At 45.7% G+C, this 71,559-nt stretch overlaps 4 protein-coding genes and 1 non-coding gene across 5 annotated transcripts; 2 read left to right on the top strand and 3 right to left on the bottom strand.

Annotated features, from left to right (window-relative positions):
* Window positions 1-14,530: 14,530 nt before the first annotated feature.
* On the bottom strand, window positions 14,531-16,148 carry LOC123191836 (UPF0481 protein At3g47200-like). Its single transcript, XM_044604415.1, has one exon. It carries the CDS (start codon window positions 15,971-15,973, stop codon window positions 14,531-14,533), a length of 1,443 nt encoding a protein of 480 aa, XP_044460350.1. The 5' UTR covers window positions 15,974-16,148.
* Window positions 16,149-16,372: 224 nt separating this feature from the next.
* Window positions 16,373-19,417, bottom strand: LOC123190164 (uncharacterized protein At4g15545). The gene is made up of 9 exons (XM_044602758.1): window positions 18,982-19,417; window positions 18,837-18,905; window positions 17,885-17,938; window positions 17,701-17,776; window positions 17,542-17,610; window positions 17,202-17,444; window positions 17,075-17,117; window positions 16,928-17,006; window positions 16,373-16,831 (listed from the first exon to the last, which is right to left on the bottom strand). Exons 1-9 carry the CDS (start codon window positions 19,249-19,251, stop codon window positions 16,739-16,741), a joined length of 996 nt encoding a protein of 331 aa, XP_044458693.1. The 5' UTR covers window positions 19,252-19,417; the 3' UTR covers window positions 16,373-16,738.
* An 18,785-nt stretch (window positions 19,418-38,202) lies between these two features.
* On the top strand, window positions 38,203-38,321 carry LOC123038366 (U5 spliceosomal RNA). Its single transcript, XR_006417820.1, has one exon. It is a non-coding gene; the product is annotated as a U5 spliceosomal RNA (small nuclear RNA).
* Window positions 38,322-38,796: 475 nt separating this feature from the next.
* Window positions 38,797-41,508, bottom strand: LOC123190163 (protein unc-45 homolog A). The gene is made up of 4 exons (XM_044602756.1): window positions 41,164-41,508; window positions 40,115-40,303; window positions 39,157-39,824; window positions 38,797-39,076 (listed from the first exon to the last, which is right to left on the bottom strand). The coding sequence occupies exons 1-3, from the start codon at window positions 41,335-41,337 to the stop codon at window positions 39,345-39,347; spliced, it is 843 nt and encodes a 280-aa protein (XP_044458691.1). The 5' UTR covers window positions 41,338-41,508; the 3' UTR covers window positions 38,797-39,076; window positions 39,157-39,344.
* Window positions 41,509-53,943: 12,435 nt separating this feature from the next.
* Window positions 53,944-54,965, top strand: LOC123185896 (non-specific lipid transfer protein GPI-anchored 20). Its single transcript, XM_044597710.1, has 3 exons — window positions 53,944-54,368; window positions 54,460-54,522; window positions 54,639-54,965. Exons 1-3 carry the CDS (start codon window positions 54,032-54,034, stop codon window positions 54,806-54,808), a joined length of 570 nt encoding a protein of 189 aa, XP_044453645.1. The 5' UTR covers window positions 53,944-54,031; the 3' UTR covers window positions 54,809-54,965.
* The last annotated feature ends 16,594 nt before the right edge of the window (window positions 54,966-71,559 follow it).

Here is a 71,559-nt window from a genome sequence, read left to right as displayed (position 1 = left end):
GGGGCCGCGCCGCCCGTACCTAGGGTTCGTCTGCCGGTCGTGTTGACCGGCTACCCTAGAGAGTCTTTTTCCCGAGCCCTTGCTTCGGGTTTTTTCACTCTCTCACCGGTCGTTTTGATCGGTGTTTTATTTTTGGTTTTCCAATCTATGCGTGATCGGTTTGCGTCGTCCGCCGCTGCCGTCGACCCCTATATGCTTCTACTCCGACACCGGCGTGACCGGCAGGATCTTCACCGACCCGGCGGCCTCGTGCGACCGGAGGCCCCTCACGGCCGTCCTCCGCGTGTCGGCCCGCTCGCCGATCGACGCTGGCTGTCACCGCCCTCTCTGACCGGGACACCTACATCGCCCCGACCGTCGGCCTCGCGCCATGCGGCGGCCCATCATAGTCGCCGTACGCATGTCGGCCCGCCCATCGATCCATGCCACCTGCCACCGCCGTATCTGCATGGCGTCCCTGCGGTCTGCCTTGCCGGCCTCGTCCCTTGCTGCGTCGGGTCGGGTGCTTCAGGCTCGTCGACTGCCTTAGATCGGGCGCCGCTACTATGTTTGTCGCTCGGGCCTTGCTGCCTGGGCGCTGGCACTGCTTTGACAACCTGGGTGCCGTGCTGACGCGCTTCTTCGCACGACGCCCCACGCCATCTGTCACCGTCGGCTTCATCTCGAACTCTGCCGCCACACCACCTCCACCGAGCGGTGTCCCCAACCTCGCGCGCAATCGGTTTGATCACCCGCTCGCCGCCGCGATCCGCCTCATCTAAGCCCCGCGACCGACCTGGCCCGTCGGTTGCTCGCGCCTCTGCAGGTCCCGTGAAGATCGTCCCCGAGTTCAGAGCGTCCCTCCACGGATCGAGCAACGGGTTGCCGCTACGTCGCCCTGTCGGGCCGCAGCGCCGCCGCCCCGTGGTTCTCCTCGTGGCTGCATCGACTCGCGTGTCACCACTACGTCGCCCCTTCGGGCCGTAGTGTCGCAATACACGGTCCCCGAGGCCGTCCCCGCGGTTGCACTGACCCGCGTTCCGCCGCTGCGCTGGCTCTTCGGGTTGTTGCGCCACGGCCCGCGGTTCCCGGCACCGCCGCGAGGCCTTCCTGCCGTCACCGCGCGTCGACCTCCCGTGGTATGCGCCGCGCCATCTCCCTCGGTGCAAGAACGCCACTGTCCACGCTGGTCTTCGTCACGTTGTCGGGTTCCTCGCCTACTTCGAGCATCGCCGCCGCGCTCCTAACCTAGCTGCCGCCGCTGCTACCCTCGTAGCCGCCCGTCCACCTCATTCGTCTTCGTCCAGTACCAGCCCATCGCCGTCATCTACCCGACCACTTCGTCTACTCCGACAACCGCATGCCTCATCGGCCCCGCGCCGATTGACGCCGCAACCGTCGTCGAGCCTTCTTCTCTGACTGGCCCTCCGACTCGTCGACATGGTGTACAGCTCCTGCAGGTCCCTCGTCTACGCATGCCCGGTGCTGGCAACACCGACGCGTGCCTTCGTCTACGACGTGTCCCCGGGTTTGGCACACCTGGCGCGATGCCTCGTCAACACCGTTCTCCTTTCCGGCGCATCACTACCTCGACACCACTGCGCCCATGACTAACTCGGCGCCTCCTTGCGCCCGCGGCTCCACGGCGACTTCCTCGACACCGATCACCCCGACACGACATCGACCACGACATTCTTCGCACGGCTACCTCGACCACAGCTACACCACCCCTACGCTCTCGTCTACCTCGAAAACGACATAAAGGGCTACCGTCGTGCATGAGTAACCTCGCCGGGTTCCACTCCAGCCACGACCTCCGCGATGCATCGACCGTTACGATTGTGGGGGTGGAGGGGGGGTCCTTCGGCATGCCTTCGATTCTTCTCCAGTCTCACCGTCGACTGCGGGGGGATGTTGAGTATCATGATTATTAGGAAAGCTAGGATAGCGCAAGATATTATTCTACCTTGCCTTGTACTCTAAGATGATCATGTACTCCTATATATATGCCCACGAGGTTCAAGCAATATAATAAAATAACTATTCCACCAAATCTCTCCCTCTCTTCTAACACATATAATCATCTTGATAGATAGCCAAATGATGTTAACGGTATCCAATGGCTTGAGAAGATTTGTGGCAGACAATAGTACGTGTACCATCACCTCCTTTATGATATAAATTACACATAAAGATTAAACGACAACATAACCTAACAGTCTTACATGTATATATACGCTACAAGCATGGAGGGTAAAGCCACATGAGAGAATTCTTATAACCCACCATGTAATATCCTGTTCTCTCCACACCATCGCCAATGCTTTCATCTTCCCTGCAATACATGTGCTCGTCGTCGTTTGTTATTACAGAGTACAATATATCATCAGGCAACTCATTTTTTGGCCAACATTCTTTTTTTGTGGAGTAGTAGATATGATTTCTCTTCACACCATGATGTTTGTCTGTCACGTGCACCGCCTTGGACGAATTCAGCCCGAAGAACAAGGCGTGGTCACCAAAACTCATCACTTCTGCCCACTTGTACATGTAGCCCTCATCGTTTCCGGTGTCGACAAGTGTGAAGACCTTAAAGAAAGGCTCTCGGTTGGGCAACCAACAATGTCGTATCACCATAGATGGCTTGCCGTGTAGCTCGATGAGGTAGCCCGGGAACGACTGGTAACGGTTGCGCCTTTCAACGGCCAGCGTGTGGTTGGATGTGATGATCGGCGTGCCGTCTACCTTGATGTCAATTTCAAATTTAACCAGCTCCTCATTGGGATACATAAGACCATAGAGCTCTCCGTTGCAGAATGCGATGTCCATAATCGTCCTCTCCCCCATTTTTTCTACGGTCCATCCGCTCGTATCGCCACCAACTTTGCACACTGCAACGTAGGACAACCAGTGAGGGATGGCAGCAAGGATGCAGCTGCTAGAGGTGGGGTCTTCGGAGAAGATGATTTTTCGATGACAGTTTGGCGCGATGTGTTCTAGTTTAGGCGAGCGTATTGGGGAGGCCTCCACCACCTCCGCATCAGAGAAGAGATTCACGATGACGAGCGTTCTCCAGTCGACCGCAGCGACCCAGCCGCCTTCGTGTGAGCCGACGAACAACTTGCCGTCTGCCTTGCCTGGAACGCGCACGACCCAGCTGTCGTCGGGGCCGCACAGGTGCTTCGTCCCTACGAGTTGCGCTCCCGTCCGGGCCTTGCACGGCGACAGGAGCAGCAGCGGGACGGGCGGTGGCGCTGGGAGCCGCGACATGGCGGCGCGCCACACCTTGCAGACGGCGGCGAGGCGCACGCGGTCGTGCGGGGAGGCAAGCCTGAGGCGGACCATGCCGAGGAGGTCGTCCGGGAGGTCGGACCACTGCGGCGACGACCACGATTGGGCGCTTCCGTCGGTTGTCGACATATCGTATGTCTCCGTCGGTTACGAGAGTGGCAAGCAGAAGTCGCAGTAGAAGCCAGACTACCTACCATATATATCTGCCAGGTCTCGATCGTGTCCCTGCCCGAGTCAACCTACCATATATATCTTGTTTAAAAAAAACTACTATCATATACTATATCTCCGACTCAGCTTCGGTTTGTAAGTTCACCAATGGACGCCCGGCGTCCAAACCCGACTCGACAAGCAGGATTCCATCCATCAACACTGTACAGAACAATGGCGCCTCACAGGAAACCCCATACGACGCAAGACAAGAACAGAGGTACTCTGAGTGCATTCCTCATCATGTTGTAAAGTGCATGAACTGAGCCAGCACAAATTATGGTCCTTCAACTTACTATTGGTGAATCGAAAAGCAGTCAGCAGTGCAAGTTGCAACGCCGGCCTTTTCAAATCGGTCAATCGCAGATACTGCTCTACTGTTCAGTAAAAGCATCGCCCGCAGAAGAAAGGGTTGAAGTGATTTTTTCGCCACTACAAGAACTGGTATAGTAGGTTTTAACTGGAAATGCTTAGGGGCACGAGACTCCTGCCAAGTCTTGCCGCCCGCTCGTTTTGTCTCGTGATTCATGCAATAGTCTAATCCCGCACGAGAGCACAATGAAAAAGAATATCACTCAAAAAGTTTTAAGTTTCAACAATGAAACTTCGGCTTTTGCATCTTAAACTGCCAAGTTTAACCAATTTCAGAGATATAATTTCAAGCATTTTTTCTATCGGTCTTAGACACAAAATAGTTGATTTTTATCGGTCGCTCGAACTAAGTTTCAACATTGAAACTTAACATTTTTTTAAAGTCATCAAAATATATTTAAAATGGATCTTATTTGAAACCGCTGGTCATGAGGAACACGACAATGAAAGCAGAATTTAATTTGGAATTTTCGTTTAAAAGATATAACTGTGAAAATCTAAAGCCAAAATAAAAAGCGGGACCAGGGACATGTGTGCCCCCGCACTTGCGTACCACAAATCATCTCTCGGGTTTTAACGAGAATCAATGTATATCTGGGACATTATCTGAAAAACAACTATTTCTACCATGCAATACCAAATTTTTTAAGGCAGTCAATCAGTCAATATATATAATGGTGTGTTCTGTCAATCTTGTGTCAGCGAGAGCATACACAATTTGTTATTATTCAAGGCTTCAAGATATTATTTTTGAAACTTTGGGAACTTTATTAAATCAAAACACAGTTACATCATTCACCGACCACCTTCCAATTGATGTCGGCGGGTCATCAAACCACGTAGACGGTGGTGTAGAGCTCGCTAGCCTAGCTAGTTCATGAGAGACAACATTCATCTCCCTTGGGCAGTGGACAAAAGAAACTGAAGTATAGTGTATCGATAAAACATTGCAATTAGCATAGATAGCAGCAACTCATGTTGAAGAACCCCCATGTGGACAAAAGAAACTGAAGTATAGTGTATCGATAAAACATTGCAATTAGCATAGATAGCAGCAACTCATGTTGAAGAACCCCCCCCCCCCCCCCCCCCCCCCCATCATGCATCGTATTGATCACCTCCATACAATCTGATTTGACAATCGGGTTCCTGATCCCAAGCTGTTGGGCTAGAAGAAGTCCTTTCCTGGGCGCATATGCATCTGCCATTGTCGCATTCACTACATGCTCGATGTAGTCATTTGAAGCAGCAATAAAACTACCCTTGTCATCCTCAAGAATTGCAGTGACGGCACATTGAAGATCTTCTGAGCAAAATTGTTGCGTCAACATTGAGCTTGACACATCCCTCAGCAGGCTTCACCCATCTTCCTCTCCGGGTACCTGTGTTCTTTAGCCATGACTTCCAATAGTTCGTTGTTAGAGCACCAATTGACATAAAAATTATTCTGTCATTCCACCTCCCTCTTGGGGGCATTGTTTTGGAGCAGGAAACTGACTGAAGGGGCCAATAGGTGGAGCGTGTTGTATCTCTCGCATCGAAGACGGCGGGTCTTGACAGGGTGGCGCGGTGGAGTCTCAACGTTGGATGCGGGTTGATGGACACACGCCGGCTGGTGGCACTGTCTAACGGCGTGGTGACGCCAACGGCAGTTGGGCCTGACAAGGTCAATGCGTTGATCACTCCTGAAGATGAGACGGTGGAAGATGGCGGCGGTAGATCCAGAGTGTGCGCATGCGGTGCACTCTGTAGGACTGCCAGACCGGGTGGTGCTCTCGGCCCGACGCGGAGCAATTAAGTGAGGCCATCGGACTAGATAGTGTGTTTTCATGCGGTTCGGGCACATTATTAAGATTGTAGGTGTTGCGACTTTGTTTGCCAAATAGGTGGCTTCGGGTTGATTCATATATTCATGTTGCTAGACTCTGTTGAATAACAATAAAAATTGTTGTATGCATTGATGCGGATGCTGGGGTTATCCTCCTTTTCAAAAAAAACCTACAATTAAGAACAATTGCTTCGCCAAAAGCCCCAATCGTCTGTGGCTTTTTTAGATAAATACCATCGTTCTCAAGAGGTGTCAGTCCACCCCTTGTCTTCTGAGGATGGCAACCTGCTTGTATCAAATGCTTCATCACATGTGCCTGCCCAAGCATTAACACTATTTAGGATCATTGGATTAACTATTATCAAGGAATAACATAAACTGGCTCAAAATTAATGTCTTGTATATGCTCTCTCACAGTGGGCATTTCAAGGAAAAGGGGTGAATAAAAAGTGGTTTCGACGTTTGCAAGGTGAGCACGAACTTGATTTGCTTTTTTTTTGAGGAAAAACTTGATTTGCTTTCATTGGTTTTTGATGTTGTTCGTGAATATTTTACGGGGTCAATATATTGGAAGAATCAATTTTGTAGTATGTAAACTTAGTTGGATGCAAATGAATACCTGAAACTACCGAATACTTAAAATATGTATCTATCACATTATTTACAAGATATTTGTGTAGGAATTAATCATAAAATGAAATTGTAGCAAGGCAGTTCAAACCAGGATTTTCTAATGACTCGCCTACCTACCGAGCGGAATACGCTCTCCATGCACCCTTTGTGATAGGTGATGAATATGGGCATTTTCCAGTATATTCTCATATATATCAAGTGCAAATACAAATATTAATGCCTCCCATGAATAGAGTGCATTTTTGTTAGCATGTGTTAGCTACAGTGAGAGAGCTTATTAACTCCTTATCGTCGAATCACGAGCATCGTCAAGGACGGGCCACGTGTGAGAGCATGCTAGGAGCGCGGGCCATTATCGTGGAGCATTGGGGGGGGGCATAAGCTCTCTCTCTCACACACACACACGTAGTGTAGAGCCCACCTATGTGGCATTTTTCTACATGATATTTCCCCAAAAAATGGAAGTTCAAAATTTCCCTAAGTTCTTGAATTTTTTTAATGTTTATTTTCTATTTTTGAAAAATTGAAACTTGAGTTTTCATTTTTTTCTGAAAGTTTAAATTGAACTTCAGTTTTTTAATTTCGAAAGTACATTCTTAAGGATTGAATCCTGAAAGTAAGTACTGGATTTTTTGGAAGTTTGAAATCCTCAAATTTTCTGTTGAATTTTCTGAAATTTTAAATCCCAAGGGTTGGGTCATGATTTTCTGAAAGTCACACATGGATTTCCAGAAGTTTCTAAAATGGAAAAGCACCAAAAAAAGATTGACCAATGTTGTCCCCAAAAGGGAAAAGAACCGGTGCAGGGTGGTTAAACCCATATAAAAGGCATGCGTTTAGATGATTGTTACCTCTTTAATCAAACTTCATTTTTTTATATTTTTATGTATTTGAATTCCTAGCGATAGGACCTTTGGAAAAGACCAATCTTGGATATTTAACAAGTTTAGATTTCATAGATTCGATCGTAATTCAAATTTGTAGGGGAACGTTGCAGAAAACAAAAAAATTCCTACGGTTTCACCAAGATCCATCTATGAGTTCATCTAGCAACGAGTGATCGGATGCATCTATATACCTTTGTAGATCGCGAGCGTAAGCGTTCAAAGAACGGGGATGAGGTAGTCGTACACGACGTGATCCAAATCACCGGAGATCCTAGCACCGAACGGACGGCACCTCCGCGTTCAACACAGTACGGAACAGCCACGTCTCCTCCTTCTTGATCCAGCATGGGGAGAGGAGAGGTTGAGGGAGATGGCACCAGCAGCAGCACGACAGCGTGGTGTTGATGGAGCTGCAGTACTCCGGCAGGGCTTCGCCAAGCGCTATGGAGGAGGAGGAGGTGTTGGAGAGGGAGAAGGAGGCAACCAAAGGCGTGGGAGAAAAGCCCTCCTTCCCTCACTATATATAGGAGGGCCAAGGGGGGGCGCCGGCCCTAGGAGATCCAATCTCCTAGGGTGGGGCGGCGGCCAAGGGGGGTTTCCCTCCCCCCCAAGGCACCTAGGAGGTGCCTTCCCCTCCTAGGACTCTTTCCCCTTGTAACCCTAGGCGCATGGGCCTCTTGGGGCTGGTGCCCTTGGCCCATGTAGGCCAAGGCGCACCCCCTACAGCCCATGTGGCCCCCCGGGACAGGTGGCCCCACCCGGTGGACCCCCGGGACCCTTCCGGTGGTCCCGGTACAATACCGATTACCCCGAAACTTGTCCCGATGGCCGAAACAGGACTTCCCATATATAAATCTTTACCTCCGGACCATTCCGGAACTCCTCGTGACGTCTGAGATCTCATCCGGGACTCCGAACAACATTCGGGTTACTGCATATACATATCCCTACAACCCTAGCGTCACCGAACCTTAAGTGTGTAGACCCTACGGGTTCGGGAGACATGTAGACATGACCGAGACGACTCTCCGGTCAATAACCAACAGCGGGATCTAGATACCCATGTTGGCTCCCACATGCTCCACGATGATATCATCGGATAAACCACGATGTCGAGGATTCAAGCAACCCCGTATGCAATTCCCTTTGTCAATCGGTATGTTACTTGCCCGAGATTCGATCGTCGGTATCCCAATACCTCATTCAATCTCGTTACCGGCAAGTCACTTTACTCGTACCATAATGCATGATCCCGTGACCAGACACTTGGTCACTTTGAGCTCATTATGATGATGCACTACCGAGTGGGCCCAGTGATACCTCTCCGTCATACGGAATGACAAATCCCAGTCTCGATCCGTGTCAACCCGACAGACACTTTCGGAGATACCTGTAGTGCACCTTTATAGTCACCCAGTTACGTTGTGACGTTTGGTACACCCAAAGCACTCCTACGGTATCCGGGAGTTACACGATCTCATGGTCAAAGGAAAAGATACTTGACATTGGAAAAGCTCTAGCAAACGAACTATACGATCTTGCGCTATGCTTAGGATTGGGTCTTGTCCATCACATCATTCTCCTAATGATGTGATCCCGTTATCAATGACATTCAATGTCCATAGCCAGGAAACCATGACTATCTGTTGATCAACGAGCTAGTCAACTAGAGGCTTACTAGGGACATGTTGGTGTCTGTTATTCACACATGTATTACGATTTCCGGATAATACAATTATAGCATGAATAAAGACAATTATCATGAACAAAGAAATATAATAATAATGCTTTTATTATTGCCTCTAGAGCATATTTCCAACAAAATTAGCATAAAAACTTTTTGTATGTGACATCTCCGCATCCTCCTGTCGAGTTCATGTTGCTTCTATGACATCTCCGCATCCTCGACACATATCATGGTGTCAAAGAGCTCTCAATTTGCAGATTTAGTGTAGCCTTTTCCCTTCTAATTTGTCATGCATGTGTCATAGTAAGAAGGAAAGGGCACATAGCTCCATGAGGAAGAAAAAAAAGAAAATGAGGGCAATGGGGATAGACTGGTGTTCATTATTAATATTATTAGAAATTTTTACAAATGTTCAGGGTAGTGGTGCGGTGAATAGTTGTGTTAAATGTTGGTGGTGGGGTATGTTTGTTCCTTTTGATACTACAATTCTGATGTTGTGTAGTTTTTTGAGGTATGTCACACACACACAATACTCTCACAATGTTTTTATTTTACCGATTTAAATTGTTTATCGGTCTATATCAATATTTTCTATACTCTTTTGGAGAAGAATTCCAAACAACGGAAGAAGGTCCTGCTCTTTTTAGCGAGATCTTTTTCAAATTAGTTATCTTCAAATATCCTTGAAATCTAAGCATCTCAAAGGTACTTCTTTGTGCTCCAGCAATTTTTTTGTACTCCGAGACCCACTTGAGTCGGCAATGACGTTTTGGCGTTATTAGGAGTGCGACTAATCCCGTGGGATCCATGGATCCCTCCATATACGCACCTTCGAGACATCGCCAGTATGACAAATAACACCTTTATTGAGCAACTCCAATCCATACTTAATTGCTTGCCATGTCAAGGAGGCGTTCCCTGTAAAAAAAACGTGTCCACCCAGAACCCATTAGGGAAATATTTCGCTTTAAGAACCTGGGCGCATAGACTCTGAGGGTTCTCGATCAATCTCTATGCCTTCTTAGAAAGTAAAGCTTGGTTAAACAGTTTCATGTCTCTGAACCCCAGACCACCATGAGATTTAGGCTGCAGCATGATATCCCAGGCCACCCAATGTGTATGTTAAAGCCCTTGGTTCGCACCCAGTAGGAAATCCCATATCATCTTCCTGAGGTCCTCGCATAGGCCGTCGGGTAGCTTGAATGCACCCATAAGATAAGTTGGGAGAGCATGGGCCACCGCTTTCACAAGCACCTCCTTACCTCCCGATGAGCAATCCCCCCCCCCCCCCATTGCACAAGTCTTTTGAGCATCTTTGCTTGCACATCTTGGAACTTGCCTCGGTGCATTCTCCCCTCCGGTGTTGGGAGTCCAAGGTATATATTTGGGCTCAAACTCAACTTGTGAGACTTGCAAAACAGCCTTTACCTCATAATGGGTCTCAATGGGGCAAGATTTGAGTGAGCATTTGTCAAAGTTTATCAACTTACCCGTACCTTGTGCATATGTGTTGATGACCTGCTGCATCCAGGAAGCCTGTACTGTGTTTGCTTTGAAGAAAAGTAGGGTATCATTGGCGAAGAGCATGTGTGATATACCCGGAGCTCCGCGACACACTTTAAGGGGGGGTGATATTATTGTTGGTTATTTCCTTTTGCAATAGTGTCGAGAGCCCATCAGCAACAAACAGGAACATGAATGAACAGAGTGGGTCGCCACGCAACCCTCGCGTCGAGGTGAACGAATCTAGCAAGGTTCCATTTAATTTGACTGAGTAACTCACCGAGGATACACACGACATGATCCAACCCATCCACCAGTGAGTGAAACCTAAGCCTTTCATCACCTTATCCAAGATGCCCCAATCGACGCGATCATAAGCCTTTGACAAATCAATCTTATAAGCACAAAAGTTCTTCCCAGGATTATTATTCTGCTCAATAAAGTGAAAGCACTCAAATGCTACAAGTGCATTATCCGTGATTAAGCTACCAGACACAAATGCACTTTGGTTCACTGAAATGATGTCACACAGAATTGGCCTCAATCTGTTTGCGAGGCATTTTGCAATCACCTTATATAGCTACATACATAGACTGATATGGAGGAATTCCTTGAGAGTGGCCGGTTGATCCACATTGGGGATTAAGACAATGGCAGTGTGATTAACATTAGCCGGCATACAACCAGTAGCAAAAAAATTATGCACCGCGGGCACCACTTTCTCCTTCAATAATCCCCACTTGCGTTGATAAAATTTGGCCGGAAAATCATCCGTGCCTGGTGCCTTGAGCAGCCCTATCTGAAACAAAGCATCGGATATCTCCTTCTCAGAGAACTCCCGACATAATTCCTCATTCATCTTGAGTGTCACTTTTTTCTCGGATAGTTGCACTATCTTTTCCGGGTTGAGACTATAGGATCACAAGTGAAAAGGTCCTAAAAATGCCCGGTTGCCCTGGCTTTTAGTTCCGTCGAAGATGTAACCCACATACCATTGTCATCCTTGAGCTTGGTGATTTTATTTTTCTTAGCCCACTACATAGCTTTTTTGTGAAAGAACTTCGTATCGTGGTCACCGTCACGAAGCCAAGTAATACGTGACATCTGCAGGCATAGCATTTCTTTTTTGTATAACAATTCATTCAGCTCATCATTTACCTTATGGACTTCATTCTTGTAAGCATCGCAACTAAGCAACCGGTTCAGTTCAGCGTGTGATGCAAACCTAGGGTTTGATTAATTATTGATGAGCTACGAGTGTAACCACACTCCTAAACATCCAACTACCAGTAACGTGACAACATGACAACATGCATGTCCCAATTAACGTGACAACATGCATGTCCAAACGTGAGATGGAGTGGGCAATGGGTGTGATTGCATTATGAGTTCACAATTACTAACGAAAAGAGATTCCTTCACGCGCAACTTACATCGAAAAGAGAAGGCACGGTCGAGCATAAAGGTGGTGCTTTTATCTTGATACATATCTAAGGGTCTAAGGCCACACTGGAGGTTCAGCTTTGTTGGAAAGTTTGAAAAAGGGATACGAGGTATATATATCCATTGCTGCTCGATCGAATACTAAAAGCACACCATGATCGAGGAATTAATTAACAAAGTTGTGGATCACGTTGCTCGTCGGTCTAGTTTAATTTTTTTTTCAAATGCAATGAGTTGTGGTCATCATCAGGCATAACATTGCTCGGTTAGTTTAGGACCTCATGTATATGCTTTGGCACATAAGCACATGGTTGTTGGTAGTGCTCAATGGCGGAGCCACCTCAGCAAGCTCACCTCCACCGCGGCCTCCTCGAAGGTGCCATATTCACACGGCCGCACCCCCAATCCTCCACGCCCTACAGACCGGACCTCCTCTCACGCACCCCACATGACGGAAGCAAGCAAGGGGCGGCAACATCACCGGAGGAACCGTGCCCTGCTCACCTACCATCTCCCTCCGGCTACACCCAAATCCAGATCGGTGTCAGCTTTCATCATCACGGGCCATCCAGCGACTCCCTCTTGGCCCACTCCCATGCCAATGCCAGTGCCGTGCAAAAAATAGTGAAGGCGAACTAGCTACTTTTTTGTCGTTGCGGTTCTTCTAATCCGACAAGTTGCGACGAACAACACCTATGCCGATTTCAATCACGAACTCGTACTTTTTTTTTAACAAGAACAACCAGCTCCTGGTGCTTAGGGTTGGTGGAATTGACAATTTATGTTGCGAGTCGCATATGTTTTCATACATGTTTCACTTTTAGTTTGACACCGGCCGCCCCTTGGTTGCTTGTCACACTCCCCGCTGTAGTGCTAGCTCCCACTCATGACGAACACCTACGACTAAGGGCCCGTTCGGAAGCTCTCTCGCTTCCGCCAGTGGCCAGCTTCTCGGTCTTCTCGGTCAGCCAGCTTCTCACGGGAGAGAAATGAGTGTACGGCAGCAGCGGCAACTCTCTTTTCCATCAACGTGGACCAGAGAGGAGGGGACCCCACCCTGCGAGGGCACTGGTTCGCTGGCTCTCTACATGCGGCGGCAAAACGAATCGTTTTCTTGACTTGGCGGTGGCATTCCTAGTAATTAAGCTGAACTTCTCCTCCGCTGGAAGCTGGGCTTGGGCAGCTTCTCAAATTTGCATTGGAGGCCGCCTCCGCTTCTTGAAGCTGGCTCCGCGGAGCCGAAGCGTTCGGCCAGCTTCCGAAGAAGCGGGAAGCGAGAGAGCTTCCGAACGGGCCCTAAGTCATGTACTCCTTTCATCTCATAATGCTGGCACATTCTGTTCTGTTTTACAAAAGTTTTGATTAAAACTACTCAATTTGTGTAATTTATTTAAACAACATCTTAATTGTGTGGTAAATTTTACCAACAACTACCATACAACTAGTACTCCCTCCGTCACAGGGCGCGCTGGAATTCTCATGCATTTCCACAAACAGATAGATTTTAGGCGCGTCTGATTTAATGATCACTTAATTAGGTCATGATGCCCTTACAACTTAGTACTTCCTCTGTAAACTTTTATAAAAGCGTTTAGATCACTACTTTAGTTATTTTTAGGCTTGACTGCCTGGAGTAAACCGACAAGTGCGCCAACGATGGTCAGCACGGTGACGATAGTCTTCATGTTCTTGTAGCCAAACCTGTACACCATGGTGCGCACCGGCCTATGGACCCTGTCAGGGCCGGCCCTGGGCCATGGCAACGAGTGCGACGGCCTAGGGCCCAGCCTCAGCAGGGGCCCATGTATCTCAAGAAAAATAGACTACTAGTACACAAGAGAAGCAGGCCTGACCCATAAAGAAGGAAACAAGTCACGCACGAACAGCAAATCTTTATCCTCAACTCAAAAAAAAGAAGCAAATCTTTATCCTTCGCTGGCTCCTTGAATCACACCCTCGTTCATCTCCCATTCTCCATCTTCTTTCCCAATTAATTGCCCCAAGTTCCTAAGAGGCCGGGCCCCAATTCCCAAAGCTAATCAATGAATTTCTTTGGTTCCTCGCGTCCTATAAACAGCCCCAAGAAACCCGGCGGACGGAGGCCAGCCGGCGACACACTCTAGTCCTAGGCCCCTGGGAAGAACGCGAGAGCAGTTTGGCCGTCCTTCCTCAGTTAGCTGTGGTCAGTGTGTGAGGGCAAGCAATGCAGACGTGAAGTCCAGGCACTGTTGAAGCGAAGCAACAAAGCCATTGCTGATTCAGGTAATTTTTAGATCATAATTCCTTGATCTTTGTCTACTTATTTCTGTTATGATCAGTTGAGATAATAATCAAAATTCATGAGATGAACCATTGCTGATGTTTAACCTACTCAATTCCTCTTTTTTGTACAAATTGCAGTCATGTAAACTCTGCTGGTTGTGTCGTTGCATGAATTTTGATTATTGGATAGATGGAGCATAGAATTTCTTCTAATTTACGCCAAAACCAAGATTTAAGAATCAGGTGCTCTCTCCTTTTTTTTTGTAAGAATGTTTCAAAAATGCAATTATCATCTGGTTGTGAGAAAAGTAAAAGTAGCTAACATGTAAATCAATTAACTGAATCTGAAAACGGTGCTACGTCCTTTACTGAAAGAAAAATTGAGTCCATTATAAGGGCCCATTATATGAAGCTCGCACAAGGGACTCTAAGATGCTAGGGCCGGCCCTGGACCCTGTAGTTCTCGATGGCCAGCATGGTGCGGACGTAGCATCTCCCGGGCCGCAGGTGCTTCTCCAGGCTGATGAAGAGGCGGAGAGCGTCCTCGTTGGTCAGCCCCGCTCCCCCCTGCAAGATGTGATTCGTGCGCAGCTCCTGCACGTCCTCCACGCGGTCCGTCACCATGCCCAGCAGGCAGAGGTACGAGCACACGGTGGACCGCTCCTCGTCGGCCTCGTAGAAGTCCGGAGTCGTGCACAGCTCCAGCGCCGCCATGTTGACGAGGAACCCCGCGTTCGCGTCGTCCAGGGACAGCGGCGCCAGGAAGAGCTCGCCGGAGAGCAACCCCTTCTTGACGCCCATCTCCTTCAGCTCCGCCCCCGTCTTGGTGGCCGTCAGCTGGATGCCCATCTCCGCGAGCTCCACGGCGCTCACGGAGATGGACACCTTCTCGGCCTTCTCGGATAGGCCGCGGGAGGAGGAGTCGGACGAGAGCTTGGTGCCGGTTCCGACGATGTAGTGCCGCAGGAGGCCGAGGAGGTGCGGCGGCGTGTAGCTGCTGTCCCACGCGGGAGGTTTCTCGCCGAGGGCCTGCCGGGCCTGCAGGGAGCCTTTCACGCGTCCGACGAGCTTCGGCAGGTCCAGGCCGGGCGCGGGCACGAAGCTCATGAGCGTCTCGACCACCACCCACGGGAGCTGGTTCTCGAGCAGCACGACGTCGGAGAAGATGCGGTCGGAGTCGGAGCTGAAGGCGCTCCTCAGCGCCGGGTCTACTGCCATCCCCTCCTCGTCGTCGTCGTCGTCGCCGTCCGTGCACGCGAACAGCAGGTACTGCAGCAGGAAGCAGCCGTCGAAGAACATCATGGGCTTGAAGTCGTCGTCAGCGAGACCCCGCACCCTGCCCTCGTCGTAGCAGCCGCGGGCCTCGTCGGCGACGGCGCAGACCGCGGCGTACACCTCCTCGACGGAGCGGCCCGAGGCCCTGACGAAGTGCCAGGAGGCCACGTGCTTGGTGCTCTCCATCTGCAGGACGGCGGGGCTCAGGCCGTGGTGGTAGGGGCCGATGGAGACGGTCCTGGGCGCGGCGTAGCGCTCGGCGAGGTCCACCATGCTCACCGGGAACAGGTGGATCTTCGTCTCCGCCATGCCGAGCTTGTCCTCGAACGCCCGCGCTGCTTCCTCGAACGCCTCCACCGGACCGCTCCATTCGTACCGGCCATGGTGATTGTCAGTGGTGCTCTCCACCATGACCAGCTGGTGCTGGTGCTGCCGTCCGCTGGAGCTGACGGCCAGATCACCGTGGCTAGCAGCAGGAGCAGCGACTGTCATCTCCAGAGGGAGGCCAGGAACCCATGCAGTAGCTGCTGGCTCCATGGCCGCCGGACCCCCATTCCAGTAATCGGCCACGGCCAGCTGATACTCCCAAGGTACTTGCTGCATGTCAACAACCAAAGAGAACTACTGGAATCTACGTAACAAATACAAAATGGCCGAACTACCAGAGAATGAAGAGAGAAGAACAAGAGTTGAGAAGCAAAAGACTGCATCAGTTAACAAATACAAAATGGCCGAACTACCAGAGAATGAAGAGAGAAGAACAAGGTCTATTCGTCCTCTTTATAGACCAACCACAAGGTCTATTCATCGTAATAATATGCGGATTGCATAATGTACAGAGGAAACCTTTCGACTTTTTCGACGTGCAATGCAACACAACCTGGAGGAACCTTTTCAACTTTGGATCCATGATTAACATAGTATTAGGCTTTTATAATGTCATGATGATGTGCACGCCTTAACGAATCTGCAGGCTGAGTGTGCAGTAGGAAAGACAGGAGGTGCTGAAAACGAGCTTCAATTCACAAGTCAATTACACAGACCAATATATCTGACAAGTCTCAACTTCCACTTGTTCGCAAAAAGAAAAGAAACTTTTCCTTGTTGAAATGCATGCATGACCATACCCATTTACATCATGTTATTGAGGATGGCCGCACCAAAACTACAATGGCCTATGCACAGATTTCTAAGAATATGATCTTGTGATCATCGAGAACTCCAACGATACACGCTCTCTTGGTAACAGATGACCTGGCATAGGAATTATTACCCCAGCAGAATGGTACCGTCGTTTAGACGGAAGAGACATGCCGATGAACTAAACCAGCTTGTTCAAAAGAAGAAATACGGCAGCCTATGACAGGTTCACGATTGGTTGCGGTTAAGCATATTCTGGAAAGAAATGTATAAGTCTTTGTGCTCTGTTCCAAAAATCTCCTCTGCTTTTGACAAGGTGTCCTGTAGAAATTGATCAAGTAGAAATCATCACATTACATGTTTTTTGTGGATATACTAATGAACTGAGAGGTTATAAATACTGGTGAACCGTGCTACCTCTCGCGATTGTTTCTGTGCATTAAATTCCTTAATATTTGCCAAGAATGCTCCAAATTGCTCATAAGATAGTCGTGTCCTGGTATTTGTACCCACAAGTGTTATAGTATGAACAAACTAAAGAGAGTAGACAGCATAGTGACCAACCGTGCTTGTCGGAAGAATTCCTTTCCATCTATACGAGGTCGCCCTGGAAATATAAAAGAACAAACATGTTAAGGAACTATCCTAAATGAATATAGCAGACCCCCATTGATAATCCACTGTGTAAGACCTGTAAATGAGCGGCGTTGAGGAGAGACAGGGGCTGAATACTGATGACTTGATCCATTCCATGATGAAAATGCCGATTGGTCTTCAGAACGTGATCTTGTAGGCGATGTTGGACCAGAATAGAACTTCGGAGTGGATGGACCAGTTGAATATGCTAGTGGGGAACCACTAGAGGATGAAATAATTGGTGTTGAACCAGGAGTTATTTGGGGGGCTACATATGGTGTGATTGAGAACTGGTATCCTGTAAATACTTCCATAGTAAGCAACTGACAGTCGGAAAAAAAATGTAATATTTGTTATGATTTAGTTGTTCAACAGTAAGAGTTAACTAATGACACCTTGGGCTGATTCGGTGATTGTAGATCTGCTGGAAGTATTTGAAGAGGTGTGACTGCTTGAAACTTCATCTGTCCATTCAAATATTCAATATGAAATCAAGGGAAAGACACAAACTTTGTCTAAACAGAAGTTTTCGAACTTTTGAGGTTGAGCAGCACCTTTCCAGGAAGGACTCCGAGCGGTCCCACTATTTTCTGCATCTACATCACGATCTTCACCTGTTTCTGACAATTGCTGTGAAGTTTTGCAGGTAACATTACTTGTCACCAATCAAGACCAGCACAACCGAAACTAGAAATATCTGAGTAAGTGGGAAAGACCATATTGATTGATAATACTCACCAGTAAATTATCTTCACTCAGAGATTTCATCAACTGCTTCTTAAATGCCTCTAACTGCGAAGAACAAAAGTTCTTCAGTAATTCGTCAACTAGCAAGCAAAAAAAAATCATGTTGATGTTGATTTGGATAATTAGAGTTATGATCAAGTTAACGGTAATTAGCATTCCCTTGTAAGCTCATACCAAGCATTGAGATGAATGGAGACAATAGTTACAGATTTGTGTAACCGACAGTAAAGCATTCATCAGTCACGGATCTTGTTTTCTTTCTTTCAAACCAATCACCACAAATCTGGTTTAGTATCTCGGTCTTCTAAATTTCTTTGTTTCAAAATTAGCTACCCATCACAGGGTTCACTATGAGCACAACGAAGTCAAGTTAGTCTGCCAGCCACATCACCTTATCGCTTAATGGCCTGTTTTTAGTTGAAGCCCCAATACAAGTAAAACTGTACCGAATCGTTTGCAACACTGAAATTGACAAAACTAACAGGACTTGCAATCAGGATTTCGTAGTCCAGCCTAAGCTGATTGAAGCTGTGAAATTTCCATTATGCAACCTTGATAATAAGTCAAACAAAAGCTTTAACTTCCATCAGAGTGACACTAAAACTTACAGAAATTTGTGAAAGTGCAGTCAGCAGTGGAAAGACAAATTCCATCCAATTTCATGAAATGCTGAGTGTTCAGACTCCACCTTCGCCAATGGCCAACAATCATGGGCATTGGAAGCCACATCAAACCATAAACAGGCAAATTAAACTAACATGACACGTCTTTAGTCTAGGTTTGTACTAAATAGACACTACAAGTCTAAAATCCACGCTTCTAATCAAAATTAACAGGTTCCTCAAACAAATACACTCTAAGAATGAAAAATCCTAGTGAGAAATCAGAGAAATCCCACCAAGATCGGAGCTAAAAGATATATACAAAAAATGGGAAATCGCACCTTTGCCAAGTTCCTCGACAGCTTCTTGGCCGTCAGGGCGAGCGTGTCCCTCTCCTTCACCAGCTTCGCCTGCAATCAAGCACGACAGGCTAAGCACAAATCTGAATTTCACGGGGGACAAACGTGTCCGGCGACAGGAGCGCACGTTCTCGTCGAGCGCGGCGAGGAGGCGGGCGTCGGAGTCGGCGAGGCGGGCGCGGAGGTCGGCCTCGCCGCGGTCGCGGTCGGCGAGGTCCCTGCGGAGGCGCGCGACGTCGGCCTCGAGGCGGGAGACGCGGGACGCGATGGCCATGGAGGTGATCTTGCGCGCGACGTCCAGCTGCTCGTACGGGTCGGTGGGGATCACGGCCAGGATCTCGTCAGGCAGGTGGAAGTCCACCCCCGTGGCCGCCCCCGCCACCTCCTGCCTCGCCATCGCTGCCTCCGCCGCCGCCGGGTGCGGACGGGCAACGCCGGCGCTCCTGGGGGAGGTGGCGGCTGCGGCGGTCGTCGCCGGCGCCGGGGAGGGGCAGGACTGGAAATTTTCTAACGATGCGTTCTTTCCTTCCAATTTTTTTAGTAGGAGTATATTTGTCTTTGGGATGTGATGTGGATTGGCAGCTGTATACTGTTGGAGCTCCAACTCATTTTTCCATGCCGCGCACGGTTTCCATGTTTGCTTTGTCTTGGCTTCCTTTTCTTTTGTCCATTTTTCTTCCTAAAATTTTGTATTCACGCTACTTTCTAAAAAGGTTTAATGAACTTTTCTTTGTTGTCTTTTTGGTCTTCTGCTAGTGGCATATACAGTCGCACCCACAAGATAAATAAGGGTTGGTAGGAAAAGGCTCATACGAAAATGATACGGTTATGTAAATTAATATGTGATTGAATGGTCAGAGCATTCACAGATCTGGAAAATCAGGCCAAATATACGGCCGCGGGTGCGCCTGCATCCTTTTCTTCGCCTGCATCCTTGTTGCATGCCCCGTTGCTGCCATAGTCGCCCTCGCCGTCTCGTAGTCCCTACACTCGTTGATCTTTTTCTTCTTCTTCTCAAGCCACTTCTTGGCATGCTTATCCAAGAGGCTTTCGTCCATCAATATAATATTCGCATCCTCCGCGTCCCGTGCGATTTGCAACCTCTCTTTCTCGAGCTCAATCTATCCAAATGTCTTGGCCTTCTTGAGCTCCCATTTGATTGCCGTCTCTTGCTTCTCCAACTGGATCTTCTCCCTCTCACTTTTCAGCTTCTTCTCCGTCCTCTCTCGATCCCCATCCTTCCACTTATTTTGTGTATTCAACATGAGCTTGTACCTCTCCTTCTTGTTCTCCCTCACCGCAAAAATGCATGTTCATATGGACGACATTTTTGTAGTCGCGGCGTCACGGGAGGCCCTTGCCTTCTCCCAATTGTTCCCCATGACTTGCTGGTTATCCTTTGGCACGGTGGCTCTTCCATTCTCCACGAAAATATATTCCTCTTGTTCGTCCAACCCATTTGATTGCTGGGAGCTTGAGCCATCATTCCTCTTCTTGTCGGCCTTGAGATCGCCCATAAGTTATGTCCATTTTGGTCGGCCATTCAATATGATTCAACAATAGCTAAACGCAAATGACTTCTTCTTTGTTTTGTGAAACATAGTGGCTGCCACCGCCGTCTAGCAAACGAAATATGTATGAGCATGAGAATGCAGAAAAAAAACAAGCATACGCAAATGATGACAAGATGAAGTAGCTTATGTGAGCTGTCACTCCCATCACATTTTGAGGGTGTTCGGTCACTTGTGAGTAGTAACCGACATACTTGTTCACTTTCCCTTGAATGCTACCCATCGATGTCGGAGAGATGCGACATTACGGTTCGTGACTATATGATGCGTGAAGGAAATATGCCCTAGAGGCAATAATAAAGTTAATATTTATTTCCTTATATCATGATAAATGTTTATTATTCATGCTAGAATTGTATTAACTGGAAACATAAACATGTGTGAATACATAGACAAACAGAGTGTCACTAGTATGCCTCTACTTGACTAGCTCGTTAATTAAAGATGGTTATGTTTTCTAACCATAGACATGAGTTGTCATTTGATTAACGGGATCACATCATTAGGAGAATGATGTGATTGACTTGACCCATTCGGTTAGCTTAGCACTTGATCGTTTAGTATGTTGCTATTGCTTTCTTCATGACTTATACATGTTCCTATGACTATGAGATTATGCAACTCCTGTTTACCGGAGGAACACTTTATGTGCTACCAAATGTCACAACGTAACTAGGTGATTATAAAGGTGTTCTACAGGTGTCTCCGAAGGTACTTGTTGGGTTGGCGTATTTCGAGATTAGGATTTGTCACTCCGATTGTCGGAGAGGTATCTCTGGGCCCACTCGGTAATACACATCACTATAAGCCTTGCAAGTATTGTAACTAATGAGTTAGTTGTAGAATGATGTATTACGGAACGAGTAAAGAGACTTGCCGGTAACGAGATTGAACTAGGTATTGAGATACCGACAATCGAATCTCGGGCAAGTAACATACCGATGACAAAGGGAACAACCTATGTTGTTATGCGGTTTGACCGATAAAGATCTTCATAGAATATGTAGGAGCCAATATGAGCATCCAGGTTCCGCTATTGGTTATTGACCGGAGACGTGTCTCGGTCATGTCTACATTGTTCTCGAACCTGTAGGGTCCGCACGCTTAAAGTTCAGTGACGATCGGTATTGTGAGTTTTAGTGTTTTGATGTACCGAAGGTACTTCGGAGTCCCAAATATGATCACGGACATAACGAGGAGTCTCGAAATGGTCGAGACGTAAAAATCGATATATTGGACGACTATGTTTGGACACCGGAAGGGTTCCAGGAGGTTTCGGGCATATACCGGAGTACCGGGGGGTTACCGGAACCCCCCGGGAGTTAATTGGGCCTCATGGGCCCTAGTGGGAGAAGAGGAGGGGTGGCCAGGGCAGCCGCGCGCCCCCTCCCCCTCTAGTCCGAATTGGACAAGGAGGGGGGCGCCCCTCTTTTCCTTCTCTTCCCCTCTCTCTTCCTTCCCTTCTCCTACTCCTACTTGGAAGGGAGGCCTACTCCCGGTGGGAGTAGGACTCCTTGCTACCTCTTGAACACTGTGTTGGATTTCCTTGAAGAGGAAAGGATGATGCGGCAAAGTAGCATAAGTATTTCCCTCAGTTTTTGAGAACCAAGATATCAATCCAGTATGAGGCTACGCGCGAGTCCCTCGTACCTGCACAAAGCAAATAACTCCTCGCAACCAACGCGATAAGGGGTTGTCAATCCCTTCACGGTCACTTACGAGAGTGAGATCTGATAGAGATGATAGATAATATTTTTTGTATTTTTAGGATAAAGATGCAAAGTAAAAAAAGCAAAGTAAAAAAGCAAAGGCAATAATAAAGTGATGGAAGATTAATATGATGAAGATAGACCCTGGGGCCATAGATTTCACTAGTGGCTTCTCTCAAGAGCATAAGTATTTTACGGTGGGTGAACGAATTACTGTTGAGCAATTGACAGAATTGAGCATAGTTATGAGAATATCTAGGTATGATCATGTATATAGGCATCACGTCCGAGACAAGTAGACCGACTCCTGCCTGCATCTACTACTATTACTCCACTCATCGACCGCTATCCAGCATGCATCTAGAGTATTAAGTTAAAAACAGAGTAACGCCTTAAGCAAGATGACATGATGTAGAGGGATAAATTCATGCAATATGATAAAAACCTCATCTTGTTATCCTCGATGGCAATAATACAATACGTGTCTTGCTGCCCCTACTGTCACTGGGAAAGGACACCGCAAGATTGAACCCAAAGCTAAGCACTTCTCCCATTGCAACAAAAACCAATCTAGTAGGCCAAACCAAACTGATAATTCGAAGAGACTTGCAAAGATAACCAATCATACATCAAAGAATTTAGAGAAGATTCAAATATTGTTCATAGATAATCTTGATCATAAACCACAATTCATCGGTCTCAACAAACACACCGCAAAAAGAAGATTACATCGAATAGATCTCCACGAGAGAGGGGGAGAACATTGTATTGAGATCCAAAAAGAGAGAAGAAGCCATCTAGCTACTAACTATGGACCCGAAGGTCTGAGGTAAACTACTCACACTTCATCGGAGGGGCTATGATGATGTAGAAGCCCTCCGTGGTGAATGCCCTCTCCGGCGGAGCTCCGGAACAGGCCCCAAGATGGGATCTCGTGGGTACAGAAGGTTGCGGCGGTGGAATTAGGTTTTTGGCTCCGTATCTGATCGTTTGGGGGTATGTAGGTATATATAGGAGGAAGAAGTATGTCGGTGGAGCTTCGGGGGCCCCATGAGGGTGGGGCGCGCTTAGGGGGGAGGGCGCGCCCCCCTACCTCGTGCCCACCTCGAAGCTTCCTTGGCGTAGGGTCCAAGTCTCCTGGGTCATATTCGGTGAGAAAATCACATTCCCGAAGGTTTCATTCCGTTTGGACTCCGTTTGATATTTCGTTTCTTCGAAACTCTGAAATAGGCAAAAAACAACAATTCTGGGTTGGGCCTTCGGTTAATAGGTTAGTCCTAAAAATAATATAAAAGTGGAAAATAAAGCCCAATATGGTCCAAAACAGTAGATAATATAGCATGGAGCAATCAAAAATTATAGATACGTTGGAGACGTATCACTCCTCAGGGGGCGCGCCTAGGGAGGCCGGCCTCCTCCCCCTCCTCCACTCCTTTATATATGGGGAGGGGGCACCCCTTGGAGACACAACAATTGATCATTGATCTCTTAGCCGTGTGCAGTGCCCCCCTCCACCGTAATCCACCTCGATAATATCGTAGCGGTGCTTAGGCGAAGCCCTGCGTCGGTAGCATCATCATCACCGTCATCACACCGTCGTGCTGACGAAACTCTCCGGCGAAGCTCTGCTGGATCGGAGCTCGCGGGACGTCATCGAGTTGAACGTGTGCTGAACTCGGAGGTGTCGTGCGTTCGGTACTTGGATCGGTCGGATCGTGAAGACGTACGACTACATCAACCACGTTGTGCTAATGCTTCTGCTTTCGGTCTACGAGGGTATGTGAACACACTCTCCCCTCTCGTTGCTATGCATCACCATGATCCTGTGTGTACGTAGGAAAATTTTGAAATTACTACGTTCCCCAATATTGGCATCCGAGCCAGGTTTTATGCGTAGATGTTATATGCACGAGTAGAACACAAGTGAGTTGTGGGAGATACAAGTCATACTGCTTACCAGCATGTCACACTTTCGTTCAGAGATATTGTTGGATGAAGCGGCCCGGACTGACATTACGCGTACGCTTACGCGAGACTGGTTTTACCGCCGTGCTTTGCACACAGGTGACTAGCGGGTGTCAGTTTCTCCAACTTTAGTTGAATCAAGTGTGGCTACGCCCGGTCCTTGAGAAGGTTAAAACAGCACTAACTTGACAAACTATCGTTGTGTTTTTGATGCGTAGGTAAGAACGGTTCTTACTCAGCCCGTAGCAGCCACGTAAAACTTGCAACAAACAAAGTAGAGGACGTCTAACTTGTTTTTGTAGGGCATGTTGTGATGTGATATGGTCAAGACATGATGCTAAATTTTATTGTATGAGATAATCATGTTTTGTAACCGAGTTATCGGCAACTGGCATGAACGGTTGTCGCTTTATTGTATGCAATGCAATCGCCTTGTAATTGCTTTACTTTATCACTAAGCGGTAGCGATAGTCATAGAAGTAATAGTTGGCGAGACGACAACGATGCTACGATGGAGATCAAGGTGTCGCGCCGGTGACGATGGTGATCATGACGGTGCTTCGGAGATGAAGATCACAAGCACAAGATGATGATGGCCATATCATATCACTTATATTGATTGCATGTGATGTTTATCCTTTATGCATCTTTTTTTGCTTTGATTGACGGTAGCATTATAAGATGATCTCTCACTAAATTTCAAGATAAAAGTGTTTTCCCTGAGTATGCACTATTGCCAAAGTTCGTCGTGTCGATGATCGGGTGTGATAAGCTCAACGTTCATCTACAACGGGTGCAAGCCAGTTTTGCACACGCAGAATACTCGGGTTAAACTTGACGAGCCTAGCATATGCAGATATGGCCTCGGAACACTGAGATCGAAAGGTCGAGCATGAATCATATAGTAGATATGATCAACATAGTGATGTTCACCATTGAAAACTACTCCATTTCACATGATGATCGGTTATGGTTTAGTTGATTTAGATTACGTGATCACTTAGATGATTAGAGGGATGTCTATTTAAGTGGGAGTTCTTAAGTAACATGATTAACTGAACTTAAATTTATCATGAACTTAGTACGTGATAGTATTTTGCTTGTCTATGTTGTTGTAGATAGATAGCCCGTGCTGTTGTTCCATTGAATTTTAATGCATTCCTTGAGAAAGCAAAGTTGAAAGATGATGGTAGCAATTACATGGACTGGGTTCGTAACTTGAGGATTATCCTCATTGCCGCACAGAAGAATTACGTCCTGGAAGCACCGCTAGGTGCCAAACCTGCTGCAGGAGCAACACCAGATGTTATGAACGTCTCGCAGAGCAAAGCTGATGACTACTCGATAGTTCAGTGTGCCATGCTTTACGGCTTAGAACCGGGACTTCAACGACGTTTTGAACATCATGGAGCATATGAGATGTTCCAGGAGTTGAAGTTAATATTTCAAGCAAATGCCTGGATTGAGAGATATGAAGTCTCCAATAAGTTCTACAGCTGCAAGATGGAGAAGAACAGTTCTATTAGTGAGCATATACTCAGAATGTCTGGGTATAACAATCACTTAATTCAACTGGGAGTTAATCTTCCGGATGATAGTGTTATTGACATAATTCTTCAATCACTGCCACCAAGCTACAAGAGTTTCGTGATGAACTATAACATGCAAGGGATGGATAAGACGATTCCCGAGCTCTTCGCAATGCTAAAGGTTGCGGAGGTAGAAATCAAGAAGGAGCATAAAGTGTTGATGGTCAACAAGACCACCAGTTTCAAGAAAAAGGGCAAAGGGAAGAAGAAGGGGAACTTCAAGAAGAACGGCAAACAAGTTGTTGTTCAGGAGAAGAAATCCAAGTCTGGACCCAAGCCTGAGACTGAGTGCTTCTACTGCAAGCAAACTGGTCACTGGAAGCGGAATTGCCCCAAGTATTTGGCGGATAAGAAGGATGGCAAGGTGAACAAAGGTATATGTGATATACATATTATTGATGTGTACCTTACTAGAGCTTGAAGTAGCACCTGGGGATTTGATACTGGTTCTGTTGCTAATATTTGCAACTCGAAACAGGGACTACAGATTAAGCGAAGACTGGCTAAGGACGAGGTGACGATGCGCGTGGGAAATGGTTCCAAAGTCGATGTGATCGCCGTCGGCACGCTACCTCTACATCTATCTTCGAGATTAGTTTTAGACCTAAATAATTGTTATTTGGTGCCAGCGTTGAGCATGAACATTATATTTGGATCTTGTTCGATGCGAGACGGTTATTCATTTAAATTTGAGAATAATGGTTGTTCTATTTATATGAGTAATATATTTTATGGTCATGCACCCTTGAAGAGTGGTCTATTTGTGTTAAATCTTGATAGTAGTGACACACATATTCATAATGTTGAAACCAAAAGATGCAGAGTTGATAATGATAGTGCAACTTATTTGTGGCACTGCCGTTTGGGTCATATTGGTGTAAAGCGCATGAAGAAACTCCATACTGATGGACTTTTGGAATCACTTAATTATGAATCACTTGGTACTTGCGAACCATGCCTCATGGGAAAGATGACTAAAACGCCATTCTCCGAAACAATGGAGTGAGCAACAGATTTGTTGAAAATCATACATACTGATGTATATGGTCCGATGAATATTGAGGCTCGTGGCGGGTATCGTTATTTTCTCACCTTCACAGATGATTTGAGCAGATATGGGTATATCTACTTAATGAAACATAAGTCTGAAACGTTTGAAAAGTTCAAAGAATTTCAGAGTGAAGTGGAAAATCATCGTAACAAGAAAATAAAGTTTCTACGATCTGATCGTGGAGGAGAATATTTGAGTTACGAGTTTGGTCTATATTTGAAACAATGCAGAATAATTTCGCAACTCACGCCACCCGGAACACCATAGCGTAATGGTGTGTCCGAACATTGTAATCGTACTTTACTAGATATGGTGCGATCTACACTACTAGGGAAAATCCTATACACAGAATCTTACCAGCAGCGCGCTTTAAAATAAGGCGCTGCTGCTACGTAGCAGTAGCGTGCGCAAACAAAACTCGCTGCTAAAATAAATATAGCAGTAGCGCGCCCGCTGAAAGATGTGCTACTGCTACAATTCCCACGACGCCGATGCGAGGCTAGTTCTAGCAGCAGCACGTTATCATGAAGAGCGCTACTGCTACGGATCATAGCAGCAGCGCATTTCACCAATAAGCGCTACTGCTAAGTTTACTACAAAAATTTAGTCCCACCTCGCTCCATGAAGAGAGTTTCTACCGCCTTAAGTATGTTACTTCTCAAACTTTGACAAGCACTTGGTCTTCATTGAACTCTATGTGTAGAATTTGTGGCCGCAATATGAGTCTTCACTGGTTCCTAAACCGGTGAAGACTCATATTGACAAATTAGATTGTACACAAAAATATCGTTGATGATCAATATATTTTTGATGTCTATTTTTACATGCTGACACATAGCAGCAGCGCGTTCTTTGTGAAAGGCGCTACTGCTAGGTAGTTTAGCAGTAGCGCCTTTCTCTATAGCGCGCTACTGCTAAGCCATTCCATCTCCCAACCCCCACTCTCCTCTATCCGATCCACTCACACTCACACACTCACTGGATCTCCCTCTCAACCCCCCGCGCCGGTCCTCCCCCGTCACCCCTCCTCCCTGTGTGCCGCCGTCACCTCCTCCTCCTCGCTGGACTCGGTACCGGCCTCCTCCTCCGTCCTCCCTCCACTCGCCGCTGGCAGGCCCCTCCTCGCTCCGCCTTCCTCCTCCGGTCTGTCCACTCTCCACTCGCCGTCGGGCGGCCCCTCCTTGCTCTGCCTTCCTCCTCCGTCCTACTCTCTTCTTCCTCCTCGAGTCTCCCCTCCTTCTCCCTCCTCCCTGCTACATTTTGATTTAGTAGGCTAGTTCATATGCAACATTTTGATTTAGTTGATATGATTTAGTTGATTTAGTAGGCTAGTTGATTTAGAACATTTTGATTTAGTTGATTTAGTAGGCTAGTTGATTTAGTATGCACCATTTTATTGTTATTTTTCTGTACATGGATAGGTAGATGCTTTTGTTTTTTTGTAATAAGTTATTTTTTGGCAAAATGTAGGTGCCAATTTAGTTAAATTTGCCACTTGTTTTTTAATCAATTATCTTAGGCAATAGGGGCAAATTAGATGAAATGTCTTGGTAGGTGGTACCCTGATTTGGTAGATATTTGTGAAAAGTTTTTTCGGTAATAGGTGCCACCGAAATGCTTTGGTAGGTGGTACCTTGTCATATAATATGTTACTAGATCTTAGGATTACAATTGTCCATCAAATTGCTTCTCGCGGAAGAACAAAAAATATCACATGCTACTATTTTTCTTTCCTGTGAAGTGGATCGTTAATCCTTTGCTCATATTGCTTTAGGAAAATGGCGCCACCACCACCACCACTATGTCGACTGTGCAAGTCAAGGTGCGCCAGCAGCCTTGCAACTGGCAAGCTGTTCGGCATCTACTTCCAGACGAGTTTTCATCATGCGGCGGTAAGAAATTAGATGAAATGTAACAACTATTTTACTTTTAGTGTTGGCATTACTGCATTGTGTCATTTTGCTTTTTTACACAAATCGTCCCATGCAATGTGAGGTTGAAATTCAACAAGCTGACAGGAGACACTGTGACATTTGAGGCTCCTGGAAGGTCGTACACTATGGAGGTCGAGAAAGGACGCAATATGTCGCAGATTGGAGGAGATGGATGGGCCCGTTTCCTCGCCCGCATGCGTCTTACTGGTGGTGAGTTGATCAGCTTCTCCTTCAGAGCAGAAAGACCCAAGCTGGCTGTCATTTATCTCAACCAGGTGGAAGATGATGAAGCTGACGAAGATGATGAAGATGACGAAGATGATGAAGATAATGAGGACCCACTCGATGAAGATGATGAGAACCCACTTCATGAAGCCATCGTAGCTCAAAGAATGAGGCTGAGCGAGAAGGAGGTGTGCAACCTATGGGACATAATTCCGCCATGTGATGACTTTGTCGGGGTGCCATTCCTGACCCGCCTGACAAGTACCATGGTCGATCGGCATGAAATGGTATGTTATACTGACTGTAGTAATTTGATGATATATATATGCTTTATTGTTATACTTACAAATGCAAATTATCCGATGATATGCTTAGTGTAGAGTCCAATGATATGCTTTATGGAATCTAGTTGATGATATGCTTTAGTGTAGAGTCTGATCACATGCTTATTAGTAGAATTCATGATTAATTAGTACAAATGTGTAGTACTGTGTCTTTTGATAGTGTAGAAATCTAGACTTAATAGAAATATATTTGCAAGAGTATGTGCGAGGCTATTTATTAATTAACATGTTTTTCTTATTCAGAAATTGCCAAAGAACCTATCTGTGAGTTGTGGTATCGAGCCTGATGAAGAAGGCTCAGCTGGACTACGCCTTACCGCAAGGGGCTCCATCACCACCTTTACTTACCGCATGGACACAGATGGTCGCACACACTTAAACTCGGTTGGGTGGAAGAGATTCCTCGTTGGCAAGACTCTTCGTGTTGGACAGGCCATCCTAATTACTATCAGGAACACCCACCGCCCATGCTTGAGGATGATGATCGTCGTCGATATCATCTAGAACTACATATGATGATGTCGTTGATATCATGTAGAACTACATATGATGATCGTCGTCGATATCATCTAAAGCTACATATGATGATCGTCATTGATATCACCTAGTACTGCTTGAGGATGCATGTTCAGTATATATGAAATTGTTATCTAGTGCTCCCTCGGTTCCAAATTACTCGTCGTGGTTTTAGTTCAAATTTGAACTAAAACCACGACGAGTAATTTGGAACCGAGGGAGTACTACCTAGTACCTATAATGCTTTATGAAATTGATATCTAGTAGTACCTAGTATCTGGAAATTGTAGTTTATTGAAGCTGAAATGGGGTGGAAATGATGAAAGATATAGCAGTAGCGCGGGGCTAGGAAATCGCTACAGCTAATTAATAGTAGCGCGTTCCGGAAAAGCGCTGCTGATATAGTCAATAGTAGTAGCGCGGGTACGGACCGCGCTACTACTAACAGTTAGCTGTAGTGCCTTATTGGTAGCGCAGCTGCCCGCGCTGCTGATAGCCTCAAAAGCCGCGTTACTACTAGGGTTTTCCCTAGTAGTGCTATGATGTCTCTTACTGATTTACTGCTATCATTTTGGGGTTATGCTTTAGAGACGGCTGCATTCACGTTAAATAGGGCACCATCTAAATCCGTTGAAATGACTCCTTATGAACTGTGGTTTGGCAAAAAACCAAATTGTCGTTTCTTAAAGTTTGGGGATGCGATGCTTATATGAAAAAGCTTCAACTGATAAGCTCGAACCCAAATCGGAGAAATGTGTCTTCATAGGATACACAAAAGAGACAGTTGGGTACACCTTCTATCACAGATCCGAAGGCAAGACTTTTGTTGCTAAGAATGGATCCTTTCTAGAGAAGGAGTTTCTATCGAAAGAAGTGAGTGGGAGGAAAGTAGAACTTTATGAGGTAAATGTACCTGCTCCCTTATTGGAAAGTAGTTCATCACAGAAACCGGTTCCTGTGGCATCTACACCAATTAGTGAGGAAGCTAATGATGATGATCATGAAACTTCAGATCAAGTTACTACCGAACCTCATAGGTCAACCAGAGAAAGATCCGCGCCAGAGTGGTACGATAATCCTATTCTGGAAGTTATGTTACTAGATCACGACGAACCTACGAACTATGAGGAAGTGATGATGAGCCCATATTCTGCAAAATAGCTTGAGGCCATGAAATCCGAGATGGGATCCATGTATGAGAACAAAGTATGGACTTTGGTTGACTTGCCCAACGATCGGCAAGCCATCGAGAATAAATGGATCTTCAAGAAGAAGACAAACGCTGACGGTAATGTTACTGTCTACAAAGCTCGACTTGTTGTGAAAGGTTTTCGACAAGTTCAAGGAGTTGACTACGATGAGACCTTCTCACCCGCAGCGATGCTTAAGTCCGTTCGAATCATATTAGCTACCGCATTTTATGATTATGAATTTTGGCAAATGGATGTAAAGACTGCATTCCTGGATGGATTTCTGGAAGAAGAGTTGTACATGATGCAACCTGAAGGTTTTATCGATCCAAAGGGTGCTAATAAAGTGTGCAAGCTCCAGCGATCCATTTATGGACTGGTGTAAGCCTCTCGGAGTTGGAATAAACGTTTTGATAGTGTGATCAAAGCATATGGTTTTATACAGACTTTTGGAGAAGCCTGTATTTACAAGAAAGTGAGTGGGAGCTCTGTAGCATTTCTAATCTTATATGTGGATGACATATTGTTGATTGGAAATGATATAGAATTTCTGGATAGCATAAAAGGATACTTGAATAAGAGTTTTTCAATGAAAGACCTCGGTGAAGCTGCTTACATATTGGGCATCAAGATCTATAGAGATAGATCAAGACGCTTAATTGGACTTACACAAAGCACATACCTTGACAAAGTTTTGAAGAAGTTCAAAATGGATCAGGCAAAGAAAGGGTTCTTGTCTGTGTTACAAGGTGTGAAGTTGAGTAAGACTCAATGCCCGACCACTGCAAAAGATAGAGAGAAAATGAAAGATGTTCCCTATGCTTTAGCCATAGGCTCTATCATGTATGCAATGTTGTGTACCAGACCTGATGTGTGCCTTGCTATTAGTTTAGCAGGGAGGTACCAAAGTAATCCAGGAGTGGGTCACTGGACAGCGGTCAAGAACATCTTGAAATACCTGAAAAGGACTAAGGATATGTTCCTCGTTTATGGAGGTGACAAAGAGCTCATCATAAATGGTTACGTTGATGCAAGCTTTGACACTGATCCGGACGATTCTAAATCGCAAACCAGATACGTATTTACACTACTAGGGAAAAGCTTATACACAGACGCTTACTAGCAGCGCAGGTTTATATCCCTCGCTACTGCTACTTACTAGTAGCGCGGGTTTTTAACCCTCGCTACTACTAAGTTGATAGCAGTAGCGCTGGTTTCTAACCCTCGCTACTACTAAGCGGTCTCTACCGTGCCCCGCGGGACATGCCATAGTAGTAGCGCGGGGTTTTAACCCTCGCTACTACTAAGTTGATAGCAGTAGCGCTGGTTTTTACCCCTCGCTACTACTAAGCGGTCTCTACCGTGCCCCTGGGCCATGCCATAGTAGTAGCGAGGGTTATAAACCCACGCTACTACTAAGTTTTTACCCCTCGCTACTACTAAGAGGTCTCAACCGTGCCCCTCCGGGACATGCCATAGTAGTAGCGAGGGGTAAAAAGGTCCCATTTTGAAACTCTACCCCCCCTGTGGTTCGCCTTTTTGGTTTTGTAAAAAGCAAAAGAAAATGATAAAAACTTTAAAAATTAAAATCCTTCGAGATGTAGTTATGTTACTATATCTACTAGTTAGGAAAATTTAAAAACTTAAATTTGGACATGTTTTGCAAAAAGTGCAGGGAAAATGTAAAACGGCTACGACTTTCGCATACAATGTTAGAAAAAAACGTATAATATATCAAAATGTTTCAAAAATTAAAATCCTTCGAGATATAGTTATGTTACTACATCTACTAGTTAGGAAAATTTAAAAACTTAAATTTGGACATGTTTTGCAAAAAGTATAGGGAAAATGTAAAACGGCTATAACTTTTGCATATGATGTCAGAAAAAAACATATAATATATCAAAATGTTCAGCACGAAAATCCGCATCTAATGGAGACCGCCTATGGCCTGTTTGCAAATTTTTAGAATCCTCAAATTCTAAAAGGAAAAAAAGTTATGCTCAAATTTCAATTTTTTTATTTTGGTCAAATCTGGTCAAACTGTGGTCAAACTACTTATTCAAGAACTATTAGTGTTACTAAATAATTATTTCAGTTTTTTGGAATTTTGGTCAAATCTGGTCAAACTGTGGTCAAGCTTTGGTCAAAATATGGTCAAACTACTTATTCAAGAAATATTAGTGTTACTAAATAATTATTGTTTTTTAGAACAATAGTTTTAAACTCAAACAATGAAATGTGTGACTTCATGCTCAAGCTAAACTCCCGAGGGTTAATAGGATTGACATCTTACTATTGTCAGGAAAACAATAAGTGCAGACTTGGAATCGAGGGAGAATAGAACCCGGAAGTTAAGCATGCTCAGGCTGGAGTAGTGAGAGGATGGGTGACCGTCCGGGAAGTTAGATGATTTGGAATGATGAGGGGTGATTAGAGATTAAATTGAGCAACGATGAGGATGATTAGAGATTAGAGGTTAAAATAATTTAGAAATTTGAAAATTCGGGCAAAAAATTCGAAAAAAAATTCAATTTTTTTTCAAAGCACGAGTTAGTAGTAGCGCGGGTTTTTACCCATGCTACTACTAACGGACGTAGTAGTAGCGCATGTGGCACCCGCGCTACTGCTATACGTTAGCTGTAGCGCCTTATTAGTAGCGCCGGCCCCCGCGCTACTAATAGGCCCAAAACCCGTGCTGCTGCTAAGCTTTTCCCTAGTAGTGTTATATTGAACGGTGGAGCTGTCAGTTGGAGCAGTTATAAACAAAGCGTCGTGGCGGGATCTACGTGTGAAGCGGAATACATAGCTGCTTCGGAAGCAGCAAATGAAGGAGTCCGGATGAAGGCGTTCATATCCGATCTAGGTGTCATACCTAGTGCATCGGGTCCAATGAAAATCTTTTGTGACAATACTGGTGCAATTGCCTTGGCAAAGGAATCCAGATTTCACAAGAGAACCAAGCACATCAAGAGACGCTTCAACTCCATCCGGGATCAAGTCTAGGTGGGAGACATAGAGATTTGCAAGATACATACGGATCTGAATGTTGCAGACCCGTTGACTAAGCCTCTCTCACGAGCAAAACATGATTAGCACCAAGGCTCCATGGGTGTTAGAATCATTACTGTGTAATCTAGATTATTGACTCTAGTGCAAGTGGGAGACTGAAGGAAAAATGCCCTAGAGGCAATAATAAAGTTATTATTTATTTCCTTATATCATGATAAATGTTTATTATTCATGCTAGAATTGTATTAGCCGGAAAAATGATACATGTGTGAATACATAGACAAACAGAGTGTCACTAGTATGCCTCTACTTGACTAGCTCGTTAATTAAAGATGGTTATGTTTCCTAACCATAGACATGTGTTGTCATTTGATTAATGAGATCACATCATTAGGAGAGTGATGTGATTGACTTGACCCATTCCGTTAGCTTTGCACTTGATCGTTTAGTATGTTGCTATTGCTTTCTTCATGACTTATACATGTTCCTATGACTATGAGATTATGCAACTCCCGTTTATCGGAGGAACACTTTGTGTGCTACCAAACGTCACAATGTATCTGGGTGATTATAAAGGTGCTCTACAGGTGTCTCCAAAGGTACTTGTTGGGTTGGCGTATTTCGAGATTAGGATTTGTCACTCCGATTGTCGGAGATGTATCTCTGGGCCCACTCGGTAATACACATAACTATAAGCCTTGCAAGCATTGTAACTAATGAGTTAGTTGCGGAATGATGTATTACGAAACGAGTAAAGAGACTTGCCGGTAACGAGATTGAACTAGGTATTGAGATACCGACGATCGTATCTCGGGCAAGTAACATACCGATGACAAAGGGAACAACGTATGTTGTTATGTGGTTTGACCGATAAAGATCTTCGTAGAATATGTAGGAGCCAATATGAGCATCCAGGTTCCACTATTGGTTATTGACCGGAGACGTGTCTCGGTCATGTCTACATTGTTCTCGAACCCGTAGGGTCCGCACACTTAAAGTTCGGCGACGATCGGTATTATGAGTTTTAGTGTTTTGATGTACCGAAGGTAGTTCGGAGTCCCGGATATGATCGCGGACACAATAAGGAGTCTCGAAATGGTCGAGACGTAAAGATCGATATATTGGACGACTATGTTTGGACACTAGAAGGGTTCCGGGAGGTTTCGGGCATATACCGGAGTATCGAGGGGTTACCAGAACCCCCCGGGAAGTTAATTGGGCCTCATGGGCCCTAGTGGGAGAAGAGGAGGGGCGGCCAGGGCAGCCGCGCGCCCCTCCCCTCTAGTCCGAATTGGATAAGGAGGGGGGCGACACCCCCCTCTTTCCTTCTCTTCCTCTCTCCCTTCCTTCCCTTCTCCTACTCCTACTTGGAAGGGGGGAGTCCTACTCCCGGTGGGAGTAGGACTCCTCATGGGGCGCGCCTAGGGAGGCCGGCCTCCTCCCCCTCCTCCACTCCTTATATACGGGGAGGGGGCACCCCTTGGAGACACAACAATTGATCATTGATCTCTTAGCCGTGTGCGGTGCCCCCCTCCACCATAATCCACCTCGATAATATCGTAGTGGTGCTTAAGCGAAGCCCTGCGTCGGTAGCATCATCATCACTGTCATCATGCCGTAGTGCTGACGAAACTCTCCGGTGAAGCTCTGCTGGATCAGATCTCGCGAGACGTCATCGAGTTGAACATGTGCTGAACTCGGAGGCCGCGCGTTCGGTACTTGGATCGGTCAGATCGTGAAGACGTACGACTACATCAACCACGTTGTGCTAACGCTTCCGCTTTCGGTCTACGAGGGTACGTGGACACACTCTCCCCTCTCGTTGCTATGCATCACCATGATCCTGTGTGTACGTAGGAAAATTTTGAAATTACTACGTTCCTCAACAATCCGGCTCCACGTATTCCTTTTGTTCATGATATTGCTTCCAAATCTTCTCCCAATACTTGTTCCTCTTTTGCACGGTGCCGCATATTGGATCCATTGTTGTGGCCAACCAACTTTGACCAACAAGATATCCTCAATGTTGTGAATGTCAGACCTCTTGCATTTGTCGTCTTTGCCTTCTTCTTGATCGAATTGGGATTTTATGTTTTCCAACTTCAAATGAAGGGCAATTTGGATCACCCAATTCGTAGTCCATTTGGGTCAGACCTTGATTATCATTAATCATGTCCGACATGAACAACTCTAAATGATCATGGTTTGCAAGCATTCATCATGTCCAAAAATAGCGGTGTATGCAAAACAATGAATATGGCGTATTCAAAGTTGATCGAACATGAGGAACAAGAACATACCGAGTAGTATTGCATCATGCCGTCAACAGGTCGTGGGCAGCCTGGGCGCTGCTGGTGCCTATGTTTGTCCGCGCCTGAGTGAGCTACGGTGAGTGACAGACGTCCACCAGCAACATCTGTGTGGTGCAAAGCTATTTGAAATGCCCCAATTGGCTGTCAGATCCTCCTCTGTCCCAACCTGGTCCGACGGTGCAATCCTTGCCGGCGGTAGGATGGGTGGGGTGCGGGCTTCAGGCCGCGGCGAGGGGGACAACTGCTCGTCCATGTCCGCATCCGCTCCATGCGATGCCACCGCTTCCTTCTCTCGTTGCCAGCGGCGCCAGTTTCTCCGGGTGATGTTCTCTGACTTGCACGACAAAGCCGAGGACGGACACGGGCTGTTGAGACGGACACAACCTCTGTCGCAGCGGTCGGGTACGGGTTGGACGGCATCTAGGACGACGAATTGGAACCGGCGGTGAGGATGGGGAGCAAGGGTGGCAGATGGCAAGGGCTCAGAGGCGGCAAAGGTTGGAGGAAGGGGGATGAGGGGGAAGTTTGGTGGTTTTGGTGCAATTTGTGGTGGCGTAGGGCTGTCGGGTTCGATATGGAGGACGCGCCCGGGCGCCCCCTTATCTGCCCTATTTTTGGTCTAGATATGAGGGGTGGCGGTCAGCCCGGGCATTTTGAGGCGCCCGTCCGGGACGGGCTTTCTCGACCGGTCAGTGACCGGGGCATCCGCCTGGGCGTTTGAGGCGGATTCGGCCGCTCGACTGCAGATCCCCTTAGGAGGACACTGCTATCTCTAGCCTACCAGAGTTCGAGTCCTAGACTTAGGGCCTGTTCGGCAACACTCCAGCTCCGAACTCCACGACCGGAGCGGCCGGAGCGTGCCGGACGCATCAGCTCTGCGAGTCTGTCGCGGAGAGCGGAGCGGCGCGCAGTGCAATTTCACAGAGCGGCATGACCCTCGCTCCTCGTTTCACCAGAAGTAGGATCTAATCGAAATTACAAAACGTTCCACCGCCAAGTGCCACCAATTAAACGGTACGAATCTATTCTCTCCAGCGTTAGCAGTTGGTGCTCCACTCGTGGATTTTCTTACCCACCCGAACAACCCATACTTGACCGTAATGCGCTGCCAGCCAACGTTCTCACGGAGCAGAGCCAGCCGAACACAAGCGCTCCATCGGGAGAGCGCTTCCTGCGGGGAGCGGAGCGGAGCGACATGTTTTTATGAAGTGGAGGTTTGTCGAACGGGTTCTTAACATTTGTCATTGCATTATTCCTGGATTTATTTCAGCCTTCCGGCGATGTTCGTTTAGTGGGTGGAGACGTTCTCGTCGACTACGAGACACCTAGGGTGACTTCGTAAAGATCTTAAGATGTTATACTTGCTCGCTCTCTCGGGATGCTTATATGATGTGCGTGTGTGTGTTTATAGGTGCGAATGTATGCTTGTATATGTGAACGGCTTCGACTGTACTGTATTTAAAAAATTGATATGTTTAAGATTCTAGTAAAAAAAGTTAAATACTCCAGTAAATTATACTGTAAGATTTGATTTGATCTGGTTGATGGCCATTGGTATTTGGGAAGCTCTTGCGCAAAATGTCCTTCGATTGTTGACAAGCAGTTTATGGCAAAAAGCCCCTAAAAAAGGAAGTTTATATTGACAAAAAGAAAAGGAGGCAGTATAATTTTTTTCAGAGAAAAAAAAAGGTGGGCACACAGGCACTGGGCTATTTCTGCTTTAGCGAAGAGCTCTCTAGGCCTAGCCAATTATAGACCGGTCCATAGTTGTGGAGCTGTCATGGGCCTGGCCCATTTGTCCCAGAGAAGCTCACAGCCGCACGGCAGGCACAGGGCGCGGTGGAGATTAGTCCCACCTCGCCCGCCCAGGCGAGCTGCCAGCGGAGGGATGCTATATAAGGAGCATCCGGGCGGCATGAGGAAAGCACGCAGCTGCGCGGTGAGCACAAAGCGAACTATTCTTTCGCCTTTTACTAAAGAATACCGTGTGCATGCCGCAAATAGCAGCATACGCTAATTTTTGAAGGGATTCTCCTACTGCTGGAGGGCCCCACAATTCTCAAACTCAAATTTTCACAAGAATGTCTTGCAGGATTTCTGCATCTGTATCTCTGAAGCGAAGTCTTCTTTCAGGCGGGCTGCTTGCACAATAGTGCGTTTGATTTTTACCGTTAATTCGCTCTTGATGCTTGTTTCATATAACGGTCTGTTTTAACTTCATCTGTTCCGGAATGATGTATTTAAGCAATAATCGTGATGCTTGATTTAACAGTTATCTCAGTCTTACTCTGTCTTGCTGCTCTTACAGAATGATGTGTTTCAGTCTTACATGTACCACTGCTGATGGCAAAAAAAAATAAAAACTAGTTCTAGTCATGCCATGAAAGTTTTGGTATGTATGATTTTAGTCAAATCAAATCATAGCATTAGCATGGTAGAAACTTTTCTGATTACAGTATGAGTGCGCTACTATTCAGCACATTCGTCGCAGTTGAACAAAAAAGGAACCAGTACGATCATGAAATTTTAGCATCAAATTTGCAGGCTGAAATTGTGAGAAAGATGTCTTGGGGCAGACACAAATAAGCTTTTTATACATGATGAATGCACAAAATCTATGTACAGAGACTGCTAGGCTATAAAATCTACGAAGATGAACAATGGGCTAAGAATCTAAGATTGTTAGCTTGAATCTAAAGGGGTTCCCTACAGGATTTGCATGCTGTGCTCCATCCCACGGCTGCGCTGAAAACATGATTTTACTCCAGACTTGTTTCCTCGGCTAAGTTTCCAGATCCAGAAACCTGCGTAATAATGTGAACATTAGCGAGCCAACACGTGCACCGCGACTCAAAATCTAGTGAAATCTGAATGTGAGAACTACCTGAGCATGAGAGCAGCGGGTACTTATGTCTTCACCCGCCGGTGAGCTTGAGTTAAACAAACACCAATCGGCAACACTTCATCCAAGTATGTCAAGATGTAACCGAACAGATGGGACCAAAGTTAGTAGGAATGCTGTCAAACGGCTATCCACAGACCATGGACTAAACTTATTTATTGATGACCCATTCACTTCACGGTACGCACACCGATGGTTCTGACTTTGAATTTATACCGAGGCAAGTCATCTTCCTCATCATCCTCGTCATCTTCACTCGAATCATCCTCAACTTTGTCCCATTTCGAGTAATCAAGCCCTGAATGGCCCTTCGGTTTTTGGATGGTCCCCCGACACTCGGGTTTTGAAGGCAGACTGGGAGACACTTGAACCTTTGGAGCTTCCGTTAAAGGTTCCTTGTGATCAAGCTCTGAATGGCCCTTTGGTTTTTGTATGGTCCCCCCACCCTCGGGTTTTGAAGGCAGATTGGGAGGCACTTCAACCTTCAGAGCTTTTGTTACAGGTTTATTCTCAAGAATCACTTTTGCAGAAGGTTGATCAGACTTAACAACGACAGTCTCATTCTTTGTATTGTCTTTTGGTGGCAGATCTTCTTTGTCTTCTTCAGTATACAGGGACTCCTCTTCAGACTCTGGAATGGGGGCTAGCGACTTCAAAGTTCACAATCATGCAAGAGACAGGCAGTAAAACTTGGTCAGTCAACTCAAGAGATAGAATTGTTTGAGCATCCAAGAGCATAAAGAAGAGAGAAGTTGATACACTGATGTCAACTGCCAAAAATTTACATTCTAAACAACAAAGCCATGCTCTGTTCCTTAAATCTTGCTTTCGAATTATTGAAGGGATATCCTTGTACTTATATATACTTACATCTGATGGCACTGCATTTGAAGTAAAGCTTATGCAAGAAACTAGAACAGATTCAGTTAAAGAAGCATACCAGCTGTGTCTTCAGTCGAGCATGAAGATTCCTATATACTTCAGAGGATGGATTTATCTCAATTAGCCGGTTTACATCAAATAGAGCCGACTGGTAATCTTTTAGAGTGACAAGAGTCTGGGCACGTAGCATCAGAGCTCCAGCATGCTCGGTATCCAACTCGAGGACAGATGTGCACTCTTCTGCAGCCTATAAGATTATGATAAAAGAAGAAAATTCAGTGTTGCTAACCATGATGATAACATAGAAAAAAGTACAATAAATGATGTCAGGAGTACTTATTTCAGAGAAATACACAACCACTGTTGTTTTAGTCGCCTGCACACCATCTACTACAGTATGCTTCGTAACAGTGCACATTTCTCATGCACATATTAGATCATCAATGCAGATATACTTTTTTTTAGCCCAATACAGATATACTTGACTACTCAATGGAATTTCATTTTAACACCACAATAAATTTTCACCATAGAAACAGTCCATTCAATATCAAAACCCAGTCGGTCAGATGTATCAGTCAGGCTTCACAAAAGTGCTAGACGGTTCAGAGCCTGAGACACGGTTAAAAATTTCGCAAGTCCATGGTTCAAGCATTGTTCACTAGTCCATCGGAAATGCTATGTAGTATGTACACGTTCAGTTTTTATCTTCTGCACGTCTGCTAATTTTGGGAAAGCAACAACCAAAGCAAGGTATCACTTGGCCTGGCAGCTTAACCAATTCAGTCAAGGCAGTAAACTGGATTCTGATACCCCTTACAGCGCTAAATTTAGCAGCAGGTCAGCCAAATTTAGACACCACAACGGTAAACAGGGTACGATTCATGAGCTGTGCTGGCAAATCGTGGCCACAAAGATCATGATAAGAGAGCGATTCAAGCACCCTAAAGCCCACAGGTTCGCGGAAATCTCGAAACCCAGAGGGCTAAAGACCATACCTTCGCCCTAAACGACAACCCCAGGCGCCCGCCGCACCGAAATCTACCCAGAGTCAAATCAATCCAGGACAAGTGTAATCAGCAAAGGGAAGCCGGGGAACGACGAGACCTTGTGGAAGTCGTGGAGCTTGAGGTAGCAGGCGGCGCGGTTGCTGTGCAGGGCGATGCGCTGCGCGGGGCCCCGCGCCGCCGCCAGCGCCGCCGAGTAGAGCTCGAGCGCCTCCCGGTGGCGGCCGCCCCGGTAGAGCTCGTGCGCCCTCTCCACCGCCTCCGCCCCCGCCATCCTCACGGTACGATCTGGGGCCGAGCGAGCCGGAGCTTGATTGATTTGGGGGAGGGGAGGGAAGGTCGTGGAATTTGGGGGGATACTAACGAGGGGAATCGAGAATGACCTGTTGTCGGGCGCTGGGGAGATTTGAAGGCGTTTGAATGTGCACGGATGATAGCGGGTTGTCGGGCGCGGCCGCGAGGAACACGGCCGAGATTGTCTCGCCCTTTACTCTTTCCGCGAATTGACGGAATTGCCCCTCGTCCAGAACCTCGATCTTTCCGAGTCCTCCACAGCTGGGAGCCCGTGTTGTGGTTGTAGCTTGTGGTAGGTGCCTAGGTGGTTGGTGTGAGGAAATGGAAAAGAATTGTGGGTGCGTATGATCTTAGCACTACTGTTTTGACAATCTGAGTGAAATCATTTTTTTCAAGTTTTGTAAAATTAGAAGCAAAAATATACATACAAAGACCGGAATTGTTATCTGGCTGACATTCTCTGGGAAGGGGATGACAAAACGAACACATTTTGATGACAGTTTTAGTTGCGACGCGAGATCAAACAACGACAGTTTTTAGAAAAATATATATTTCTCTGAAGAAATTGTCAGTAAAAAAAAGTTTCAAATGCCATCCCTCCTAGCAAACGTTCACTGCGTATTGGAATCCATAAAGAATGGGTAGCAACTTATCCGTCTTAGTTTTCGTACGAAAGTATGATGCCTTGGCGGTTCCAGTTCAAAGCTTCCCCAATTGTCGAGATTTTATTTTGACCATCAGTTAGACCAATATTCAGTGAGTTATATGACACAAAAGTTATACCGATGAACATTTTTCAAATATGAATTCATTGGATAATTTTTGTGACACGTAACTCACATTTAATTCATGAGTTGTACAAACATCACAAATTGAGTCACACAGGTACTACAAAACAACTGTGTAACTTGTGTTCACATTTGATTTATCACATAATGCAAATGAACGTATATTCTCACAACAATGATGCGGATAGGTTTCTACTTACGTGTACGATCATAATGTAATTTTTCTAAGTTTTATAAAACGAGATCGTATGTATTCAGGTTATGAAAATCCACACCCGGTCAGTATGTATTCCCTCTGTACACTAATGTAAGACGTTTTTATAGTTCAAGTCTCTTTTTTTCATACAGAGGTATTGCTATGGAAGGGGGCGTTACGTTATTGTTTTGGGACATTTTCAAATACTGGTCGTTGCCCTTCTACAAGAGAAGTTATTTTTAATATCAGAGAATTGACCTTATACATGTTGAATTTGCAATTCCCGTGTACACCTATAATGGTGTCGGAAAGTGCTACCCAGAGAATGGGCATATGGATAGCAAAAGTCAAACTTTTTAAGTTTTGAAAATTAAGAATCCTTTTTTCTTTGTCGATGTAAAGGATTGATAGAAACTTAACATCTACTATCTTTTTGTAAAGAACATGGATATAAAATGATTGGCACAAAATTACAAGATGATTCTCGCATAACAAATTATGTAACTTACAATGTAGGTTGTATGCCAAAAATAATTCTGTAAATTTTAACAACTCAGAAATGGTGTGTTTTTTTTATCAATATTTTGACAAGAGGGGTTTAGGCAAAAAAAATGTTCCCAGTATTGGCTGGGTTTTTTCATAATTTTTTTCTAAAATATATAGGCAATTTCTAAGCTAAAGTTTTGTAAAAGCATTTTATGCACTCGTGTTCTAATTACGGAATATTTGCCTTATACCAATTTTTTTTGTCTGGAGCCAGATGCTTACTTAAAAGGGGCCAAAATAGGCATATCGGGCGAGGTGTTTTCCTCCATGCTCTCGCGACCAAGGCGAACTGGCAGGCGGCCGATCTATCCACCTCATGGGCGTTGACTTTGGGACCCCTTTTCTATGTCTGTCGCTCCGACGATGGGAGAGGGCCGAGACCCCATGGTTTCGGTCCATTAGCGGTACGAGTACGGATAACTTAGGGTTTGTCTCCAATTATCGACTCCAACGAGATGATGGTGGCGTGGTTGGCATGAAAGAAACTCTCACTGTCTTGCCCACACTCTTGTGGCGATTCTTACCGCCATGAGGCTTGCGAGGAATTGTGTGGTCCTCGTGGAGGTAGCGGCCGCCAACGCTTCATTGTTGAGATGGTCTCTTGAGCTACCATCCACCTCGAAGTCTTTCGGTGGGACGGAATCACAGACCTCTGACGTGGATTTTCGTCGTCTCCTTAGGACAACGAGCTTAGGGTTTCTCATCATGCGGACATGTCGTCAAGTTCTTGTGTCAGATGATTCAGACCGATTCAAGGGTTTGACAATAGCGCATGCGCGGTCTCTAGGTGCACATGCATGAAACTTTTCAATTGTCGTCAACAAGATCAAACTGGACCCGGTGGGTGCAACGAGAGCACCGCGTCATCGGTTTGTTCTGGTGGTGACATCGTTCATTCTATAGTCCGGCCTCAATGTTTTTTTATTATATGTGGTTGCTTATAAGATAATAAGGGGTTTTCTGCAAATTGAAGCAGAGAAGTGGGCTATCTCTACTTCTATAAAAATCTGAGTTGGTGATGATGGTGTGCCTGCCATCTTTCATCAATAGCCGTCGGATCTAGATCTGACGCATACAAAACAAACTGCTACAGTTTTGCAAAAAGATGCCCGCACATGTTTCCATATTTACAAACAACTCATTGTCTCTCACAATCAGCCTTATCTCTTCCCCACCACATCCAAAAGGCCATGGAACAATCTGGTGTGATGGCTGCTGCCGACGCCGTCCACCCCCAATCTTGTTGTTCCGTGCAATGCACGGGCATCTTACTAGTTGTTGCATAAATGTCACAACTTACCTCACAGCCGTTAGATGCAGATTTAATGGTAAGAAATGACGGATGGCAGACACATCATCATCACTAACTGAGCCTTTTATAGGAGTAAAGATAAGAGGAGATCTCTTTGTTTTTTTGTACACTACCTTCATTTAACAATGCAATGCGCCCACGCTTCTCAAGATTCAAGTTTGACCGTAAATTGAACCAACGTGACCGACTGCGTCGGGAGCAAAAATTATGCCACTGAATTCATATTTTTTTATATGAATTCAGTGATATGATTTTTGCTCCCGTCACAATCAGTCTCGTTGATTAAATTTACAGTCAAATTTAAATATCGAAAAACGCAGGAGCACTACATTATGGAATGAAGGGAGTATATGCTTAGTCCTAAAAGGCCTGCACGTGCGTGGATTGTGTAATGCAAGACACAAGACACTTACGCTCCTACAAAATCATTAGAGACGAGAAAGGGAGCCGATCGAGGAAAGGAAAGAAAGTAAGCGTGACGAACGAGACGCACCCACGAAGGCAGAAAAAAAGTCAGCGGAACACGGCACTGATCGATATGTCCAGCGAGGGATACGACGGCACGAAACACCTGTACTCACTCGTACCAACCATGTGGTTCCATGCGTGACGCACGGGCAAATTCAACGGGGGTTGGTGGGTGTTGCGCTAGGCGGCGGCTACGGCTACGGCCACCCACTTTGCTCCGACCTCCCTCGCGCCGCATGATAAGAAAATAGGCAGTTTTTTGATTAAATTAATTCATGAATAAATCATGAGCATGATATGGACAACATTGATAACACACTGATTACGATCTAACAGAGCATGTATTATGCATATAGTAGAAACATCTACGCATATCGCTAGTACTGCTACAACAAAAAGAAACACGAGAGGAATAAACGATATATACCCTCCAATCGGCCACGCGGCGGTGGTGGCGGTGGCAGCAGCCGCGGCATCCTCGGCGGCCTTCTTGTCGGCCTCGACCTTCTCAGCGGCGGCACGGTCGGCGTCGGTCGACATGGTAATGACGAAGGTGATGCGGACGTAGATGAACAGAAGCGAGCAGTCGCGTAGTCGCTACCCAAAAACCTAATCGCCCCTCTCCCGTACATGATCCGGAGAGGCGGGGTTTCAGAGGCCTGCTCTCCCGTCAACCGTGTACGCGGTGAACGGGACGGAGTCGCCGGCGGCAGCAGCAGCAGAGGAACGACGTGGGCGTGGAGGCGGAGATGCGTTCTGTTTCGTGTCGGCTAGGATGTGCGTCCGCGCCGATGTCTCAGATCGTGGCCCTATCTGTCAAAGACTCTCCGTTCCTGACCGGCAAAAAGAAGCGCATAGGAGTGAGCTCGGCTCGGCTCAATCCCGAAACCCGCGGCGCGGCGCGGCGAGGCGAGCGAAGGAGGAGTGCGCGAGGGCCTCATCTATTCTCAAGCTCCAATAGCATGAGGGAGAGAATCCCTTATAAACCACTGCAACTCTCCTTTCACTTCCGGGGGGGGACTAAACTTCCCACCACCTTGTCATGCCACCTACATGGGCCCTTTGAGATTAAATCTGAAATTGTCATATGGGCTCTAGGCCCATCTCATATTTCAACAACCCCCCACCAGATCTCAGGGGCCCAGTTTGTCCTTTGTTCCAAACGCTGTTTTGATATACCAGCATCTTAGTGGAGACCGATTAAGGTTGAGCTCCACCTAGACCAAGTAGTTACACTCCTTCACAACTGAACAATGGACTATACCTTGAATTGTCAGTTTGGCGTAAGAAGTTTCACCACAAGTCTCACTTATACGAGGCTGCCGAAGGCCGACCCCTCGGGTGGAGCATATTAGTCGCACTCCTGGCCTGTTCATGAGCTTGCTAGAGATCACCCCAATCACATAGACTGTGACCAGCAGTCGGGCTCATATAGGCGTGTTCCTCCAAAGATTGCTCTGTAGGATAGCATCTTGCTTATGCATATAAGCCTTGGAACACATTAAGACAGTAGTCATCCTTCCATACAGTTTCCGAGAGTATTGCATCTCCAACGGAGTGGGTTAGTAAAGTTACTCTCCTCAGTTCACCGCTGGCTTGTTTTCCCAGGTCCTATTCACGGGATCTCTGATCACATAGGTTGGGTTACTACCATGGCAACTCATGTGGGTCTCATACCCATCTCCCTTGATGCGCTATCTATCACAACACGTGATAGCCCTTTAGTAAAGGGATCTGCCAGATTCTTAGCCGTTTGAATATAATCCAATGCTATCACTCCAGAGTTCCTCAATTTTCTAACAGCTTTCAATCTCATTCTTATGTGTTTGTTGGACTTCATGTTGTCCTTTGAACTCTTCACCTTGACAATAACTGTTTGATTGTCGCAGTTCATAAGGATGGCCGGAACCGGCTTCTCAACCACTGGCAAGTCCATCAACAGATCTCGAAGCCATTCTGCTTCGCCACCCGATGTGTCTAATGCTGTTAATTCTGCTTACATTGTCGATCTTGTTAAGATCGTTTGCTTGCAAGACTTTCAGGAAACAGCACCACCTCCAAGAGTAAACATATATCCAGTTGTGGCCTTCATCTCATCAACATCAGAGATCCAATTCGCATCACTATACCCTTCAAGTACCGACGGGTATCTGGTATAGTGAAGTCCATAGTTCATAGTACCTTTCAGATAACACATAACTCTCTCAAGAGCACGCCAATGTACATCGCCCGGTTTAGAAACAAATCGGCTCAGTTTGCTAATAGCAAATGCGATGTCAGGCCTCGTTGCGCTCGCTAGATACTGGAGTGAACCAACAATTTGAGAGTATCTCAATTGATCTATAGTTATGCCTTTAGACTTTCGAATCAGCACACTAGAATCATACGGTATTTGAGATGGTTTGCAGTCCGAATATCCAAAGCGACTCAACACCTTCTCAACATAATGGGATTGCAGAAGTGTAATCCCACCCTCATCATCTCTCAATAGCTTGATGTTCAAGATAACATCAGCCACTCCAAGGTCCTTCATCTCAAAGTTCTGAGATAGGAAAGACTTAACCTCCTCGATCAACTTGAGATTAGTCCCAAATATTAGTATGTCATCAACATACAAACACAGAATAACTCCTTCGCCCCCACCATAGGGATAGTATACACATTTGTCGGCCTCATTAACAACAAAGCCAACAGATGTCAACGTTTCATTAAACTTATCATGCCATTGCTTAGGCGTTTGTCTCAAGCCATACAAAGATTTCACCAACTTACACACCTTTCCTTCCTGACCATCCATCACAAAGCCATCAGGCTGTTGCATAAAGATTTCCTCCTTTAGCTCTCCATTCAGGAAAGCTGTCTTAACATCCATCTGATGAATGAGAAGACCATGCGAGGCCGCCAACGAGAGTAATACTCGAATGGTGGTCAGTCTGGCCATAGGTGAATAAATGTCGAAGAAATCTTCTTCTTCTTTATGGGCGTAGCCCTTGGCCACAAGCCTAGCCTTGTACTTTTCTATCGCAGCGTCAGGCCTAAGCTTTTTCTTGAACACCCACTTGCATCCCAATGATTTGCAATCATAAGGACGTTCAGTAAGCTCCCAAGTCCCGTTAGCCATGATGGAATCCATCTCGCTACGGACCGCATCCTTCCAGTAGCCAGCTTTTGGAGATGCACACGCTTCTGAAATAGAAGTGGGATTATCCTCCACGAGGTATATGAAGAAATCATCACCAAAGGTCTTTACAGTCCTTTGTCTCTTGCCCCTACCAAGGGTTTCCTCATTATCCTCCTCAGGATTTTCATCATGTGTTTGATTATAATATTCCATCTTGATGGCAGGTTCAGGAGTCTCCTCAGATTCCTGTCTAGAAGTGCTTTGTACATCTCTCATGGGGAAAATGTCCTTAAAGAATGTAGCATCTTTAGACTCCATAATTGTACCGACCTTCATGTCAGGTACCTTAGATTTCACTACTAGAAATCTATAGCCAACACTATTCATAGCGTAGCCCAAATTAACACAGTCCACAGTCTTTGGTCCAAGGTTACGCTTTTTGGGATCGGCACATTAACTTTCGCCAAGCAGCCCCAGGTACGTAAGTACGAGATGTTGTCCTTCTCTTGGTCCACTTCTCGTAAGGAGTGATCTCGTTATCCTTTGTCGGAACTTTATTCAGGACATGACATGATATCATTATAGCCTCCCCCCATCATGCCTTGGATAACCCTGACGTATCTAACATGGCGTTAACCAAATCAGTTAGAGTACGGTTTTTCCGCTCGGCAACCCCGTTTGACTGGGGTGAGTAGGGAGGCGTCCTCTCGTGAATAATACCGTGTTCCGCACAAAAGGCATCAAACTCTTTCGAGAAGTACTCTCCACCACGATCTGATCATCTTGTTGGCTGGCGGTTGGGGGCTCGGCGGCAAACACCTGCCAGAGTGCCGGTGCCATCAATCCGCGCGACAGGCAGCCCCTTGGATACGCGGCACCCTCAGCGGAGCCACCCCACCCACCCTGGCGAGTACTAGACCCGCCACCCGGAAATGCGCACGGCATGGCCAAATCTGCGCGCCCGTGCCGCACCATGGTCTCAAGGAGCAGTGATTGCAGCCTTGCAGGCTTCGCATCTCCAGCCGTCCCGCTACCGAGTAGTTGTTTTTTTTGAAAAGGAGGATCATTCTCAGCGTCTACATCAATCCATGCATGTAGCCATGCTACCGAGTAATTGTGCCCTCGCCTCAGAATCTCCAATGCTGGACCATCTTTTTTTTGTGTGTGTGTGTCTGACCATCTATTGGACATTATCCAATATTTCACGGACACTGTTGAAAAAAAGAATATTCACATACGCATTCAGATGTGTCGAAAGACAAACGAAATGTACTGAAGTTCGGTATTTTTATTATCAAATTTGACGGAATTTAAAAGCTCAAAGTGAACGAAACTAAACTAGGACAAGTACCGGACAGTGACATAGTAGGCATGGCCCGAGAGGCCACCGACACCTTCCTCATCGTCGTCGCGGGCATTCGAGTCGTCGGAGTCATGGTTGCGTTGTGGCGGAAGGCCCGACAGACGTCGCGGCATCACTGATCGGCCGCTGTTGCACGATGATGACGCACACGCTCTGCCGCCTCCGCCTGACACTGGATATGCCGCGGACTGCGCCTTGCGTCGCCCTGCCGTTGGCTTAGAGCCGGGCCAAGCGCTCAAACTCGGCCAACCCCACTTGGAGCAGCTGGGTATTGAGCCAACACCAACAACGGGCGTCGGAATCCGCGGTGATCTTTAGACCAATCGAGGGCCCAAGCCTCCGCCAACACCCAGGTCGATGTCATCTGGCTCTTCGCGAAGCCGCCCTGCACTGCACGTTGCGTCGGTCTTGGCGCTCCTCCTCCTTGGGAAGGCAATTGGACAACGAGGAAGACGCGCCGCCTGCGCTGCCGCCATGGCGGCAATACTCAAGGCGGTTGCGCGGCTTGGACGGCGGGGAGGACAACTCCTCTTTCACGCTGACTGGGCGCCACTGGCTGCCCGGCGGGCGATGCAGCTGGGACGGCGATGCCTCCTCCACGTGGTGTTCGATATGGATGACACGACATCACGACAGAGAGGCAGGCTCCTCCTTCACGCTGTGTCCGATGACGCCGCAATTGGGGAGGGGATGATGACGCTGGACCACGATCGATCAACGAGCACTGCAACACCATCTCCATATGCGGCGCGAACTCGTCGTCTGTCGCAACCTTGGTGGCGCGAGGGGTGGGTTCTGCTCCTCATCATCTGAGAAATTGGCTTCGCCTTGACTGCGAACATACCCATGGATGACGAGGGGTCCAGAGACCATGGAAAGTGGCGCCAACTAGATCTAGAACTCCTCACGGATCAGGAGCCGCGCGTTGGCCACCACTTCTCGGTGCAGGTCTTCTTTCCCATCGTGGCGACCGGTGGTGGAGGTGTGGTGGTGTGTGACGGCTTTGGGGAGGAGAGGAGGAGGATAGGGTTTGCGTCTGAGGTCGGCTGACTTAAAATAACCGAGGCGGCGGTCCAGTGAAGCTTGAATGTGGGCATCAACCAAAGTAGGCTTCTCGGTAGTCATGCCATCGTCAATGCAAGTTGGCAGGTGGTAGGTCCAGCCGTGGTGAAAACACAACGCGATGGTTCTAGAGTGGACGCGACGAGAAAGTTTTATTTGTGGGTTCGGTGTGGCGAAGTCGGACATGGCGGATGTCCGTACTCCTCCAGATCTGCCCTGGTTTGGCCTGATGTGTTAGATTTTGAATGCAACAATTGGTCCGAACAGATTTCGTGAGCCGCGTTGGATGGCTAAAAATGTCCGAATCATATGGCCCGAACATTTAAGGGGCGGTTCGGTGACCCATGCTGAAGTTGCTCTTGTAAATCTGGACCAAACGGTCCGGAAATTTGTAACGAGTCCAATACAGATGTCCATTTTAGGCTAGACCGGTCCATATGTCTGAAATCCCCCATGCCGACACCAAGTCGGGAAGCTCTCGGAAGTTGTTGGGGAGTTTGGACATCCGCCATGCCAGACTCCAACACCTTTGTCTCACTCAAAAACGGAAAAAGTCTAAAATAAACCTTGAAGTTGTAGACGAAAGCTAAACCAAACCCCTAACACTCAACCCAGGAAATTGGCACTCTGAACTCTATAATCCCGGTCCATTTTAAACCTTGAGAGGACTTCGCCGGTATTTCCTGAATTGGGCCGACCTAGTAGCACAGTCGCTCATGCGCGCGCACTAATTTGTTTTTTCATAGTTTTTCTTTTATGTTTTCTTTATCTTTTTTCATTTTTATACATGTATAATTTTTCTCAGTACCCAATGTACATTTTAATGCATACATTAAATATTTGATAAATTTTTGATATTTTCAAATACATTATGGACATTTTTAAATTAAATGTTTTCAAAACTTTTTTGAATGCATGGTAATATTTTTCCAAATACATGTTTTAAATTTTCTTAATGACAATAAACATTTTATAAAACTACACAAACACTCTTTTACATGGTTCAACATTTTTTAATTTGCATACACTTTTTTTCAAACACATGTCACGTATATTCTGTTAAGGTTATAACACATTTTTTTACAACACGCAAACATTTTTTTACATTGTACAAAAAGTGTTCGCACTTTAAAATTTTGTTCAGGTTTCAGAAAAAAATTACGTTTCAAAAAGTGTTTGCACTTTAAAATTGTGTTCATGTTTAAAAAAATTGTTTATATCAAAAGGTGTTCCCCTTTTGAAGTTGTTCGTTTTTTAAGTATTCAAAATTTTCAAAAATGCAATTTATAAAATGTTCGAAAATTTCAGAAATAAATAGGTTTTCAATACTTGTTTGCCCCTAAAAAAAAGTTTTGAAAGTTCGACGCTTTGGCTTCTGATTAAATATTTTCGGCCTCTTATTATGTACTCCCTCCGTTCCTAAATATAAGTCTTTGTAGAGATTCTACTAGGTGGACTACATACGAAGCAAAATGGATGAATCTACACTTAAAATGCATCTATATACATCAGTATGTGGTTCATAGTAAAATCTCTATAAAGACTTATATTTAGGAACGGAGGGAGTAAGTCATAGTAGTGGTGTAGAGGCTAGCGAAATCAGGTCAACCGTCCCAAGTTCGACTCCAAGGCATGTTTTTCTCTTTTGGAATTATTACATCGCGCGTTAAGAAAAAGAAAGAAAGAATTTTACGGCGCGTGATAATATAAAAAACGCTTTATGCCTGGTGGGCCGTCTCAGTCAAGTCCGCAGCCAACTATCTGTCTTTTTTAAAATAAAACATCATTTACGAAATAATTTATGAAATTCCAAAAATATTTTTCAAAAAATGTGACACAATTATGAAAATCCGAAACATTTTTCATAGCATGTGAAAAACTGTTGGAATTCTGAAAAAAAATTGACAAATGTGATTTTTTTTAAAAATCATAAACAGTTTTTTAAAATACAAATATAATTTCAGAATTCCAAATATTTTTTAAAAACACAAAATGAATTGAATTCGTTCCAAAAATATAAAACAGGAACATTTTTTTAACTTCTGAACAATTTTAGAAATGTTCGAACATTTTTTAACTTCACAAATTCTTGTTGTGTTATAGTAGGCCGGCCCAAATTCTTGTCCATGAGAGAGTAGCTGGTTATCCCGACCGGGATTGTTGTATTCCCGGTGTGCCAAACTGATCTAGGGTCTAAAATAGACCAGGATTACAAGTCCAGAGTGCCAATTTCTGGGATTCAAAATTCAGAGTTTGATTTAGCTTTCGTCTACAACTTCAAAGTTTATTTTGGACTTTTTTCCTCAAAAACCCACCTAGAGCCTGCGTTTTTTCACAATCTTGTCCTACTATTCCAATCTCTATCCACCTAGAGATTGACGCTCATCCATACCCCCTTCCCCGGACGTTGCACATGCCTTGCCAAACTTGTTTATATATAAGTCTGGTTTAAAGCATTTATATATTCCTCGTATATGAATATTTTAAATGTCTATTTTACGATCCGACATCGTTCTGTTATTCTCACATGTTCAAATCCGGCATTCGAATATGCATCCGTTATGGTTCCCGATCTGCAAATATATATGGAATATGATACGATATAAGAATTATCCATTCGAATCTGATCTGGCTTCACCCATATAGTGGTAGCAATGCATGGTGCCATAGGTGGGCATGCGCTTTGCGGGATCTTTATGGCCATCGATGTGGAAACATTTGTGGTCTTAGGGCATCTCCAGCGCCGACTTGCAAATTCTCTCTCGCGCGTGCAACCGACTCCACCAGCGTGCCTCGAGTTGCATCGCTCGGGACAATCTCTGGAAAAACGTCCGATTCGAGCGCTCCTCCGGAGCCAGGCTCAAACATGCTTTAAGTTTTTTTTTTGAAATTGGGCAAAAGATTTGCCACTTTCATTGATTAAGAAGAAGGTTTAGAGTTTTTGGCCACAAGCCGAATTACAAAGACATCACTCTCGCGGCACTACGGTACTCAAATATTTTGCCCCTGCAAGGCACCAACGCTTTGAAACATCTTTGATTCTTGCAACAAGAACCCAAACCGGCACCGCGGTGTTACGGAAGACGCGTGCATTCCTCTCGTTTCAAATTTCCCATGAGATCAACATAATAAGAGACATCATCGCCCGTCGAGACTGCGATGCGTTGGAGTCAATGAGATTCCACCAGGCTTTCACCGAATGGACCGTCACCCAAGCTGTAGGGTTCACATCAACCAAGCCAAGCCAAGATTTGATCATTTTCCAAACTCGGACCGTGTAGCGGCATTGGAAAAGGAGGTGAGCCGCGGTTTCCTGAACTTGCTTGCAGAGGGGGCAGCGGTGTGCAATTCACGCAACGAAACGGCCCAAAATTGCATCTAGCGGGTCTGGCTGAGACTAATGCACTCTACCAATGGTTGTACTTGATGTAATCTTTCTGACCACTTAAATTTGTATTTTTAGATGGAAAAGACAAGTCATAGCTCACCTTGTGCCAGCTCGATGATCAACTGATAATTGGTTATGGTAGTTAACCCAACTCTCAACACGTCTAACTGACTACCATACCATCCCAAGTTTCCAACTCTCAACACGTCAACATACGTAGTATAAGAAAAATTAGTTATGGTGGTTACACTGCCACAAACCAACCTCTGATCTACCAACATGACGCCAGCTCCAACACTATATAAACGCACGCAACGACGATGCATCCATCCATCCATCCATTGGCACTCCAACTTCTTCCCCTCCAAATAATCGCGCGGGCTTGTGCTAAGCCGTGACAAGTGTCATATAGGCAGCTACAGAGATCAGGATGGACCTCAGGGCGCTCGCCTTTGCCGCTACCGTGCTCCTCGCCCTGGCCGCGCCGGCGCCGGTACTCGGGCAGGGCGTGGCGACGTCGTGCACGGCGTCGCTCATCACCAGCTTCACGCCGTGCCTCAGCTTCCTGACCAACAGCACCAACGGCGGGGGGTCGTCGCCGACGGCGGACTGCTGCCGGTCCCTGTCGGCGGTGGTGACCACGAGCACCAGCTGTGCCTGCCTCATCCTGACCGGCAACGTGCCGCTCGGCCTGCCGATCAACCGGACCCTCGCCGTCACGCTGCCCAAGGCCTGCAACTCCATGTCCGTCCCGCTCCAGTGCAAAGGTACCCACGTCCTGTCCCGAAAGCACCGGCGAGAATCGAATTGTTGAGTTGAGCGTGAAGTTTCCGTTTCTCATTTGGGTATGAACTGCAGATACGTCGGCTCAGCTCCCAGCTCCGGGCCCCGTCGCAGTCTCTCCTGCCATGCCCCCGCTGCGTAAGAACCTCGCTTAACAGTTAACTTCCTCTGCCAGTCAATGGGTCTGGCTTTTCTTTCTGCCGCGATTGGTTTTCACTGATGAATTGCCGTGGATGATCTTGTCGAATTTGCAGCGCCAATGACGCCGGAGTCGCCGGAACCACCGTCCGAGACCACCGTGACGATGCCGCCGGCTAGCCAGACCCAGGGGCAGACGAGGCCGCAGGTGGTGCCCAGCTCTGCCTGGAGGAACAGTGCGCCTGTGTCCATGATGCTCTTCATCATTGGAGCCATGCTGGTCTGATCCGATTCGAGTTAAGCTGAGCACGCAGGGCGGCTCTGTTGCTGCAAGACGTGCTGATTAGTATACTAGTACTACGAGTTTTTCGTGCTTGTTTCGTCGGACACTTGTACACATATGAAAATAGTATAATTAATTCAATCATTGGGCAAGTACACAATACTGTTTGTTTCCCCATTTGAAGCAATTAACATGTGAGGGCATCCCTAAAACAGACGCCATATCCTATGCGTCCGGACACGTCCGTGGACACGAATCCCTAAAACGGACATTGTATTTATCTGCGGATCCGTTCATGGACAAGGATACAAAACCGTCTGTGACAGTTCAGATGAGATTTGAACACGTTTTTCATGCAAGCCCAATAAATTTCATTTCATATCAAATTCATTACATTTTTCATTTTTGACATATTTCAACTAAACAAAAGTGGACGAGACTATTTTAACCCAATCTAAATGATCTCCGGCCGTGGCGGCGTCGTGTCTTTTCCAAGACGGCCGCTAGGGCACCATAGGCATCATCAGCATTGACTGTGGCGGCCCTCTACACTGCGCAGGAGGAAGCGGACCAACTTCTCTGTGAGCACCAGGCGGCATCCGGACAACGGTGTTGTGACGATCCCTCACCCTTCCGCTGGAGGGACGACGACGACGGTACGAACGGTGACGGCGGTGCGGCCAAGCATACGAGGTCGTCGTCCGCTACAGTAGCCTCCTATATTTTTTTCATCTAGCTCTTAGTTCAACAGTCAAAATATCGTCTTTTTTATGTGAATTATGTCCGAACTTTATTGAAATCCGTCATGTTTGATACAATATGTCTAGTTATTCAATTTTGGTTTGAATTGCATGTGGCTACGGTTGGATGCTGACTCTGACATCAGTCGGTAGTGGTGACGTGAAGGGGAGAGAAATAGAATGCGGCTAGGGTTGGGTCGGCTTAAATAGTCGGACTTGGGGCCCCGGGCGGCGCGTCGGGAGAGACATCACCGTCATGAATGCGCCCTCACCTCCCTCATAAAAAGAATCGGATGCAACGCCCATCGGGTAGATGGATTTTTGAGTGTTTTCCGCATGAGTCCCTGCGGTCAGTTTGACATGACGGGCATGGGTCCTTACGGCCAGTCTGACATGGCGGACATGCCCACGCCTCTCGTATGGTCAACAACCGTCATGTATGTGTCTGTAGGGTGGTGGTGGTTGGCAAGCCCGGCCATAGATTCTGTTAGGAGTGAGTTACACCGAATAAGAAGGTCAAAGATTTCAACACGCAGTGCCTAATCAATTTGTCAGTAGGTACAAAGAGACAGTACATTACTTGTCATGGATCCGATGGTGAAATACAAAGAAACTCGCCAGACACGCGCAAAGACAATCAATCCCAACGCATAGCACACACGAACTATAGAAGCAACAAAACAAATCGATTTATCACAAGACTAGCGAGCCAACTGTCGCGGAAATGCAATAATAACCCTGATTAACAAATTACAAGAACCCTAGATTAGCGGCGGGCGTGGCTCCTCCGCGGGATCCGCCCGCTGACACCGGGGAGTTTCCACCGTGGCCTGGCCGAAGAGCGCTGGGAATTCCTGCTGCAAACTGTCGATAGCATCCTGGGGTAGCCCCTCCATCATGTGCTCCAGGTAAGAATCGAACTGGTCCTGCGGCAGCAGCTCCGGCAGCTCCTCCATCGGGGCGACCTCGAACTCGAACGGGCGCTCCTCCTGTTGCTTCACGATTGGAAAACCCTCTTCTGCCCGCCACATATCGAACGCTTGCTGCAGCTCGATTAGATAATCCTGTGCCGTCTGCGGGTGGAACGGGAACTCATCCTGCTGCAGCTCCATTAGAAAATCCTCTGCCGTCCGCGGCTGGAACCGGAACTCATCCTGCTCCATCTCGGTTAGAAATCCCTCTTCTGCCTGCGGCTGGAACAGGAACTCGTCCTGTTGCAGCTCCATTAGAAAATCCTCTGCCGTCCGCGGCTGGAATGGGAACTCATCCTGTTGCATCCCGATTGGAATCCAATCCTCTTCTGCCATCGAGCCGGCTGCTGCTCCTTTTTTTCTTCCTGTTTGTTTGTTGAGGGAATCGAGCCAGCGGCCACTTTAGTTTGGCTTAATAGATGGCTATGTTTTTTTTAGAGGAAAAGATGGCTATGTTTGAGATTCCGAGGAACAGATCGGGGGCTTTCCCGGATATATATAGATGGCGATGGTTCCTTTACCGTGTCCGACATGAGTCATAACTGGGCCGTGCCCGCGCCAAACAAGCTTTTCCCTTAAACCACACAGTCGTATCCGATACCAGCACTGCATAGTTGTCGTCGAAACGGGGGGCTCCTAACGGGGAGTTCCTATACGCCGCATTTTGCGGCGAATAGCTCACGCGACGCACAGGGGGCGCGCGACTGGGCCGGCCCAGTCGCTGTCTCGCGCGGAACGTAAAATTCGCAAAAAATAAGATCAGGCTACTGCTAGGAATTGAACCCATGACCTGCTTCTTACGCGTGCGACGGGCTAGCCACCAGGTCAGGCAAACTACTCGGCAACGTTGGCAGCATCACGCTTAAAACAAACTGCCAGCAGCGGCAAAAAATAAAAACCAGTACTCCAAATTCCCAAAATTAAACTTGCAAGATTTTTTTTCGAAACACAAACATTATTGGGGCACTCGAAATTTTTACAAACAAATAGGAACGAAAAATTTCATGCAGGACATTTTTCGAAATTACGAACTACTTTTCATAAATGTAAAACATATTTTAAAAAACAATAACAAAAATTGAAAAACTGAACATTTTTCAAAATTAAACAATTTTACAGAAACTCAATCATTTCTTGACTTCACGAATTAATTTTGAAAGCCGAACATTTTTTTAATTTGTGAACAAAATTTTAGAATTATAGCACTTTCAGAATATGTGAACAATTTTGGAAAACAGGAACATTTTTTTAAATTCTCATTTTCTTAAATTTCTGAACAAAAATTAAACAATATAGAATTGTTTTGAATTGGTGAACCAATTTTGAAAAATCATTTTTTTTAATTTTCAAAATTTTGCGAAATGGAATGAATTTTGGAAATCCCATAAAATTTTTGGTTTTGTCAAAAAATGTGGAAACATAAACATTTTTTGAAATTCCCAAACATTTTTAATTTAAGAACAAAATTTTAAACAAGTGAACAATTTTTGAATTAGTGAAAAAAATTCAGGAAACATGAACATATTTTAAATTCCAATAAATTTTTGAATTTGTGAACAAAAATTTAAATAGGTGAACAATTTTTGAATTTAGGAACAAAATTTGAAAACTATAGCATTTTTAGAATATGCGAACAATTTTGAAAAACAGGAACATTTTTCAAATTTCCATTTTTTAAATTTGGGAACAAAAACTAAACATGCAATACTTTTTTTGAATTTGTGAACAAATTTTGAAATCTGAACATTTTTTAATATGTGAACAAATTTTGAAAACAATATATATTTTTGGAATTCGCAAAATGGAAAGAATTATTACAATTCCAGAACCTTTTTCAATTTGTCATTATTCTTAACTAGGAACATTTTTTTGAAATTCCCAAAACATATTTGAATTTGTGAACAACAATTGAACATGTGAACACTTTTGGAATTTATAAACAAAATTTTTAAACTGGGAACTTTTGTGAAAACGAATTTTTTTGGTTTGTGCACAAAATTTTAAAAGGCGAACATTTTTTTGAATGTCCGAACATTTTCTGGAACGAAGCAAACAAATTTTGAAATTTTGTTTTCTTTCGGAATTTATGATCAAAGTTTGAAAACTCGAACATTTTCTGTAAACTGAACAAAATTTGAAAATTCCAACATTTTTGAAAAAGAAAATTTGAGAAAGAGAATGGAAAGGAAAAAAAAAAAAAATGAAAAAATGTAAAGTAAACAAAGAGAAAAAGGAATAAAGGAGAGAAAAGGAAAAGAAGAAATAGGGAAAAAAGAAAAGAGAAGCAGAATAGAAAAAAAATCCGGTTTAGGAACCTTCTAGAAGTTTTCCAAAACCGTAAAAAATCATCTGGGAACTTCGAGAAGGTTCCCAAAACCGGAACGCTGAAACCACTTAAACGGGCCGGCCCAAATCCGAACGATCCCTCGATTGCCTGTGCGAAACAGCAACATCTTGCCGCAGCGAGCGGCGAATAGGTTTTTCCCTCCTAAGGGGCGATTCGGGCGCCCACGCGGCTGTGAACTGGGCCGGCCCAGCAAAAAGTCAAGTCAGTGAATAGAGCTCATGTGGCGGCAAAGGGCCCGCATCCAGTGGCTGGCTGAAGGTGATAGCAATACAAATTTTTTCCATAAAAAAACAAGTGCACGTAGGGCCAAGAATAATATCTTGGAGCTCCAGAAAGGTGATGGCTATATGACGTCGGATTTTGATGAGATGGCGTCCATGGTGACGAGCTTTTATAAGGATCTGTATGCTTCGGAAAACACCATTGGGATGGAAGAGGTTCTCTCCCACATCCCGGTGAAAGTTGATCATCAAATGAACAGTAGGCTGGACTCACCGTATACAATGGAAGAGGTTAAGTCTGCACTCTTCCAAATGTTTCCTACGAAGGCCCCCGGGCCAGATGGTTTCCCTGCTCACTTTTTTCAGAGGCACTGGGACTTGTGTGGTGATGAGGTAACAGAGATGGTGCTGCGTGTTCTGAGTGGTGATGATTCACCGGAGGAGATAAACAAAACTTTCATCGTTCTTATTCCCAAGACTAGTCAAAAAATTTAGCCCAGTTTCGACCGATCAGTCTCTGCAATGTGATCTTTAAGATCGCATCAAAGGTATGGGCTAACCGGCTCAAACTTATTCTCCCCGAGATCATTTCTGAGGAACAATCTGCATTCGTACCTAGCCGCTTGATCACTGATAATTTTATCTCTGCTTATGAGTGCTTACACTATATGAAAACCAAGAAGGTGAAGGGTAACCGGTTCTGTGCACTAAAACTAGACATGATGAAGGCCTACGACAGGCTTGAATGGCCATATTTGAAGGCGGTGATGCTGAGGTTGGGTTTCAGCCCTCGGTTTACTGATGCTATTATGAGGTGCATAACATCGATGTCGTTCTCTGTCATGTTTAACGGAGGACAGCTTGATGAGTTTAAACAAACTCGAGGGTTAAGGCAGGGAGACCCTATATCACCTTACCTTTTCTTGTTGGCGGCGGAAGGTCTTTCTTCGCAGCTTAAATCCATGACCCCCGGAGAGAGTATTCGTGGGATCTAGGTTGCACTAGGAGCACAGTGCGTTAATCACCTTCTTTTTGCAGATGATAGCTTGCTCATTTTTGATGCTACACCTGAAATGGCGGAGCGAGTAAATGTGTTGCTCCAAAAATATTGTGAAGCATCTGGACAACGAATTAACAAAGAGAAGTCTTCTATTTTCTTTAGCAAGGGTTGTTCGACTGTCTTGAGGAAGAATGTCATGCAAGTTCTTGATGTTCAAAATAAAAAGCTGTCAGAGAAATATCTAGGCCTCCCATCAGATGTTGGGAGAGCTAATGAGGGCTCTTTCAAATACCTGAAAGATGGGATTTGGAAGCAGGTTCAAGGTTGGATGGAAAAGGCACTCTCAGTCGGAGGAAAAGAGGTTCTTATTAAGTCAGTTGCACAAGCAATACCTACATATTCTATGGCGTGTTTCAAGCTTTCGAGGGGTTTGTGCCTACACATCAATGGCCTGCTTTGTAAGTTTTGGTGGGGCTCCAAGAAGGGTGAGAGGAAGACTGCATGGGTCTCATGGGAGGTGATGACTCAGGCCAAGTTTATGGGAGGTATGGGGTTCCGTGACATTGAGATGTTCAATTTAGCCTTACTGGCTCGTCAAACATGGCGTTTGCTGCAAGAACCTGACTCCCTCAGCGCACGTATACTCAAGGCAGTTTACTACCCCGATCGCAACTTTCTGGAAGCCGAGCTGGGGAGCAAACCATCCCAGGTCTGGCGCTCTATACATGAAGGTTGGGATACTCTCAAATTGGGAATAATTAAGAGGATTGGAACAGGAAGTGAAACGAACATCTGGCATGACAATTGGATACCCCGGGATCACAAGTTGAGGCTGGTGTGTCCAAAGATTTCAGACCCTCCGCAGCTTGTATCGGATTTGATTGACCATAGCAATGCTTGCTGGAATATTGCTGTACTGGATGAATACTTTTATGCGATGGACAGGGAGGCGATTCTGAAGATTCCGTTGAGTACTCGAGCTCAAGATGACTTTTGGGCCTGGCACTACGATAGGAGGGGTGTTTTTTCAGTTTAGTCTGCTTATCGACTTCTAGCCTCGACGAAATAGTAGAGAACGGATTGGCTGGAGCATAACCCGAGCCACTCTCATGGCGACGAGGACAGGAAATCTTGGGGAAAACTGTGGAACCTGAGAATCCCGTCCAAGATTAAGGTGTTTGCTTGGCGTTTAGCCAAGACTTCGCTCCCAACCGGAGATGTCCGGAATCATAGAAAAATGACAAATACGCCATCGTGTTCGATATGCAACGCGGCTACCGATTCCTGGAGACACTCCTTATTTGATTTGCCATATGTCCCGATGTGTGTGGGCTTTAGCCGAGGAGGAACTGACTGAAGTTGCTATCTCAAACCGAACGGCAGATGCAAGATTTGTTGGGGAACGTAGCATAAATTCAAAATTTTCCTACGTGTCACCAAGATCAATCTATGGAGTCATCTAGCAACGAGGGAGGAGTGGATCTACATACCCTTGTAGATCGCGCGCGGAAGCGTTCAAGAGAATGGGGTTGATGGAGTCGTACTCGTCGTGATCCAAATAACCGATGATCCTAGCGCCGAACGGACGGCACCTCCGCGTTCAACACACGTACGGAGCAGCGACGTCTCCTCCTTCTTGATCCAGCAAGGGGGGAGGAAAGGTTGATGGAGATCCAGCAGCACGACGGCGTGGTGGTGGAAGTAGCGGTATTCCAACAGGGCTTCGCCAAGCGCTGCAGGAGGAGGGAGATGTGTCATGGGAGGGAGAGGGAGGCTCCAGGGCTTCGGTGTTGCTGCCCTCCCTTCCCCCCACTATATATAGGGCCAAGGGAGAGGGGGGGGGGGCGCAGCCTTGGCCCTTCCTCCAAGGAAGGGTGCGGCCAAGGGAGGAGTCCATCCTCCCCAAGGCACCTAGGAGGTGCCTTCCCCTTTTAGGACTCTTTCTTTCCCTTATCTCTTGGCGCATGGGCCTCTTGGGGATGGTGCCCTTGGCCCATATAGGCCAAGGCGCACACCCCTACAGACCATGTGGCCCCCCGGGGCAGGTGGACCCCCTTGGTGGACCCCCGGGACCCTTTCGGTGGTCCCGGTACAATACCGGTGACCCCAAAACTTGTCCTGATGGCCGAAATAGCACTTTCTATATATAATTCTTTACCTCCGGACCATTTCGGAACTCCTCGTGACGTCCGGGATCTCATCCGGGACTCCGAACAACTTTCGGGTTACCGCATACTAATATCTCTATAACCCTAGCGTCACCGAACCTTAAGTGTGTAGACCCTACGGGTTCGGGAGACATGCAGACATGACCGAGATGACTCTCCGGTCAATAACCAACAGCGGGATCTGGATACCCATGTTGGCTCCCACATGTTCCACAATGATCTCATCGGATGAACCACGATGTCAAGGACTTAATCAATCCCGTATACAATTCCCTTTGTCTAGCGGTACGATACTTGCCCGAGATTCGATCGTCGGTATCCCGATACCTTGTTCAATCTCGTTACCGGCAAGTCTCTTTACTCGTTTCGTAACACATCATCCCGTGATCAACTCCTTGATCACATTGTGCACATTATGATGATGTCCTATCGAGTGGGCCCAGAGATACCTCTCCGTTTACACGGAGTGACAAATCCCAGTCTCGATTCGTGCCAACCCAACAGACACTTTCGGAGATACCTGTAGTGTACCTTTATAGCCACCCAGTTACGTTGTGACGTTTGGCACACCCAAAGCACTCCTACGGTATCCGAGAGTTGCACAATCTCATGGTCTAAGGAAATGATACTTGACATTAGAAAAGCTTTAGCATACGAACTACATGATCTTGTGCTAGGCTTAGGATTGGGTCTTTGTCCATCACATCATTCTCCTAATGATGTGATCCCGTTATCAATGACATCCAATGCCCATGGTTAGGAAACCGTAACCATCTATTGATTAACGAGCTAGTCAACTAGAGGCTTACTAGGGACATGGTGTTTTCTATGTATCCACACATGTATCTGAGTTTCCTATCAAAACAATTCTAGCATGGATAATAAACGATTATCATGAACAAGGAAATATAATAATAACTAATTTATTATTGCCTCTAGGGCATATTTCCAACAGTCTCCCACTTGCACTAGAGTCAATAATCCAGTTCACATCGATATGTGATTAACACTCAAGGTCACATCCCCATGTGACTAACACCCAAAGAGTTTACTAGAGTCAATAATCTAGTTCACATTACCATGTGATTAACACTCGATGAGTTCTGGGTTTGAACATGTTATGGTTGTGAGAGATGTTATAGTCAACGGGTCTGAATCTTTCAGATCCGTATGTACTTCGCAAATCTCTATGTCATCTTGTAGATGCAGCTACTACGCTATATTTGGTGCCATTTCAAATAACTGTTCTACTTGGAGCTATTCTAAATTGTTGCTCCATTATACATATCCGGTATCTCTACTCAGAGCTATCCGGATAGGTGTTAAGCTTGCATCGACGTAACTCTTTACGTCGAACTCTTTATCACCTCCATAACCGAGAAACATATCCTTATTCCTCTAAGGATAATTTAGACCGCTATCTGGTGATCTACTCCTAGATTACCTTTGTACCCTCTTGCCAGATATGTGGCAAGGCACACATCAGGTGCGGTACTCAGCATGGCATACCGTATAGAGCCTATGACAAAAGCATAGGGGACGACCTTCGTCCTTCCTCTTCCTTCTGCTGTGGTCGAGCTTTAAGTCTTAACTTCATACCTTACAACTCAGGCAAGAACTCCTTCTTTGACTGGTCCATCTTGAACACCTTCAAGATCATGTCAAGGTATGTGCTCATTTGAAAGTACCATTAAGAATTTTGATCTATCCTTATAGATCTTGATGCTCAATGTTCAAGTAGCTTAATCCAGGCTTTCCATTGAAAAATACTTTCCAAATAACCCTATATGCTTTCCAGAAATTCTACGTCATTTCTGATCAACAATATGTCAACAACATATATTCATCAGAAATTCTATAGTGCTCCCACTCACTTCTTTGGAAATACAAGTTTCTCATAAACTTTGTATACACCCAAAACTTTGATCATCTTATCAAAGCATACATTCCAACTCCGAGATGCTTACTCCAGTCCTTAGAAGGATTGCTAGAGCTTTGCATACTTATTAGCATCTTTCAGGATTAACAAAACCTTCCGGTTGCATCACATACAACCTTTCCTAAAAAATCGTCGAGGAAACAATGGTTTTTGGCATCCTATCTGCAAGATTTCACAAATAATGCAGTAATTGCTAATATAATTCCAACAGACTCTTAGCGTCGCTACGAGTGAGAAAGTCTCATCGCAGTCAACTCCTTGAACTTGTCGGAAAACATCTTAACGACAAGTCGAGCTTTCTTAATGGTGATACCTACCATCATTGTCCGTCTTCCTTTTAAGATCCATATGTACCTAACAGCCTTACGACCATCAAGTAGTTCTCCCAAAGTCTACACTTTGTTTTCATATATGGATCCTCTCTCGAATTATATGGCCTCGAGCCATTTTGGAATCCAGGCCCACCATCGCTTCTCCACAGCTCGTAGGTTCATTGTTGTCTAGCAACATGACTTCCAAGACAGGATTACGTACCACTCTGAAGTAGTACGCATCCTTGTCATCCCACGAGGTTTGGTAGTGACTTGATCTGAAGTTTCATGATCACTATCATAAGCTTCCACTTCAATTGGTGTAGGTGCCACAGGAACAACTCCTGTGCCCTGCCACACACTAGTTGAAGAGACGGTTCAATAACCTCATCAAGTTTCCACCATCCTCCCACTCAATTCTTTCGAGAGAAACTTTTCCTCGAGAAAGGACCCGATTCTAGAAACAATCCCTTATTGCTTTCGGATGTGAGACAGGAGGTATACCCAACTATTTTGGGTGTCCTATGAAGATGCATTTATCCGCTTTGGGTTCGAGCTTATCAGCCTGAAACTTTTCCACATAAGCGTCGCAGCCCCAAACTTCTAAGAAATGGCAGCTTAGGTTTCTCTAAACCATAGTTCATACGGTGTCATCTCATCGGAATTACATGGTGCCCTATTTAAAGTGAATGTGGTTGTCTCTAATGCCTAACCCATAAACTATTGTGGTAATTCGATAAGAGACATCATGGTATGCATCATATCTAATAGGGTGCAGTTACGATGTTCGGACACACCATCACACTATGGTGTTCCAGGCTGTATTAGTTGTGAAACAATTTCCACAATGTCTTAATTCTGTGCCAAACTCGTAATTCAGATATTCATCTCTATGATCATATCATAGATATTTTATCCTCTTGTCACGGCGATCTTTCAACTTCACCCTGAAATTACTTGAACCTTTCAATAATTCAGACTCGTGATTCATCAAGTAAATATACTCAACATCTACACAAATCATCTGTGAAGTAAGAACATAACGATATCCACTACACGCCTCAGCACTCATTGGACTGCACACATCAAAATGTATTACTTCCAACAAGTTGCTTTCTAGTTCCATTTTACTGAAAACGAGGCTTTCAGTCATCTTGCCCATGTGGTATGATTTGCATGTCTCAAGTGATTCAAAATCAAGTGAGTCCAAACGGTCCATTTGCATGGAGTTTCTTCATGCATATACACCAATAGACATGATTCACATGTCTCAAACCTTTCAAAACAAGTGAGCCCAAAGATCCATCAACATGGAGCTTCTTCATGCGTTTTATACCGTTATGACTTACGTGGCAGTGCCACAAGTAGGTGGTACTATCATTACTATCTTTTGGCATGAACATGTGTATCACTATGACCGAGATTCAATAAACCATTCATTTCAGGTGTAAGATCACTGAAGGTATTATTCAAATAAATAGAGTAACCATTATTCTCTTTAAATGAATAACCGTATTGCGATAGACATAATCCAATCATGTCTATGCTCAACGCAAACACCAATCTCGATGGTAGAGGGAGCGTACGATATTTGATCAACCTTGGAAATACTTCCAACACATATCGTCATCTCACCTTTAGCTAGTCTCCGTTTATTCTGTAGCTTTTATTTCGAGTTACTAACACTTAGCAACCGAACCGGTATCTAATACCCTGGTGCTACTAGGAGTACTAGTAAAGTACACATTAACATAATACATCCAATATACTTCTATCGACCTTGCCAGCCTTCTTATCTACCAAATATCTAGGGTAATTCTGCTCCAGTGGCTGTTCCCTTTATTACAGAAGCACTTAGTCTCGGGTTTGGGTTCAACCTTGGGTTTCTTCACTAGAGCAGCAACTGATTTGCCGTTTCATGAAGCATCCCTTTTTGCCCTTGCCCTTCTTGAAACTAGTGGTTTCACCAACCATCAACAATTGATGCTCCTTCTTGATCTCTACTTTTGTGGTGTCGAACATCGCGAATATCTCAAGGATCATCATATATGTCCCTGATATATTATAGTTCATCACGAAGCTCAAGCAGCTTGGTGGTAATGACTTCGCAGAACCATCACTATTTCATCTGGAAGATCAACTCCCACTCAATTCAAGCGATTGTTGTACTCAGACAATCTGAGCACAAGTTCAACAACTGAGCTTTTCTCCCTTAGTTTGCAGGCTAAGAAAATCGTCGGAGGTCTTATACCTCTTGACGTGGGCACGAGCCTGAAATCCCAATTTCAGCCCTCGAAACATCTCATATGTTTCGCGGTGTTTCAAAACGTCTTCGGTGCCTCAACTCTAAGCCGTTTAACTGAACTATCACGTAGTTATCAAAATGTGTATGTCAGATGTTCGCAACATCCATAGACAACGTTCGAGGTTCAGCACACTGAGCGGTGCATTAAGGACATAAGCCTTCTATGAAGCAATAAGGAAAAACCTTAGTTTACGGACCTAGTCCGCATAATTACTACTATCAACTTTCAACTAAATTTTCTCTAGGAACATATCTAAACAGTAGAACTGAAGCGCGAGCTACGACATAATTTGCGAAGACCTTTTGACTATGTTCAGGATAATTAAGTTCATCTTGTGAACTTCCACTCAGATAGACATCCCTCTAGTCATCTAAGTGATTACATGATCCGAGTCAACTAGGTCGTGTCCGATCATCACGTGAGACGGACTAGTCATCATCGGTGAACATCTTCATGTTGATCATATCTACCATACGACTCATGCTCGACCTTTCGGTCTCTTGTGTTCCGAGGCCATGTCTGTACATGCTAGGCTCGTCAAGTCAACCTAAGTGTTTCGCGTGTGTAAATCTGTCTTACACCCGTTGTATGTGAACGTTAGAATCTAACACCCGATCATCACGTGGTGCTTCGAAACAACGAACTGTCGCAATAGTGCACAGTTAGGGGGAACACTTTCTTGAAATTATTATGAGGTATCATCTTATTTACTACCGTCGTTCTAAGTAAACAAGATGCATAAACATGATAAACATCACATGCAATCAAATAGTGACATGATATGGCCATCATCACTTTGCTCCTCTTGATCTCCATCTTCGGGGCTCCATGATCATCATCGTCACCGGCATGACACCATGATCTCCATCATCATGATCTCTATCATCGTGTCTTCATGAAGTTGTCTCGTCAACTATTACTTCTACTACTACAGCTAACGGTTAGCAATAAAGTAAAGTAATTACATGACGTTTATGTTGACACGCGGGTCATAAATAAATTAAGACAACTCTTATGGCTCCTGCCGGTTGTCATACTCATCGACATGCAAGTCGTGATTCCTATTACAAGAACATGATCAATCTCATACATCACATATATCATTCATCACATCCTTTTGGCCATATCACATCACATAGCATACCCTGCAAAAACAAGTTAGACGTCCTCTAATTGTTGTTTGCATGTTTTACGTGGCTGCTATGGGTTTCTAGCAAGAACGTTTCTTACCTACGCAAAAACCACAACGTGATATGCCAATTGCTATTTACCCTTCATAAGGACCCTTTTCATCGAATCCGATCCGACTAAAGTGGGAGAGACAGACATCCGCTAGCCACCTTATGCAACTAGTGCATGTCAGTCGGTGGAACCAGTCTCACGTAAGAGTACGTGTAAGGTCGGTCCGGGCTGCTTCATCCCGCAATGCCACCGAATCAAGATTGGACTAGTAACGGTAAGCATATTGAACAAAATCAATGCCCACAACTACTTTGTGTTCTACTCGTGCATAGAAACTACGCATAGACCTAGCTCATGATGCCACTGATGGGGAACGTAGCATAAATTCAAAATTTTCCTACGTGTCACCAAGATCAATCTATGGAGTCATCTAGCAACGAGGGAGGAGTGGATCTACATACCCTTGTAGATCGCGCGCGGAAGCGTTCAAGAGAACGGGGTTGATGGAGTCGTACTCATCGTGATCCAAATCACCGATGATCCTAGCGCCGAACGGACGGCACCTTCGCGTTCAACACACGTACGGAGCAGCGACGTCTCCTCCTTCTTGATCCAGCAAGGGGGGAGGAGAGGTTGATGGAGATCCAGCAGCACGACGGCGTGGTGGTGGAAGTAGCGGTATTCCAACAGGGCTTCGCCAAGCGCTGCAGGAGGAGGGAGATGTGTCATGGGAGGGAGAGGGAGGCGCCAGGGCTTCGGTGTTGCTTCCCTCCCTTCCCCCCCACTATATATAGGGCCAAGGGAGAGGGGGGGGGGGGCGCAGCCTTGGCCCTTCCTCCAAGGAAGGGTGCGGCCAAGGGAGGAGTCCATCCTCCCCAAGGCACCTAGGAGGTGCCTTCCCCTTTTAGGACTCTTTCTTTCCCTTATCTCTTGGCGCATGGGCCTCTTGAGGATGGTGCCCTTGGCCCATATAGGCCAAGGCGCACATCCCTACAGCCCATGTGCCCCCCCGGGGCAGGTGGACCCCCTTGGTGGACCCCCGGGACCCTTCCGGTGGTCCCGGTACAATACCGGTGACCCCAAAACTTGTCCCGATGGCCGAAATAGCACTTCCTATATATAATTCTTTACCTCCGGACCATTCCGGAACTCCTCGTGACGTCCGGGATCTCATCCGGGACTCCGAACAACTTTCGGGTTACCGCATACTAATATCTCTATAACCCTAGCGTCACCGAACCTTAAGTGTGTAGACCCTACGGGTTCAGGAGACATGCAGACATGACCGAGATGACTCTCCGGTCAATAACCAACAGCGGGATCTGGATACCCATGTTGGCTCCCACATGTTCCACGATGATCTCATCGGATGAACCACGATGTCAAGGACTTAATCAATCCCGTATACAATTCCCTTTGTCTAGCGGTACGATACTTGCCCGAGATTCGATCGTCGGTATTCCGATACCTTGTTTAATCTCGTTACCGGCAAGTCTCTTTACTCGTTTCGTAACACATCATCCCGTGATCAACTCCTTGATCACATTGTGCACATTATGATGATGTCCTACCGAGTGGGCCCAGAGATACCTCTCCGTTTACACGGAGTGACAAATCCCAGTCTCGATTCGTGCCAACCCAACGGACACTTTCGGAGATACCTGTAGTGTACCTTTATAGACACCCAGTTACGTTGTGACGTTTGGCACACCCAAAGCACTCCTACGGTATCCGGGAGTTGCACAATCTCATGGTCTAAGGAAATGATACTTGACATTAGAAAAGCTTTAGCATACGAACTACATGATCTTGTGCTAGGCTTAGGATTGGGTCTTTGTCCATCACATCATTCTCCTAATGATGTGATCCCGTTATCAATGACATCCAATGTCCATGGTTAGGAAACCATAACCATCTGTTGATTAACGAGCTAGTCAACTAGAGGCTTACTAGGGACATGGTGTTGTCTATGTATCCACACATGTATCTGAGTTTCCTATCAAAACAATTCTAGCATGGATAATAAACGATTATCATGAACAAGGAAATATAATAATAACTAATTTATTATTGCCTCTAGGGCATATTTCCAACAAGATTATGGATGTTTTGGCTGCTTGATACTTTACGAGAGGAGGAGGTAGTTCAAGTTCTGGTTACGATGTGGGCCATATGGTGGGCGAGACGACGTGCTATCCATCATGATCAATACCAAAGCCCCCTAAGCACCTCGGTTTTTGTCAAAAAGATCCTGGAAGATCTTGATTTGGTGGCGGACAGCAAGCAGCGCCCGGCCAAGGACCGGCTTGCGATACACAAGGACTTGCATGTAACAGCTGATAATGCAAGGGCCAGAGTGATTATATCGCCATGGATTCCCCCAGCCGATTTCGACGTGAAAATTAATGCTGATGGTGGGGTGTCAAGATGTGGCAGAAGAGGTGTCGTGGCGGTCGTTTGCCGAGACAAGGCGGGAACTTTCTTGGGAGCATCAGCGAGAGTTTTTGACGGCCTTACGAACCCATCCTCGCTAGTGGCGCAAGCCTGCAATGAGGCTCTTTCATTGGCCGAGGACCTCAACCTGAATGCTGTTTGTGTGGCATCGGACTGCGCTGAGGTGATCTCCAAGATCGGGACGGAAGCTCCTTGCCACTATACAACGATACTCCGGGAGATTAACCATCGCACTGCTGTTTTTCATAATATTCTCTTTGTTCATGAAAAAAGGAAGTTTAATTTTGAAGCACATTCGCTTGCAAAAGCAGCTGTTTCTTTGTCTAGCGGGCGCCATGTGTGGCTTGTTTCTACGCCCGATATCATCTGTATCTCTATGAACATCCAACTATAATAAAGGTTACAGATACTTAAAAAAAAGCTCGTTTGCGAGCAAAGAACTGGTTGCGCCAGAGGATCAAACCCGCGTCGTCCAGTAGCTAACGACACGAGCAAACCAACTACACTACACCGCCCTACTAATGAAATCATGGGAGAATGTTTAAAGTACTCTGTCGCCGCACAATTTATTCATACACATGTAGACGTACTGTAGCGCTTTGATTTTTAAATTATTTGAAAACATTTGGAAAAAAATTTCATGAATTACAGAAAAGTTCATTCATTTCAAAAAAAGATCGTATTTCAAAAAAAAAATCATCGCTCTTGTAAAAAAAATTCACGATTTTCAAAACAAAGTTCATCGAATTTGCAAAAAGTTCATCGACTTTGAAAAAAAGATCATGATTTTGAGAAAAAAAGTTCACGATTTTGAAAAAAGTTCATCAGTTTTGGAAAAGGGTTTGTCGATTTTGAAAAATAGTTCATCGGTTTTGAAAAACAGTTCATCGTTTTGAAAATAGTTCATCGACCTAGAAAAAAGGTTCATCAATTTTGAAAAAAAATAATCGTCTAATTTGAAAAAAGAGTTCATCGATTTTGATAAAAAGTTTGATTTTGAAAAAGAGTTTATCCATTTTGAAAAAAAGTTCATCGATTTGGAAAAAATGTTCACTGATTTTAAAAAAAGTTTATCGAATTTGAAAAGAGTTCACTGATTTTGGAAAAAGTTCATC

This window comes from Triticum aestivum, chromosome 2A (genome assembly GCF_018294505.1).
Source record: "Triticum aestivum cultivar Chinese Spring chromosome 2A, IWGSC CS RefSeq v2.1, whole genome shotgun sequence".
Classification (NCBI taxonomy): domain Eukaryota; kingdom Viridiplantae; phylum Streptophyta; class Magnoliopsida; order Poales; family Poaceae; genus Triticum; species Triticum aestivum.
The sequence above is the reverse complement of the archived record's forward strand: the minus strand, read 5'-3'. Positions and strand labels throughout refer to the sequence as shown.

What these genes read in the sequence shown, in the direction of transcription:
- LOC123185896 (XM_044597710.1), top strand. Translation starts at nt 54,032, where the DNA reads ATGGACCTCAGGGCGCTCGCCTTTGCCGCTACCGTGCTCCTCGCCCTG. An exon ending in CGTCCCGCTCCAGTGCAAAG is followed by an intron (nt 54,369 to 54,459) that starts GTACCCACGTCC and finishes TATGAACTGCAG; the next exon opens with ATACGTCGGCTCAGCTCCCA. An exon ending in TCCTGCCATGCCCCCGCTGC is followed by an intron (nt 54,523 to 54,638) that starts GTAAGAACCTCG and finishes TCGAATTTGCAG; the next exon opens with CGCCAATGACGCCGGAGTCG.
- LOC123190163 (XM_044602756.1), bottom strand. Translation starts at nt 41,337, where the DNA reads ATGGCGGGGGCGGAGGCGGTGGAGAGGGCGCACGAGCTCTACCGGGGC. An exon ending in AGCTCCACGACTTCCACAAG is followed by an intron (nt 40,304 to 41,163) that starts GTCTCGTCGTTC and finishes ATAATCTTATAG; the next exon opens with GCTGCAGAAGAGTGCACATC. An exon ending in CTCGACTGAAGACACAGCTG is followed by an intron (nt 39,825 to 40,114) that starts GTATGCTTCTTT and finishes TGAACTTTGAAG; the next exon opens with TCGCTAGCCCCCATTCCAGA.
- LOC123190164 (XM_044602758.1), bottom strand. Translation starts at nt 19,251, where the DNA reads ATGGCGAGGCAGGAGGTGGCGGGGGCGGCCACGGGGGTGGACTTCCAC. An exon ending in TGTCGAGGAACTTGGCAAAG is followed by an intron (nt 17,939 to 18,836) that starts GTGCGATTTCCC and finishes TGTTCTTCGCAG; the next exon opens with TTAGAGGCATTTAAGAAGCA. An exon ending in TCAACGCCGCTCATTTACAG is followed by an intron (nt 17,118 to 17,201) that starts GTCTTACACAGT and finishes TTATATTTCCAG; the next exon opens with GGCGACCTCGTATAGATGGA.
- LOC123191836 (XM_044604415.1), bottom strand. Translation starts at nt 15,973, where the DNA reads ATGCAGCAAGTACCTTGGGAGTATCAGCTGGCCGTGGCCGATTACTGG.